This window comes from Centruroides vittatus, unplaced genomic scaffold (genome assembly GCF_030686945.1).
Source record: "Centruroides vittatus isolate TY-2023 unplaced genomic scaffold, ASM3068694v2 contig_3146, whole genome shotgun sequence".
NCBI classification, from domain to species: domain Eukaryota; kingdom Metazoa; phylum Arthropoda; class Arachnida; order Scorpiones; family Buthidae; genus Centruroides; species Centruroides vittatus.
Genome location: NW_027122026.1, coordinates 407,102 through 479,190, shown reverse-complemented (window position 1 = coordinate 479,190; position 72,089 = coordinate 407,102). Strand labels below are relative to the sequence as shown.

The 72,089-nt window shown below is 31.9% G+C and overlaps 4 protein-coding genes and 1 long non-coding RNA gene across 5 annotated transcripts in view; 3 read left to right on the top strand and 2 right to left on the bottom strand.

The window, feature by feature from the left end:
- LOC136973335 (uncharacterized) overlaps positions 1–207 on the bottom strand; it is a 930-nt gene extending 723 nt beyond the window's left edge. Inside the window, exon 1 of the mRNA XM_067268068.1 lies at positions 101–207. Within this exon, the coding sequence (XP_067124169.1) occupies positions 101–176 (76 nt within the window). The 5' untranslated portion in view covers positions 177–207. The remainder of the gene's footprint in view (positions 1–100) is intronic.
- Positions 208–3,354: 3,147 nt separating this feature from the next.
- LOC136973349 (uncharacterized) lies at positions 3,355–5,902 on the bottom strand. The gene is made up of 6 exons (XM_067268083.1): positions 5,747–5,902; positions 5,547–5,647; positions 5,301–5,429; positions 4,968–5,211; positions 3,559–3,756; positions 3,355–3,471 (listed from the first exon to the last, which is right to left on the bottom strand). The coding sequence occupies exons 1-6, from the start codon at positions 5,874–5,876 to the stop codon at positions 3,404–3,406; spliced, it is 870 nt and encodes a 289-aa protein (XP_067124184.1). The 5' UTR covers positions 5,877–5,902; the 3' UTR covers positions 3,355–3,403.
- Positions 5,903–31,994: 26,092 nt separating this feature from the next.
- On the top strand, positions 31,995–34,203 carry LOC136973348 (uncharacterized). Its single transcript, XR_010880480.1, has 6 exons — positions 31,995–32,129; positions 32,200–32,290; positions 33,019–33,115; positions 33,683–33,797; positions 33,872–33,938; positions 34,016–34,203. It is a non-coding gene; the product is annotated as an uncharacterized lncRNA (long non-coding RNA).
- Positions 34,204–35,362: 1,159 nt separating this feature from the next.
- On the top strand, positions 35,363–42,042 carry LOC136973334 (uncharacterized). Its single transcript, XM_067268067.1, has 6 exons — positions 35,363–35,634; positions 38,717–40,665; positions 40,796–40,927; positions 41,004–41,241; positions 41,312–41,515; positions 41,788–42,042. Exons 1-6 carry the CDS (start codon positions 35,397–35,399, stop codon positions 41,811–41,813), a joined length of 2,787 nt encoding a protein of 928 aa, XP_067124168.1. The 5' UTR covers positions 35,363–35,396; the 3' UTR covers positions 41,814–42,042.
- Positions 42,043–51,871: 9,829 nt separating this feature from the next.
- Positions 51,872–71,452, top strand: eIF2Bbeta (eukaryotic translation initiation factor 2B subunit beta). The gene is made up of 14 exons (XM_067268082.1): positions 51,872–52,070; positions 54,297–54,383; positions 56,421–56,509; positions 57,979–58,009; positions 58,094–58,199; positions 61,705–61,754; positions 61,849–61,945; positions 62,024–62,083; positions 66,173–66,306; positions 67,710–67,770; positions 67,855–67,914; positions 68,063–68,114; positions 68,896–68,980; positions 71,199–71,452. Exons 1-14 carry the CDS (start codon positions 51,994–51,996, stop codon positions 71,269–71,271), a joined length of 1,062 nt encoding a protein of 353 aa, XP_067124183.1. The 5' UTR covers positions 51,872–51,993; the 3' UTR covers positions 71,272–71,452.
- Positions 71,453–72,089: the final 637 nt, after the last annotated feature.

Genomic DNA, 72,089 nt, shown 5'->3' with positions numbered 1-72,089 from the left:
AAAACAAATTTTATTATCTTAATAAAACTATTATAAAGCCTAATAAAAACACTTTTAAGCTGAAATATAGATTTTAATCAAAGAATTAAATTATATTTACCACACAGAATAGGATCTGATGCACACCAAACTGTAATACATAGATGCATAAGGCAAACAACAATGAGAATTTTCATATTTAATTGATACAATTTCTTTATGGTTACTGTTAAAATCAGCTCAAAAAAGCTACTTTTATATTGTTATCTAATTTTTATTTTTAATTTGATACAGTAAACTTTGATATTGTAATATAAAACAAGAGAAACAACAATAACTGTTTATAGGTTTAAAATATGATATGCCAACTTTTATTTTTATTTTTTTAATACCATATATGGTATATTTTTAATATTGATTGTATTAAAATTTTGGAAAATATTAGAGATTTATTTATTTAGTAAGTAATTTTGAAAGCAGTATAACAATACAATAATTTAAATATCTATTTTTCAGTATTCTTAATTATGTAATAATTTAAATAGTTTTTTCTAAAATAATTGCTTTTTGTATAAAAATAAACTAAATGTTTGATATTTTTGAAAAAATATAAATTTTTTAATATATTTAATTTTTATTTTGTAAAGATATTTAATAATTAGAAAATACTTTGTAAATTAAAAAAGGTTAATATATATTAATTTAATTAAAATATAAAGAATGTTATAATAGAATTCATTTTAAATAATTTCATTTAATGTTTTAAACAAAGAAAAAATGTTTTTATATTTTGTTTATTCAAATATTTATATTACATTATGTATTAATAATAATATATTATTTATAAAAAAGTAAAAATTTCATTTGCATTATCTAATAATTAAATCAAAAAAGTTGAAATCATAAATCTTGGATGCAACAAGATAACTATTTATTTTATATTATGACAAAGTTACAAGAATTTAATTATATATGTTTCAAAAACATTATTATTTATCATATATTATTTATCATATATATTTATCAATAACATGATATATTATTGGTAATGTTGAATAAATTTCCATGTTATATGTTCTGTATATTATGAAAATAGTATTAGCAAACTTCAAGAATTGCTGTTATTGAAGTTATAATTAATTAATTATCAAATTTTCAATTCATTTAGAGTTAGCAAAGTGCAATTGCTTGTTAAAGATAAACGTAGTAAATTAAAAAAATGATAATTTGCTTTATTTGATACTTAAATTGAAACGTTTGTCAATCATAAATGTTGAAAATAACAACATATCTATTTATTTTACTTTACCACAAAACTATGAATTTAACTAAAAATTTTTAAAATACATATGTTTTACTGTATAATATAATAGAATGTAAAGGAGATTCTTACTAGATTCTCTTCTCCAATTTTTCTAACAAACATTCTTTATACTATGGACAAGAAAGAAAATATATGTATTAATATCTTCATAATTATATTTTGCTTAAGAATTAATATGAAAAAAAAGAGATTAAGAAAGAATAAGAAAATTGTTAAAATTGAGCCACCTACAATTTGATTTTGTTGAAAACTTATTACATTTTGTCCGCACCAAAGTTTTATCATATCAGTTTGATTATCTGCTCCTATTTCTGAACCACATCTTCATGATTGCTTAATAGACTTTACTCGGATTTTCTTAAATATCTAAAGCTACTTCCTATGGATAAAATCTCATTTATTGAGTATTTTGTAAACAAATTTCCCAGTTTTCATAAATAAGTTTTTTGAAAATTTTGAAATATATGTAAATTTTGCTTATTTCTTCTTTTATACTTTTTATTTTTCCAAATGTATAATATAACAGCTCATTCTTTTTATTAAAAATTTAATGTAAATATTAGCTTACACATTAATAAACGAATTAAACACTAATTTTTTAAATTTTGATGCAACAAAGATATACAGAAATGAAAATAAATTATCGTAAATAAATGGAAACGGCTTAACGCAGTTGTTCCAAATTATTCGTAATTTTTCTAAAATAAATTAATATTTGTTGGTTTGCATAATAATCTGCTACCTGAAGATGAAAATCAGTAATATTTTTCTTCTTATTACATAATGTTTAACCAAATGTATTTTTTTTAAAATTCTTTTCGCCCTGTGGGCACTAAGAAGGCCTCTTTTAGAAGGTCCATTATGGGTTTGGCCAGGCCCACAATGGGGCGACCGGGTAGTGAAGGACGGACCACCCCCCGAAAAATTCCTGGGGATTATTCGACCCGCTCGGATTCGATCCCGGTCCCCCAGAGCGGTAGGCTGCCACCTTGACCGCTCGGCCATCCGGCCTAACCAAATGTATTATCGAGCGTGTTGTGTTCGGTCTAAATTAACTGCATACATGCAAATTTAAAAGAGATAAATAATGGAAACATCTTTAGTTTTAGAATGAATTTAAGGTTAATGTAACCCTTGGTGCCAAGATGGCGGCTCGTCTCTGATTCCAGCAAGGAAAAAGTGAGACGCATGTTCTAACCTAACCTAACCTATTCTAATAATTTGGTTGCTAATAATTATGGTAATTTATTAGAATAGGTTAGGTTAGGTTAGAACGTGCGTCCCACTGTTTCCTTGCTGGAATCAGAAACGAGCCGCCATCTTGGCACCAAGGGTTACATTAACCGAACTGAATTATATTTATATATTTAAAATTATTAAATTTTTTGCAAAGAGTAACGAAACATTATTTAAATTAAGTAAATCGTAGAAAAACAAGGAAAATTAATTTTGTGAGAGAAAAACACTTAGTGTATTCAAAAATATTACATTGTTTTGCCATGATAATTTTTTTAAATTCAATTTTTTTTTAATATAAATTTTTTAAAAAGAGTTCCTAAACCACCTTTTTCAACAAGCTGTAAAATGTTAACTTGCTAAAATTTTATTTAAAAAAAATTCATAAAATTTATGAATTTTAAAAATTATTTGTTAATAAAACAAACAAACTTGACTATTTAATTTTATAAAATAATATTTATTATAAAATTTTGTACAACATTGAAATTCCATTTACTTCATATTAACATAAAAAGTTTGGTTTTTAAGAATTTTTATTAAAATTGTTAGTAAAACAACAATTTTAACCTTGTAGAAAGGTTTTTCGTAATTAAAACAACAAATAACAATATCAGGAATTTCAACTAAAATGGCCCTAAAATGGAAAATTATCAATAGTTTCAAATTTGATGCATTTAAAACCTTCAAGATCTTCACATCTTCGTACAAATAAATAAATTATTCTTTAATAAAATTTAGAAAAAAAAATATTTTAAACTATACAATTAAAATTATAAGTCAAAATTAAATTAAATACTTTTGACACGATGATGATGACAATGTTTCGATTTTTCTAGATGAAAATTTAAAATTTTGATGTATTTAAAGGCTCATATCAAACATGCATTCATCCTCATCCTTTGAGAAATGGTTAGAATTTTCGTTTAAATCTACAATACATCAAACAGGAAAAAAAATCAATACGATTAAAAATAATTTTACGAGAATTGAAAATAAAAAAGATTTCGCATAATTACACAATGAATGATCGAAAATTAATTCTTCCGCGTCGTAACAGAGTTTCAATATTGTAGTTTTACGTAGACAATCCATGACTAAATGTAATTTGTAATAAAGTTCATTGACTAGTATGACATCTGTTGGAGTAAAATTCGGCTTAATTAATTTTGTGTGTTCGGTTTTCCATAAAAGTTCGATGTCTTTATCTTCGCTTCCTATGAATAATAGTAATAAAATGGTATCTGCAATTAGACTAAATAAAATATTTACCAAAGTGATGAATTGAGAAAGTGTGTGACAGTTCAGTTTCAGGAGTTATGTGCAGCTTTCTGACACAATGAGTTTGCTGCCTGGTAAAACTGCTTTAATTCAGAGCTAAGTAAGCAAGGCAATGAAAATAGCATGCTACAGGACAGTGACGTGAAACCAATGGAATCATGTTTTTGATAACGTGATTTTTATCCTTTTTTTAACCAATTTTTGTACTTTAACTATTAATGTTTTGAATTTTTGACAATTTTTGCGTTTCTTGGCGGAAATTCTACCAGAATGATCATTTTGCAAAAAAATTATTTATTAATGAAAGATTTCAATTGAAGAAGTGTTTCAGTATTAAAAGATAATAAAAGTGGAAAAGCTAATGAAGCTGATAAGGAGAAATTTTCAAAAATTGAGCAAATTACTGTTACAAACGTAATTTTATAGGCACAAGTTATTTAACCGCATAAGATGTAAACTGGCAATCTGCAAATTTCTACATTCTCCTGTTACCTATGGTGATATGACTGGTGTATAATGTAGAGAAAGCGAATGCTAATTATCATTCAAAAAATACTCTTTTCAACTAAAGTACAGATGATCTTGGTTCACAATAACAATTTTTAAAAAATCCAGCAACGAGTTTCTCAACTATTCAGGCAACATCTGTTATGATATAAAATATTTTACAAATAAAATATTTTTAATTATTATAAAATGGCAAAAAACTTAATTTTGAGCGTAGGGATGGATTTTAATTAAAAACAAAAACTGTAAATGCTAATAACGAGTAAAATCGTCAAATTCAACCCTACTAGAGATACACCGACCCCCATTATCTCCCCACTTTCTCGACTTTTAATTACCAAAATTTAATAGCATCAATCTCCCTATTAAACAACCCCCCTTGCATAATTTCAGAAATTTTTGACAAAAAGCACAAGAATTATTAAGCTTCAAACAGGGAAAACAAAATCCTGTTCCCAAATACTAACATTCACACATACGGAGAAAGCCTTGGAATTTCTTTTGCATTTCTCGACGTTTCAAGGTCCATAGTCGAAAAATATAAAAACCTTGGTGGTCATTTTTTGACCGATCGTCGTACTTTCTTTCTCTTATATATAACGGACGGGATAGTAAAAATGAAAATTAAAAAAGTACTCACCTGCTTCGAGGAACACACACGTGTGTAAGCGATTCAACGATTTATTTATTTTCGACGCTTTTATTAATTTTAAAACAGGTACGACTTCGTTGATGATGGTAGAATAAAATGTTTCGATCACGTCTTCGTTTGAACGAGAAGAAAATCCCAATCTAGGAAATTTAAACTTCTTTTCTTCTCGAATATAATAACGCCCAAAATCCATGAATATCACGTAACACAGACATGGTTTAATACATTTTAACTAAAAAAATAATAAATAAAAAAGACAGAAAATAAAGTTTAAAATTAAAATGCTGTTCTTGAAAAATATATATATATATAAAAATTAACCATTTGATTATATGTGAGCCTTTTAACAACAGAAATTTTTTGAGCGCTCTCCAATTTTTCTGACAACAAGTAATTCATTATCCATCGTAACATTTCGAAATCATTTTCATATTCGTTGTCTGATAACTTCTACATAATGGATGCAAAAGTATTTTAATAAATTTATATTCTATTCATATTTTTAATGTGGAATGATCTACAGAACCATAAAAATTCGATATTTAAAATAATTAAAAATTGTATTACCTTAAAAGCTTGCATTTTTAACTCAATTGATTTGCAGCGTTTTCTCGAAACTACATCAGATGTTTTGGTTATCCTCAAAATCTTTTGTCCATGTGCAGCTTCTATAGATTTGAAAATTTTAAAATATGACAAATTATTATTTAAAACATCTTATAAAACATACTTCTAAACAGTTAAATATTTTATTATTAAAAACTGACCATGAGTATTAACATCCTGCTTAACATTTTCATCATCATGGACATCGTTTCTTTCACTACAAACTTCTTGCTCATCGCAGTCTAAATACGAATATAAAGTAACTTCCGATTGCTCGTCCTTAAGATCCATTGTTAAAACCAATTTATTCCCTAATTCATAAAAAAGACTTAAATTTTATAATAGTTTTGTTATAATGGACATGTTTCTTACTTATTAATCGTAATAAGCAAGAGATTGTAGAACAGGGGACCTATTCTGAGCTATACACGGGACATTCGGTAAGTCCCCTTAGCGGAAGGCAGTTAACTAACCTTAGACAAATCGCTATTCTGCAGGGGGTGCTCATTTTGCGTGCGCAGTAGGTTTCTCTTTTAATCGTTGTGCGCATGACGTCACCATCGAGAAACACGCTCCAAGAAACACGTGAGCTTTCGACATACCGTGGTGATCTTTGTTCGTTTACATTTGAAATTAAGTTTTGATGGGTGTTCGGAATACAAGTATAAGGTGAAATTTAATATTTTTAAAGTATCTGTTAAATAGTAGTGTGTTGACGTGTGAATTTTTTAGTTATTGTTCATTGATCAAGTTGAATAATGCCAAACTGTTGCGTGGCAGTGTGTGAAAATTACAATCAAAAGACTAAAGGAAGTAATGTAATTTATCATTCTTTCCCAAAGCATCCTACTCTTAGAAGTAAGTGGATTTATGCCTGCAAACGAGAAGACGAAGTCAATGTTGAAAATGCAACAGTTTGCAGTGCACACTTCCTTAAAGACGACTATGAGAGAAATCTAAAGGCAGAACTCTTAAATATACCTTCGAGGAGACGCTTAAAACCTGATGCTGTGCCATCTTTAAATCTAGCTCCTGTTAGATCTTCGGATGTCCCATGTACTGTACATCAGAGATAGTAGAGAAAATGCATGACAGAACAATAAGATATACACAGCAAGAAAATCGGAAACGTGCACTGAACAGACTGTCCCATCTTTCACCAAAAAAGAATAAAATTGACATAGGTACTGAAACTGAACCTATAAGTGAGCCTTCTCTGGAAGTGAAATTAGCAAAAAAACTGGATTTAGCAAATGCTAAAATTGATCACTTGAAGAGGGAAATATTTACTCTGAAAATAAAAATAAATTATTACATTTGGCTCTTACTGAGAAAAATCAAAAATTAAAATTATTAGAAAGTAAAAAACATGAAGAAGTGAATGAGAAAATAAATAATATTTTGAAAAAAATATTTACTAAAACACAAATAGATTGTCTTATAACACAAAAAATGAAGCCAGACATTAAAAAATTTATCTTATATATAAAATTGTCGTGTCACAATTTTTGTTACCGTACTCCTCCGAAACGGCTTTACCGATTTTCACCAAATTTCATATGCATATTCAGTAGGTCTGAGAATCGGCTACTATCTATTTTTCATACCCCTACTACATTTCCCCCCTTTCAAAAATATATTTATATATAGATTAAGGCTTTTATGTCCAACAGATGGCGCTACCTTCCGACGACCTAAGTTTGCTTTTCTGTGAGGCATTTTGCTTTTCTGTGAGAATAGACTGAAGCAGATCATTTTCTATCTATCTATATAAATAAAATATTTAATATAACGTATAATACGTATAATATAAGTATAACGTATAATATAAGTATAAATAAAATATAACGTTCATTTGTTCCTACCGATTCCTTTGAAATTTTGACACAACGTTGCATTCGAATACGCACGTGTTTTTATATAATATACATGTCGAAATTCCCCCCAGTGGGGAGAGATGGACGGGATTAAGGCTTACCGTGAAGAACTCGGCTTCTATTATACTATTTTACATGCGGTTTTTTGCGTTTTTAATTGCGTTTTAATAGGTTACGTCAACAGAATATACACTAAAAAGGGATTTTTCGATATTCCCCAGCGGGAAAAGTGACGGGATTAAGGCTTACTGTGAAGAACTCGGCTTTTATTATACTATTTTAGATGCGTTTTTGATTGCGTTTTAATAGGGTACGTCAAGAGAATGTACACTAAGAAGGGATTTTTTTGAAATTCCCCCCACGGGGGAAGTGTTATACATTTATAATAGATACATTTTGAGCCACAACAACGCGTGGCCGGGTCAGCTAGTCTTATATATAAAATTCTCGTGTCACAATTTTTGTTACCGTACTCCTCCGAAACGGCTTTACCGATTTTTACCAAATTTGATATGCATACTCAGTAGGTCTGAGAATCGGCTACTATCTATTTTTCATACCCCTACACCATTTCTCCCCTTTCAAAAATATATTTATATATGGATTAATGAGCTTTATGTCCAACAGATGGCGCTAACTTCCAGACGACCTAAGTTTGCTTTTCTGTGAGGCATTATGCTTTTCTGTGAGAATGGACTGAAGCAGATCATTTTCTATCTATCTATATAAATAAAATATAACGTTCGTTTGTTCCTACCGATTCCTTTGAAATTTTGACACAACGTTGCATTCGAATACGCACGTGTTTTTATATAATATACATGTCGAAATTCCCCCCAGTGGGGAGAGATGGACGGGATTAAGGCTTACCGTGAATAACTCGGCTTCTATTATACTATTTTACATGCGGTTTTTTGCGTTTTTAATTGCGTTTTAATAGGTTACGTCAACAGAATATACACTAAAAAGGGATTTTTCGATATTCCCCAGCGGGAAAAGTGACGGGATTAAGGCTTACTTTGAAGAACTCGGCTTTTATTATACTATTTTAGATGCGTTTTTGATTGCGTTTTAATAGGGTACGTCAAGAGAATGTACACTAAGAAGGGATTTTTTGAAATTCCCCCCACGGGGGAAGTGTTATACATTTATAATAGATACATTTTGAGCCACAACAACGTGTGGCCGGGTCAGCTAGTAATTATATATATATATATATATAGCTCTCTTGATGCAATGTTTTGCTTAAACCAATATACACGTTATTTAATATCTAGATCTATTGTAATACCTACATTCATTTTGTATTGAATAGAAAAGCAAAAATGTATTTTGTTACTTGTGAAGCATTAGTATTTTTTTTAAACTTTAGTTTTGTATAAGAAACATATTTATAACAAAAAAAATTTTCTTCTTTACTCGGGAAATATCACGGAAAAACATTTATTTTTTATTGTTTCATGTTTATTTGCCTATTTTTTACTTTTCATATTTTTTTCATGTTTATTTGCCTGAAGAGTAGCCATGAGGTAAAGTAACGATTTAATTGCTTATAGAATACTTTTTCTCTAATTAGTTTTCTCATAGGAGTGAATTGCGGCGTGTTATGTAGAATAAGTTTACAGGCGTAATTAAATTAATTAATTTGATTTTGAATAGCACCATATTAACAATCGTACAAGTTTATTAACCGTTGTTTGAGTTTTGCGGCGCATTCGTTTCTCTAAGATTGCGTTTCTGACATAAACAGCAACATGTTACAGAGCGGTAGTGAATCAAGTTTCTCGATGGTGACGTCATGCGCAGTGGCATTTTTCTCGCTACAGCGAGTTGCGCTACCTTATCTCTATATACCTTGGCTATTCTGTGCTCCACGTTAAGTGGGTTTCGCTACAGGTAGTCGGTCGAGATGCGTCTGGGTTCCATGCTATCGATAGCTATTACGCTTTAACCAATCACAGTTTGGTTAACATTGTATTTTGTCACGTGACTGCAACCCGCCATTTTCTAAGCGAAGCACGTGGTTCCGATAGGAACTGGTTTTTATCGTATTCGTTAGCTTAACGATACTACTCAGAATAGGTCCCCAGATATGTCGGTCCCCGTCTCTCACCACCCGGCCGCCCCATTGTGGACCAGGGGACCTATTCTGAGTAGGCCTAGTATCGTTAAGCTAACGAATACGATAAAAACCAGTTCCTATCGGAACCACGTGATTCGCGTTTAATCAACTGTGAAAGTGCTATTCCGAGCCGTACGTTTCGTTTTCGGTGCCGATAGCCACGTGCGATAACTAAGCTTTTGTTATCGGTCACTCTCGAGCTGCCGTTAGGAACGTAACGAAAGTGAAAACAACATGGCGTCTTTTCTTGTAAGAATGATTTTACTTCACGAGCAATTGGAGAGAGGGGACAGCAGTAACACCGATTAAATTTAATATTCTTTCTTCAACTTCAGTTAATTTTTGATTAACTGAAGGCTAACCTCCTGTTTGAAACGTTGATTTTTTTTATTTGTGAGGCTTTACTTCTAATGTTTGCTTTCCAGTCACTCCATGTCTATGCAAATAATATTTACATTTAATAAGATGTATTGCATTTGACATTTAATCATAATACTAATTCTAATTTGGTTATAAGGTTTATAAAAGTAGAACTTGTGGCAAAATTAAGTTTGTCATTTTATTCTTAATGAATGAATTAAAAAATACATTAATTACATGAAGTTATATAGAAATATACAAAGAAACTTAGACATACTTTGTATAATTGTAAAATGTTAGCCTTATGTAATAATAGAAATCTTTATTTTGTAGATTTTATCTAAGTTTAATGTCGGCTTTAATTCATTAGTTTTAGTAAAAAAGAAAATACATTCTATATACGTAACTTAACAGTAAACTATACACGATACATAAATGACTATCTATCACATAAATTATAATTTTTAAAAACAAATATTTGCTTAACGGATGGGCTGGCAAAATAGACCCCGTAATAGACCCAGACATTTTAAAACAAAACAAAACTATATCACTAGCGCTAGTACATAACAATGCTAAAAGCACGTCTTCGCTTAGAAAATAGCGGGTTGCAGTCACGTGACAAAATACAATGTTAACTAAACTGTGATTGGTTAAAGCGTAATAGCTATCGATAGCATGGAACCCAGACGCATCTCGACCGACTACCCGTAGCGAAACCCACTTAACGTGGAGCACAGAATAGCGATTTGTCTAAGGTTCGTTAACTGCCTTTCGCTAAGGGGACTCAGGGCCGTTCCGACCCGGGGGTGCAGAGGCTGCGGGGCACCCGGGCGGCAAGCCTAGGGGCGGCGCGAGCCGTCTTAAAAAAAAGGGAAAAATTAATTTATCATTAAATTAATATAATACATAAATATTATTCTAAATATTATCATTAAAATACTACTATTCTCAGGGCCGGATTTACTAATCCAGGGGCCCTGGGCACAAATTCGGTGGGGGTCCCCCCTTTAACTCCTTGGGACTTTGGCGAATTAAATACTTTTTAATTTTAATGTAGTTAAACATAAAAACGAAAAAAAAAATTATAGAAATGTGTTAATTTTGAAGAAAAAGCTTCAAAGTATAATTTCCTTTGTCTCGTTTTAGCGCGAAACTTGACACTGATGTGTCATTGTTTACACAGCTGGATGACCTTGAGAACAGCTGGTGTCGTCTTTCGCGGGACATTCTCATGAAACTCTCGGGAGGAGAAGGGTAAAAAGTAGGGTGAATACTAGATGGCGGTATATTTCTAAATATTTTTTTAAAATTACGATTTTAATTGAAATTTCCGAACCCCCCGACTTAATTAAACGTATATATAATAAAATCTATTAATTAAAAAAATTAAAAAACTATTGGATGCTGTTTTTGACATCAGAAATAGCTTTAAATAACTTTACCGAAGTAAAATCGACGCACTAGAACTTTAGAAAGATGAATAAAGTTTTATAAAAAAATCCTATAAAAAAACCATTAAGCGTTAATTGCGTGTCATTAAAGGTTAATTAAACTCGCAATAAAATTTTTTCGCGCGGGTAAAAATTTTTCAAAAAATTTGGAGACTTAGAAAACATCCGAAAAATCAAAAAAAAAAAAATTTTTTTAGGGGTCCTAAAAGACCCCATTTTTTGTAACGCTATACAACTTGCCCGAGATATCTCGGGCTAAGGGGCTGAACGCGTTAAGAGTAGGCAAATTTGATGATTTAGAAAATTTACACAAAATACTGTACTTTCAATTAGATTTGAACTAGGAAGTTGTAAATTTCATTTAAAAATAAGGTTATTGTAAACATACATATATTTTATTGTGTAAAACTAATTGTTTTAATTTAACTGAAAAATACCTATGTGAAATTTTTTCCAGAAATTTTCCGATGTTTCATAGGTTTTTTCCGGGTTTGGTTTTCTCTGCCTGTTTTCCTCATGATTAGACCACACTAGGCTGTCGCGGTAGTTAGTTTAGTTTTGTGGGGGCCCCTATTTTGTGGGGGCCCTGGGCACAGGCCCCAAATGCCCTTATGTAAATCCGGCCCTGACTATTCTAATATTATTTGAATATATGTACTATTCTAAATATTATTAATTATCTTTTTTATTTGTAAATTTTTAACAACTTTGGGGGAAGGGCAGCAAAATTATTCTCGCACCCGGGCGGCAGATACCCTAGGAACGGCCCTGAGGGGATTTATCGAATGTCCCGTGTATCGCTCTCGTTCGGTTATCGGAAGAGCTCAGAATAGATCCCCTGGACGGACCACCCCCCCGAAAACTTCCTGGGGATTTTTCGACCCTGAGTGAAATTTAAATATAAATTTTAATTAAGCACATATACATATATTTTCCAGCTGATTACGATCAATCAAAAATGGGAGCGAATTCCCGAATTGGATGAACTTCGCAAGATTATTGGACCTTACAAACCAAAGTAATTACATTGAAACAAATTAGAAACTCGTGAATTTTATCGACATTTGTTCGGTGTATTTTGTACAGTTGCTTCCTGAATCTTTAACTGAATAATAAATGTGTGATGTTTTAATGTTAAAAAAATGTATTTAATAAATTAAATGTTTTGAATGAAAGTTTGTAAATGAATTATTAAATCGGCTTTTTCACAAAAATTATCTAAAGTCATTCTATAATAGTATTATAGTTTTCAATGGTAAATAAAAAATAGTATAAAAATAATAAATTATAATTCATTTATAGAGCTTAAAGTACAATTTAAACGTACAAGCTTTAAACATATATATACAGTAATTTTATGTTCAAGGTGTATTTTTTCTTCTTGCTGTACTGAATATATATATACAGTCGAATCGCGATAAGTCGACACCCTCGGTTAAGTAGTCACTTTTCTGTGGTCCCGTACGAGTTACATAGGCATTAATGTTAAAAAAAAAACTCCGGTTTACTCGACACTACTGGATAAGTCGACATACAGTACTTTTGCTGTCCCACACTGCGATAAGTCGTCACCCCTCCCGAAAAAATGAATTCACTCCGAATCGAGAAAGATTATGTGGGTGTGACTAGAAGTAACCTGGAGAACATACATACAATTTCGACAAAGGACACGACACTATTAGCAATTATGGCACAGACTGAAGGAACTTTAAATATGTAAAATATTCGAAAACGATACGTTCCATTTTGAAACATTTATAATATTAAACCTGACGATGGCCTATATTAGATAGAATGAAAACATTTGTATAAAAGAATTTTAAGCTCAGAAAAAATAGCTGTGGTGAAACTGAAGTGAATTGTTTGCTGAAAAAGAGCTGGATAGATGTGAAGTTATCAGTTTTAGTATTTCCTCTCCTTCTGTAAGACATCTTTTTCGATCAGCCACATATTCTAAAATGTCACAAAGTGTAATCATCGTGACTTAAACAACTACGAAATCAACTAGAATTAATGTCGGATACAAATGCGAAAAAAACGTGTTGGCTGCAGAGATACAGAGAGAAAAGTTATTAAAAAGACAACACACAAGTAACTCTCGTACGTTGTCAAGCACGCTATACCCTAGGACCTTGCGCTATACCCTTTGTGGCAACCATTTTGGTCGACTCATACGCCACCTACATTTACTGGCACAAGCGAAAAGACTAAAATATACAGTAATTCTAAAGAACTTTTCAGCAAGAACAATCATCATTATTGTGTATTGTACAGGTTCAAATTTTTACAAGATATTATTATTTATTGTGAAATTTTGCCGCTCCCTAAAAGTGCCGCCCAAAGCGGGCCGCCCCTGCCGCCCCCACTACGCCACGCCACTGTATTATTTTTAAATACTGTACATGAGAATTCAATAATTAGAGAAGAAGAATCTTTTTAAAAATTTAAAACGAAAGGGGGTACACGGATTTGAACCATGGATTTCTCAATCTGCAGTCGAATGCTTTACCACTGAGCTATATTCCCACTTGCTCGATATTATTTTTAAATACTGTACATGAAAATTCAATAATTAAAGAAGAAAAAACGTTTTAAAAATTTAAAACGAAAGGGGGCACACGGATTTGAACCATGGACCTCTCGATCTGCAGTCGAATGCTTTACTACTGAGCTATACCCCCACTCGCTCGATATTATTTTTAAATACTGTACATGAGAATTCAATAATTAAAGAAGAAAAATCTTTTTAAAAATTTAAAACGAAAGGGGGTACACGGATTTGAACCATGGATTTCTCAATCTGCAGTCGAATGCTTTACCACTGAGCTATATTCCCACTTGCTCGATATTATTTTTAAATACTGTACATGAAAATTCAATAATTAAAGAAGAAAAATCGTTTTAAAAATTTAAAACGAAAGGGGGCACACGGATTTCAACCATGGACCTCTCGATCTGCAGTCGAATGCTTTACTACTGAGCTATACCCCCACTCGCTCGATATTATTTTTAAATACTGTACATGAGAATTCAATAATTAAAGAAGAAAAATCTTTTTAAAAATTTAAAACGAAAGGGGGTACACGGATTTGAACCATGGATTTCTCGATCTGCAGTCGAATGCTTTACCACTGAGCTATATTCCCACTCGCTCGATATTATTTTTAAATACTGTACATGAAAATTCAATAATTAAAGAAGAAAAATCTTTTTAAAAATTTAAAACGAAAGGGGGTACACGGATTTGAACCATGGATTTCTCGATCTGCAGTCGAATGCTTTACCACTGAGCTATACTCCCACTCGCTCGATATTATTTTTAAATACTGTACATGAAAATTCAATAATTAAAGAAGAAAAATCGTTTTAAAAATTTAAAACGAAAGGGGGCAGACGGATTTGAACTATCGATCTCTCGATCTGCAGTCGAATGCTCTACCACTGAGCTATACCTTTTTTTTTTTTTTTTATTTTATTTTTTTTCAATACATATATTTATTTATTCAATTACTTAATATACATTATATACTATGAGATAGTTTACAATTACAATTACAATTGTCGCTTGGTAATATGACTTACAATAATACAATACTTATCATATCAGTACAATCCTTATACTGTAATAGAACATTATTCAATACAATGCAATATCATATTTTAATACAGAGAGTTTCGCAATCATTACTGGGCGAGTAGGAACTACAGTTACTTAGGCTATTATCCCAGTCTCTGTCCATTGTAGGTGGTTTTTCCATTTATCAAAATTTGTCTGATAGTTTACAGTTTCGATTAACTGGTTCTACCTACTTTTACATTTTTCTGACGTTAATATTTGCGTGACCTTTGTAAAATACGCCGAACATCTACTTCTCCATATTGTGTCGATTACTGTAATGATTATAGAAATCATCTGCTTAGAGTATCTATACATTTCTAGTCTACGTACTTCGCCAATGGTAAGTGGAATATAAAGGCTGCTTTTTTCCCTCAGGGCTTTCCAAATTTTAGAGGTGTGGGCGCACTCAAATATCGCATGCTGACTGGTTTCAGATTTATTACAAATCGGGCAATTGCTATTGTTTTGCAGGTTTTTATTCGTTTTCCATTCATTAGTCTGAAGACAGTTGTGATAAATCCTCCAATAAGTACTTTTTGCTCTGTTTAAGATCGGCAATTTGAATACTGTGTTTATTATTTTATTGTTTAATAATTGTTGATCGAGTTCTATTACCTGGGGCTTGGCTATTAAAGTATCTGCTAGCATCCAATAAAGTTTCTGTGGCTTTGTTGTAAAGATCGTCTCGTCATTGAAGTAATTTGTTAGGTGTTTATAGCAATGTATTACTTCTTTTAATAGCATTGGTATTCTGTACCTTTTATCTAATATTTCGGTGCTTACAATTAAGTTCGGAATTAATGGTTGCAATAGACTTTTTGCTATAGGTGTCCAGAGCGAATATTTGTGTAAATTATTGATTAAGGTAATTCTACTAACCATGGCTTTTAGAGATACGTCTAGTAAGGCCAGACCCCCATTTTTAGTGTCATTATGGATCGTCGATCTTCTTATCGGCTCGTAGCTAGACGACCATACGAATTTTGCTGTTATTCTGTTGATTCTTTTTGCTGCAACTTTTGTGAGAGGTTGCGTTTTCAACAAAAACCAGAAAGGCGTTAGAATTTTAGTGTTTGCTATTTTTGCTTTTCCAAACAAAGAGAGATTTCTTCCACTCCAACAAAAAACAGCTTTATTTATTTTTTGGATTATTTCATTCCATTGCTTATTGGTATTTTTTCCTATTGTCGTTCCAAGGATTTTTAGGTTTGTGTTATTCCAAGTAAAGCCACCATAAGTATTAGGTAAGTCAGTCCATGCCCCAATCCAAAGACCTTTACATTTGTTTGGACTGATTGCAGTTCCAGAGGCTTGTTCAAAATCCAGAAAAAGCGGTTTTATCCTGTCAATGCTATTCAAACTCGTTAGGACAAGAGTAATATCATCTGCATATGACACGTATTTTATTTCTGTGTTTCTGTTATTTGGTGGGCGGTACCCACAGAACAAGGGACTGGACCTTATATAACAAAATAACGGTTCTATACTTGTTACGAAGAGCAGCATGGATAGGGGGCATCCCTGACGTACAGAGCAGCCCACTTCGAATTTATCAGTCAGGTTTTTGTTAATCAGCAGCTGGCTCTTTGCACTTTCATAACATAGCTTTATCCAGCTTGTAAATTTTTTCCCCACGTTGCAGTGTTCTAATATTTCCCACATGTATTCATGACACACGTTATCGAAAGCTCGCCTTAAGTCGATTTGAAGGAAGCAACACGAATCAACGTCATTTTCAATGAGGTCGTAGATAGTCTGGGTCAGGAGGATGTTTGTGTGGATGCGTCGTCCTTTTATTCCACAGGTCTGCGCACTATCAATGAGACCTGAGATGACTTTCTGAAACCTATTGGCAAGAATTCTTGTTAGAATTTTGTAATCCGTGTTTAATAGGGATATTGGCCTCCAATTATTGATTTCTTTTAGGTCAGCCATTTTTTGCGACTTCGGAATGAGCGTTATTATTCCTTGGCTGAAGTTTATTGGCACCTGATCATCTGATATGATGGAGTTAAACATTTGCACTAGTTTGTTGCCAATGACTGAAAAAAGCTGTTTGTAGAACTCCACGGATAGGCCGTCAGGGCCGGGTGCTTTATTGTTGGGCATAGACCTTACTATTAAAATACATTCGTCGTACGTGATGTCGTTATTTAATGAACTGCTTTTGTCATGCGACAACACAGGCATCAGAGAGATAAATTTGGTTGCACTATCTGGAAAGTATTGTTTTTTTGAGAATAGCTCTTTGTAGTAGTTTAAGAAATGCGTCTGAATAGTTTCCTTATCAGTGGTGATAGTACCATTTATGTTGAGTTCCTTGATCGCTTTACGTTTAATACACTTCTTTTCAAGCTGATAAAAGCGCTTAGTTGGTTTTCCTTCCATGCTATTAAGCTCTACCCGGGAGCGAATGAAGGCGCCTTTCAATTTTTTTTCCTGCATAAGTCTCAATTGTTGTTTCGCATTTTCGATTTCACCGATGTGACTTCCCGGGTGTAGTATTTCCTTTGCATATGCTTCTTTTAGTGCATCAATTAACTTCAGGCGACGCAATCTCGCTTCTGCCTTTCTTTGCGCACCGATTTGAATGGCAATTCTTTTGATTGCACTTTTAAATTGTTGCCACCATTTAAAGGGATTTTCCTCTTTTTGATTCAAAATATGTGTTGTCGTTTCAGGAAGAAAATCAACGTCCCTGAGCAAGGTAGAGTTAAATTTCCAATAAGTCCATCTATCTGGAGCGAGTTTCTCCTGTAGAGAGAAGTCAATCCATAATTTGACGAAGCTGTTATCGGACAGATAGAACGGTTCTATTTCCGAAGAGATTGTGCATAAAGCAATTCCCTTAGATACATAAAACCTATCTAACCGAGAGTGAGCATTGTTCTGATGATACGTGTACTCTCTTCTGTTTGGGAAAAGGTGGCGCCATATGTCTGTCAAATCATGTTTTGCTTATAGATACTTGAATCTTTTCTTCTCTAGCTCGTTTGAGGTTGAGCCAATTCTGTCCAGTTCCGATTCTACGAAGTTATAATCTCCTCCTATGATTATCTCAAAAGGGACGTCCAGTAACTGTTCCAGTTTAGGAAGGAATTCCAACCGACTTTTAGAGTTATTCGCCGGGAGGTACACCGATATAATACGCACCACCTCGCTACAGCAAGCCACATCACACAATGTTATACGACCTTTGTTATCATTGGAGGTGTAGATGATCTCAATATCCTTTTTAATTAAAATAACCACCCCTCTGCTTTTAGAGTTTCCATTCGACCAGACAGAGTTAAAATGATTATCAATTCTATTTTTAAACATGGTGGCATTCCAGTTGTCACTAAGTCTGGTATCTTGCAACAGAGCCACATCTATGTTGTTCTGCAACAAATACTGAACTAAAAGGTCCTGTTTGTGGTGAACGTTGAGCCCGTTTACATTAACAGTTATGATGGATAGCTTGCTTCGCATCTTGGGGGAACAATCATAACCTCTTGTTTGTTACGAACCGTTGTCGGCACGTCTTCGGTTACCTCCGAGAGGGTTCCGTCCGATGCCGTTAAATTTTCGCAATCCATTTTTTCTTGATGTATTGTGTTTAAAGCTTCGAATTTATTCGTAGTTACGACAATGTCTGCCGTATCACAATCCATTTGAGTGTCTGATCTAGTCCTACTTTCATTATATTTAACCGATGGAGTAACCTTTAGTTTCCTCCTTCGTTTTTTCCTTTGTTTGTCAGGAGGGCTTTCAGGCGATGACTCACTTCCGGAGGAGTTTTGTTTCTCGTCAGCACTTAATGGTTTTCTGTTAAATTCTTCTTTGTTGTTTTGTTTACCCGAAGATGCCGCGGGCTTAACCGTTGCTGATAACAATAGCATTGTCTCCTTACTTCCTGCCTTATTGTTATCCGGCTCTTTGTCAACAGCAGCACACCATGTGCTTTCGACAGTCGTTGCCGAAGCATACGTTTTACCAATACAATTTTCGGTTAAGTGTCCAAATTTTTTACATGTTTCGCATTTTTTCGCGACACAATTTCTCCTGATATGACCAAATTGTTTGCATCGATAACATAGCAGTGGCCTGCCCGCGATGACAACCGATCCAGTCATACCTTTCACCCTTATAAAATAAGGTAAATCTTCGGTATTGATCCCCTGTTTGAGCTCTAACCATATTCGCCTTTTGTTCGTAAGGACATGCTCCAAGCCGGGCACTGACGATTTTAAAAATTCGCACTTTAAAATTTTTCCGTAATTTATAAAGTGTCTATTAACTAGATCATGAGACAATACTGGCGATAGCCAATGTATGTTGATCACCACTTTCCGGTTTTCTATGGAAATAATTCGACACTTCCTACCTTTTACTTGTATATCTCTCGAATTCAGTAAGGCACTTGCGCTATTTTCAGTTTTCATTCCTATAATGTAAACATGAGTAACAACACAAGCCCCAAAGTGCACAATGTCTTTCAGGTCGATAACACTACTCAGTGAAGGAACAAAGTCTTGAATGTCGTACAGTCCATTTCCAGGTACACAATTAACAGTAATGTGTTTCTCCAGTTTGGGAAATTCAACAAACGTAGAATATCCTGATCACATAAAGAACGGTGGCCTTCACCACGTACAGTTTGATCTTCGACAGTTGCAGAGCGCGACATTTTACGTCCTACTCACACCGCAGTCGAACCGGTTCTCCTGAGCTACACCCCCACTCGCTCGATATTATTTTTAAATACTGTACATGAGAATTCAATAATTAAAGAAGAAAAATCTTTTTAAAAATTTAAAACGAAAGGGGGCACACGGATTTGAACCATGGACCTCTCGATCTGCAGTCGAATGCTCTACCACTGAGCTACACCCCCACTCGCTCGATATTATTTTTAAATACTGTACATGAGAATTCAATAATTAAAGAAGAAAAATCTTTTTAAAAATTTAAAACGAAAGGGGGCACACGGATTTGAACCATGGACCTCTCGATCTGCAGTCGAATGCTCTACCACTGAGCTATACCCCCACTCGCTCGATATTATTTTTAAATACTGTACATGAGAATTCAATAATTAAAGAAGAAAAATCTTTTTAAAAATTTAAAACGAAAGGGGGCACACGGATTTGAACCATGGACCTCTCGATCTGCAGTCGAATGCTCTACCACTGAGCTATACCCCCACTCGCTCGATATTATTTTTAAATACTGTACATGAGAATTCAATAATTAAAGAAGAAAAATCTTTTTAAAAATTTAAAACGAAAGGGGGCACACGGATTTGAACCATGGACCTCTCGATCTGCAGTCGAATGCTCTACCACTGAGCTATACCCCCACTCGCTCGATATTATTTTTAAATACTGTACATGAGAATTCAATAATTAAAGAAGAAAAATCTTTTTAAAAATTTAAAACGAAAGGGGGCACACGGATTTGAACCATGGACCTCTCGATCTGCAGTCGAATGCTCTACCACTGAGCTATACCCCCACTCGCTCGATATTATTTTTAAATACTGTACATGAGAATTCAATAATTAAAGAAGAAAAATCTTTTTAAAAATTTAAAACGAAAGGGGGCACACGGATTTGAACCATGGACCTCTCGATCTGCAGTCGAATGCTCTACCACTGAGCTATACCCCCACTCGCTCGATATTATTTTTAAATACTGTACATGAGAATTCAATAATTAAAGAAGAAAAATCTTTTTAAAAATTTAAAACGAAAGGGGGCACACGGATTTGAACCATGGACCTCTCGATCTGCAGTCGAATGCTCTACCACAGAGCCAGTGGCGTAGCGTAGTGGGGGCGACAGGGGCGGCCCGCCCCGGTCGACACTTATAGGATGCGGCAAAATTTCACAATAAATCATAATGCGGGACACAGGGTTTTAAGGCCCGCTCGGGTGAAGACAGAGAGGCGGAGAAAGTTTCTTGTGTCTTATCTTCAAGGCTCGCTGGAGTGAAGACAAAAGACGGTGTGGTTTAGAGGACTCTGTGTTTCGTATTTTTAAGGTCCGCTCGTGTCAAGAGGCCGATCGGAGATGGGGAGAGCTTTCTGTGTCCCGATTTATTAAATCCCGCGCAGGGCGAGTATTTTTTTTTTTTTTTTTTTTTTTTATTAATGAAGTTCGGTATGAGATTGAACTAAATTTTGTGGCCGTAACGTGTACTTTATTACGACCAGGTGTATTTATAGATTTCCGTCTTTCTTTATTACTAGTTGTTGTAATATTGTATCCCTTAGTTTACGGCAAGTTTCGAATAGCTGAATTTGGAGTATTTAGAGGTAATTATGAATATTTTGATCGTGCGAGTTAGGAAGAACTCGACTCGACAAGCGATGTTGGTCACTTGTGGAGTAGGATTCTTTCCAACTCTTGGTGGAACTCTGAAGCAGCCACCTCCACGTGGTGAGTTCTGGGTTGTCGTTCGTCTGGTAATGACGAACGGCAGGCGAAGAGCTGCTTGTTCCATTTTTATCCATTCGGCCGCTGCTGCATTTCTTATGCCGTTCGACGTTGAAAACTCAAAGTGTATTGGTGTTTCTAATACAAAATCAAATTTAAATTTATCATAAACTGCTAATAGGCAATTTACGATTGTCCCTCCTATGATTTATTAATTGTAATAAGCGCCCTCCAATAGCCAAGTGCATAAAGCCATCCAACTCTACTAGTTAGTGGTGGGTTCAGGCATGGCCAACGGACCGGTTACGTGGAGTTTTCCAGGTTTCTTCACCTAAATAGAGTCCAGCTTCCAATGAAAGTTTTCCTGGGATGCATGGGATGGGAATACTAAGGATAGTTTTTTGCGTGTGTGAAAATAGTATCTGCACGATGAAATGACAACTACAAATAATAAGCTGGCTTTTTAACAGGATGGTAACACTTTTAAGATAACTTGAGATGTAAAAGAAAAATATTGTTTATTATTAATTAATATACCCTTTTTTAAATATGCATATTTACGTAAAATGCATAGAAATGCAAAAAATAAAAATGTTTTATATAGAGTATAAATTTATTGTAGTGTTATTTATTTGTTTAATAATTTTTATGTAAGAAATGTTAATACTACTTTTTTCTACTTCAGAATGTTATATCTTAATTAGATTTATTTGGAAAAATTAAAACAATAACTAAATTTTATTATCATCATTATTTTTATTTTTAGATGTCAAAATCATCGTGTGTTGTTGCAACTTGTAATAACAACTATCGTAACACAAAGTTATTAAACAGAAAAGTTGGTTATTTTAGATTTCCTAAAGATAAGAAGAAAATGGATTCATAATTGTAAAAGAAAAGACAAATTCAATCCCGATTCTTGTCATGTTCGCTCCGATCATTTCACAGAAAATGATTTTGAGAGAAATTTAAAAGCCGAGTTACTAGGTTTATTGGCGAAACCTAAACTAAAGAAAACTTAACTACGGACAGTAAATTTAGGAAATATAGAAAACGAAAATATTAATCAGTCAATTCAAAGAAAGAATCTTTTATTACAATGTGAATCCGTCTCTGTAAACTATATAATCTGGTAGACAAATCTTTTATTAAAAAGAAATAGAAAAAAAAACTGACAGGAAACTTTAGACTTATAAACGGGATAAACCAGAAGAATCTCTTAAATGTAATGATTGTAAAACTTTAGATCTTAATTTTAAATTTAAAACTGTAATAACAATAGAAAATTTTAAAAAGTTAGTACCTGGTTTCTTTTAATTATGTTTCTATGTAATACTTTTTTTTTTTTTTTTAACTCTTTCCGCCCTGTGGGCACTAAGAGGGCCTCTTTTAGTAGGCCCATTATGGGTTCGGCCAGGCCCACAATGGGGCGACCGGGTGGTGAGGGACGGGGCCCGACATACTATGTAACACTTAATTTGTATATATTGATATTAAAAATATGTTTATAACATAGAAAATTGTTCTTTTGACAAAGTTATTTTTGTATATTTATGAGTAAATAATATCGTTTTTGGTACATTAATATTAAAAATTAAAAAATATACCAATATAATTTTTAGTTTTAAAAAAAAAGTCGTTTGAGATATAAATTAAATTAATTCATTTATATATAAATCACCTACGTATAATTTACCAAAATTAATCTTTTAAGAAACTATTGTTGTTATAATATAAAATAGATAAAATCGATTTCATTTACAAAGTAGAAAAATGCATTTTATTTCAACTTTACACGTAGAAATTACAAAGATTTGCTCAATATTCCTAATTTTTCTTATTTATAATCCATTTTTATTTATATTTAATTAAGAAAAAATTGTAATTAATGAAATATTAGCGTGTAATTAAAGCTACGAGCCTCTGATCGGTATTGTTTTTACCATAAGGACATAGTAAGATGTTTCGTTTTCGACTACGAGTGACGTCAAATAAGCAGCCAATGAGAAGCGTTTCTTCTCTATGAGATAACCTTATAATCTAGGACCTTGAGTCTGTCCGGCTATAGCGGGCCCGTTCTTCATTACCTAACTGCCCCATTAGGCCAAACTCAAAATGAGCTTGCTGAAAAGACCTTCTTAGTGCTCTCAAAAAGGAAAGTTTAAAAACCTTACATAATGACATATGTACAAGTAACTATATTCAGTAGCGTAGCGTGGGTGTCAGTCGCCCGGGGCGTAGGAAAATTTCGCCGACCCCTTATTTAGGTATTTTTACAAGATATTATTATTTATTGTGAAATTTTGCCGCCCCCTATAAGTGTCGCCCGAGGCGGGCCGCCCCTGCCGCCCCCACTACGCTACGCCACTGGCTCAGTGGTAGAGCACTAGACTGCAGATCGAGAGGTCCATGGTTCAAATCCGTGTGCCCCCTTTCGTTTTAAATTCTTTAAAACGATTTTTCTTCTTTAATTATTGAATTTTCATGTACAGTATTTAAAAATAATATCGAGCGAGTGGGAGTATAGCTCAGTGGTAGAGCATTCGACTGCAGATCGAGAAGATCGATGGTTCAAATCCGTGTGCCCCCTTTCGTTTTAAATTTTTAAAAAGATTTTTCTTCTTTAATTATTGAATTCTCATGTACAGTATTTAAAAATAATATCGAGCGAGTGGGGGTATAGCTCAGTGGTAGAGCATTCGACTGCAGATCGAGAAATCCATGGTTCAAATCCGTGTGCCCCTTTCGTTTTAAATTTTTAAAAAGATTTTTCTTCTTTAATTATTGAATTCTCATGTACAGTATTTAAAAATAATATCGAGCGAGTGGGGGTATAGCTCAGTGGTAGAGCATTCGACTGCAGATCGAGAGGTCCATGGTTCAAATCCGTGTGCCCCCTTTCGTTTTAAATTTTTAAAAAGATTTTTCTTCTTTAATTATTGAATTCTCATGTACAGTATTTAAAAATAATATCGAGCGAGTGGGGGTATAGCTCAGTGGTAGAGCATTCGACTGCAGATCGAGAGATCCATGGTTCAAATCCGTGTGCCCCCTTTCGTTTTAAATTTTTAAAAAGATTTTTCTTCTTTAATTATTGAATTCTCATGTACAGTATTTAAAAATAATATCGAGCGAGTGGGGGTATAGCTCAGTGGTAGAGCATTCGACTGCAGATCGAGAGGTCCATGGTTCAAATCCGTGTGCCCCCTTTCGTTTTAAATTTTTAAAAAGATTTTTCTTCTTTAATTATTGAATTCTCATGTACAGTATTTAAAAATAATATCGAGCGAGTGGGGGTATAGCTCAGTGGTAGAGCATTCGACTGCAGATCGAGAGGTCCATGGTTCAAATCCGTGTGCCCCCTTTCGTTTTAAATTTTTAAAAAGATTTTTCTTCTTTAATTATTGAATTCTCATGTACAGTATTTAAAAATAATATCGAGCGAGTGGGGGTATAGCTCAGTGGTAGAGCATTCGACTGCAGATCGAGAGGTCCATGGTTGAAATCCGTGTGCCCCCTTTCGTTTTAAATTTTTAAAAAGATTTTTCTTCTTTAATTATTGAATTCTCATGTACAGTATTTAAAAATAATATCGAGCGAGTGGCGGTATAGCTCATTGCAGTGGCTTAGCGTAGGTGTCAGCCGCCCGGGGCGGAGGAAAATTTCGCCGCCCCTTATTTAGGTATTTTTACAAGATATTATTATTTATTGTGAAATTTTGCCGCTCCTTATAAGTGCCGCCCGGGGCGCCCCCTGCCTCCCCCATTACGCTACGCCACTGACTATATTACAGAGTATTAGTATTTTATTATAAATATGCTAATATGTAAATTATAATAATTTTAGAATAACCAATAATCTATTTTATTGGAATCAACAAACAGCAAAAATTTACATGAAATAAAAACAAAATGCTTTCCAAGCATTTTCAAAAATCCGTTATTCTATGTTCAGAAAATCCAGATCACAAAGTACAGTTTTGTGAGTTCTTCAGTGGCGTAGCGTAGTGGGGGCGGCAGGGGCGGCCCGCCCCTGGCGGCACTTATAGGGGGCAGCAAAATTTCACAATAAATAATAATATCTTGTAAAAATACCTAAATAAGGGGCGGCGAAATTTTCCTCCGTGCCGGGCGGCTGACACCCACGCTACGCCACTGAGCATAACAGTACGTTTCAAATAATCTTTTTAGTTTTTATATGATGTTGAATTTTATTTAAGTTTTTTATCAAAATTTTTTAATGTAAATTTAAAAAAATGATGAAAATGTTACACCATAAAAAGCAGTTTTTCTCTTTTTAGAACCGAATCCCAGTTTTTGTATTAAGTTGGTGTCTCCTATAACGCGATTTCCCACAACGCGGTATTTTCAAGGATCGTATCTACCTCGTTGTAGGAGGTCTACCTGTAATTGCTAATCACTAAATATTATTCTCGGCAATATTTCATATTGCAAAAAAAAAAACAAAAAAATGATAAAAAATACAAGTGTATCGTATATAACAGGAGTTCCCAATCTTTTTCATGTATGAGCTCCTTTTAAGAAATTTTTTCCCTTCAAACTTCCCTTCAATTTTATATATAAATATAATTGTATACAACGGTCTCCTACATAATTTTTAAGAGTCATCTCTATTTATTTGAGAACAAAAAAAAAATAAAAGAGAGATCCAACAACGAAATGCTTAACTTTTCCGGCAACATTTAAAACTGCATGTGGCGCCATCTGTAATGATATTTTATATTCGCAAGTATTATAAAATGGTAAAAAGATTAATATTTAGGGTAAGAATGGGTTTTATAAAAATTTTGAAATGCAAATAACCAGTAAAATCGTTGTTAAGTCCCACCCTACTCGAGATACGACACACGATTTCCCTTTATCTCTCCACCCTGTCGACCTTTAACCACCTAAATTTAATAGCATCGTTATTTACACAAATACACGCAAAATTTCAAAAAATTTCGACAAAATAAGCACAAGAGTTAAGCTTCAAAGAGGGTGAATAAAATCGTGCCCCACACATACTAACCTACATCCATAGCCTACATACAGGGAAAAAAAACACCTTTTCTTTGCATTTGTCGACGTTTCAAGGTCCTATGAGTCCAAAATATAAAAATCTTGAAGGGTCAGAAAGTAAAACAATGTGTTATTTTTAATATTTTTAAATATATGTTTTATATTTACAAAATTTTATCGACCCCTTTAAACTTTCATCGACTCCTAAAGAGTCAATACCGAACCCTGGCATATAATATACATTAACTTACTTCTAATAAGTCACTTTTATGTGGGTTAGAACTAATTATGGGCTTAGCTTTCAATATCTTAAAGCATAAAAAAACTTTATACAGTACTATATTACCATTACTGAATTACTGATTTGCTATGATGGAACAGCCAAGGTACAGTACAGTACAGTACATTATATCAGATGCAACAAGTACGACGTTGCAGATATTAATTAATTCTCTAGAATACATTTAATGCGTAAATAAAATAATTTGTCTAGAGTTTCCTAGGACTGGTTGGAAGTATTATTTGCTCGTTCTGGATGCATATAAAGACGGACTACACTATTTATTGTTCACTTAAGAATTGAAAACTGTGGCAAATAAAACTCTTTAAAGTGAAACGTCATGTTTAAAATATCCATGAATAAGTAAAAAATACTTTTCTATTTCAGTCGTTTTTAAATTAATAACTGACGAATGAATATACAGTAGTATCTTCAGTTAAATATTTTGCATAATTTTATTACTACATTGAAAGAAGCCATAAAGTACAGTAGGCCCTATACAACTGAAGATATTATACTAAGTTTTCATTTAATTATTTTGTTTAAGAGTGATGCTATATTTAAATGCAAATATAGTCTACTTTTTGTAGCATATTTTGTCCAAAAGTATTTAACTTATTTTTGTATATAGGTCTACTTAGCGTAATACTCTAGTTTAATTATTTGTCTTTCTTACTAGGATTTTTAAATAGATCAAGTTTGTTGACATATTTATCGTTTGTATTAGATTTTCAGAATAAGGATAAATATAGCAAAATTATTATTATTATCTTTATTTTTTTACATAATTTTAATATTATGTTTGCTAAAGTCCTTATATTCTTGAAATATGTTAAAACCTACGTCCATATTTTAGGAGAGAATATATTTTAAAATATTCATGAAAAAGAGTGAGGTAATTAATTTTTATGCGAAGTTATAAATAAAACACCTTTTAAAGTGTTTGAATGCCTCATAAGTGATAATTTTGTTAAAGTTATTAAATTATTTTATTAAAATTTTCAATAGCATTTCTTACCAAAAATATTTAATTACAATAAAAATAATTTGTTTTTAATAAAATTTAATTAATTTAAATTTCATAATTAATTTTAACAAAATTACAGCTGTTTTCATACTTTGTATACTGCGAAATTGCTTAACACAGTGCCGTAACTACGATTTTGGACGCCTATGGCCAAGAATAAAAATGGCGCGCCTTTTTGATTTTTGTTATTAAATAAAAATAAAAATGGTGGTTTATTTCTGAAATATATATTCGTAGAAATTACAGATAATAAATACTATATAAATATAATTATAGAAGTTTTTTTATGTTATTAATTTCGAATACATAATTATTTCAAAACCTTCTCCTTGGCGCCTTTATTAAATCGGCGCCTATGGCGGGAGCCACGTTGGCCATACCCTAGTTACGGCTCTGGCTTAACATAATAAATAATTTAATTCAAATGACTAAAATTAAATAATATATAGCCTATATAAATTTCTTTAAAATAAGGACAACTCAATTTTTAAATGTATAAAACAATATTCCAAAATAAATGTATGATTTGTAAGGCCCTATTCAAAAAAAATATTTTTGAGATCCATGAAAGAAGCCATGGAGTTAGAGGGTAAATTTATTTAGGTCGATAACAATATGAACATTTTGAATACACAATAGAAAGAAAAGATAAACCCACAATAAAATAATAAAATGTGTACAATAGTTTTACAATGAATTGGAAAATTCAATAGGTATACAGAAATTCACCCATAAAACTGATCTCTTGCTTTTAGCAGTGTTGAATTCATCAATTACAGAGAAAAAGTCTAGTTCTGCAACACTATCTCTGCAATATCTCTTTCGATGGACAAGACCAAAAGCAAAGAAACTCTCTATTGACACGTTGTTGTTCGGAGGTAAGATAGGGGCCCAATTATGGCCCACTCAGTTTAGTTTATTGTTTTGACTAAATCTTTTTTTCAAAGAAAATGACTAAACTATTACCCAGACTCTAGCTGATAGCTTAGTCATTTTTTGGAAAACAAATGGAGTTGTTTAAAGTAATAGTTCAAACTTGATAAGTCATAAAGGGGCCCTACCACTGGCGGATCTAGGTTTTTCGGAGTCTACGGCTTATTGAAGTCCAATGGGGCCCAATTTTCACCATTTTTACCAAACTTACTCTAACCTAACCTATTGACTATTTTTTACTATACGTTAAGTGCTTATTGTTAATGAAAAAGTATTAAAAATTTATGATAATAATTCAATTTTTGTGGGCTTTTGACATTTGGGTGCCCAAGACTTAGTCCCTATATAGATCCGCCCCTGGGCCCTACCTTAGTTTTTGATCAATTTTAACTTTGAAAATGATCATTTATTGAATTTCACAGACACCGGAATAATTATATTTATAATAATTACCTATTTGATGATTTAAATACTAAAATAGACAACCAAATTTGAGAGGCCTCTGAAAGCGCGAAGTCATAAACATCGCGTTTTTCTCCTTTAAGATTTAACAGATATAGCAGGAACTTCCGGTCATCATTCCAGCGAATTAACATTGTCTTCAGGATACAATACTTAGAAGCGTCTTTGTGGTTGATATTTTATATATACTTTTTATATACTTTACTATATTTTATATAAAATGCCTCTTTAGTGCCATAGAGCGGAGAGCGAAAATGAAAAAGTAGGAAATCAGATATAAAATTAACATAAAAAAACGAAAAACTTCAATTATTTCATTAATTAAATTCAATTCAATTTAATTTCAACAAGTTTATTTTACGTAAATTAGAATTATTATCGAATAAAATAATTATTATATCTTCATTAACTTTTACTTTCCAAGCTGTTATGTATATGTTACAGTGAAAACCCGTTTTTAGTTGGAACGCGTATTAACTAGTTGAAACTAGTTTATACTGGATGTCTTTGTTAAAACCCGTTTTGTCTAGTTAAAACTAGTTTTAACTCAAATTCATCTTTGACTAGCAGTAAAGTCCAGTTTTAACTAGACAAAACGGGTTTGTCTAGTTAATTTACTGCTGTACATATTTTGATTTTAGATAAAACTAATTTTAACTTTTAACATTAGTTAAAACTAATTTTAGCTACATAAATATGTTTGGAGGAAATAAATGAAGTTGTGTGTAGTAATTCAGGAGAAGATGCCTAACATTTTGCTTATGAAAAATATTATAGCGATAATTTGGGTTTTGGAGGTCTCTAACGAAAATATCATATTCTTGAGTATGTTTTTCAAATAAAACTTTGGAGTATATGAAAAATAATTGTATATTGTGTTTGCAATGACGACTTTTTTACTGTCTGGCATTTTAGGCACCTCACCCGAAGTATCCGGGTGAGATGCCAAATGCCATTAGGGTAAGATAACAAATATAATTGCATAAAATTAATTTACGAATATCTTAACCAAATTTAATTTATTGCATATGTAACACAAAGTACTTCATAGTAAGTATAACAGCGCAGTATAAGTATTGTTAAGTTTGCGCCCGTTCTAACGTGCTCTATAGCTAGCTGAAAGCTTTTTTCAGTCCAAAAACCTTTTTGAAAAGTCCTTATACAATTTCTATGCATATCCTGCAATAAAACGAGAAAACAAAAATTTATTAAAAATAGGCATATTGGAATTCAATTAACAAAAAATAGGCATGTTACCCCAAGAAAAATGTGGCACCTTTCCCATTTGTCGGGGTAAGATGCTTGGCAGAGTCACCTGTTCTAGCGTGTCCGATCGGGTTCGGCGGTAGCTCACAATGGAAACTTTAGAACCTTAACTACATCACACATTAATTGTTTTTCGCAATTTTTAATAAATTTTATTTTAACTTTTAGTTTTAAAATGATTCTAGAAACATTTCGCAACAAAAACTTCGATCTTATCTTGCTTTTATTCTTTTCGGATGTAGAAAATGAGGTAACAGTAGCCAACTACAGCTTTCCGCACTTGATATTGACCCAACGATTAATCATACAAACACATGACATATCTGACGTCACCGTTTGAAAATATCGAAAAGTAGGCATCTTCCCCCGCTTACCATCTTACCCGGAATCACTCTATGTGTTGCGGTCAAAACCAGTTTTTAGTTAGGTTGCATTTTAACTAGTTGAAACTAGTTTATACTGGATGTCTTTGTTAAAACCCGTTTTGTCTAGTTAAAACTAGAATTTACTGCTAGTCAAAAATGAATTTCAATTAAAACTAGTTTTAACAAAGACATCCAGTATAAACTGGTTTCAACTAGTTAAAACGCGTTCTAACTAAAAGCGGGTTTTGACTGTAACATATACATAAATTTGATCCTTCCTGTTTCCAGCCGGGACAGTTATGCAACTCGTTGCTAGACTTTTTCTTTCTTCAATAAAATTGACTTCATTTATACATGAAAGTACAATCGGGTAGCGAGTGAGTACATATGAGAATTTACATGTAAATTGAAAAGTACTGAAAAATAATATTTTTTTCTATTCGAAATTTTTATTCGTTTTGATATGTTTTCCGTTTATTCTCGCCAAAAAAACGCTTGCGAATTCGATAAAAATATAATAAAAATATTCGTATTTAAGCATACAAATCTTTAAAAAAACTTTTATCCATTGATTTTTACTTTTATTGTTTATTTATGATCTTATTTACTGTTTAAATAGGTCGTGGACGTAAGAATTAATGCGCGTAGACCGAAATTTTTCTATATTTAATTCTTGACTTTTCAAATCAGAATGTAGCCCACATGCAAAAATTTTTGGCTATGCTTGGAGCACACTATAAATAAAATCTATATTATTTATTTTTCAATTTATTTTTTGCTATTAATCTTTTCATTTCTCTGTTAAAATTCAAAATAACTGCGATTTTAGCGATATTAATGTACTTATTACTCAAAAATTCCCAAAAATTTACTAAATATAAAAGTTTATAAAAAAGTTTTAAAAAGAAATCAAAAACTTTTATTAATAGATCCACAATTACAAAATATCCTTCAATAAGCTGAAAGTAACCTTCATTTAAATTAGATCTCAACTGATGAAATTTACATATATAGTAGATCATTTAAACAATTGTTTTGCAACTAAATAAATTAAGTGTTTTTCAGTTTTCGAATTTATAAGCCAAGGAAATATATATTTGTTCAAAAATATTATTTAAAAAATTACGTAAATTAGAAGTAAACTATAACTCAAACACACTTTGTACTACGAATAACTTTAAAATCAATTGATGGCGCTAAAAACAATTAACATAGTTCAACAACGAAGTACTGTACAATAATTATTTTTAATATTGTTAAAACAAAGTTAGCAGCTATCTGAACAGAAAAAATTGAATATGCCGAACGAAAATCTTTAGAAATATGCGCTGAAAATCGCGTAAGTATATATAAAATCCACATACAATATTTGTTAAAAATTTTTCTTAAATATCTTTCTTATTTTTCAGTCCTTCCAAGTTGACTTTTCATAGAAAAGAAGGTTTAAACAAGAGTAAATTTATTATTCATAATTCTTCAACGGAAACCATTATTTACAAGGTTGTTTAAACGGAAACCATTATTTATAGCTTGTTAAATAACACTTTTATTAATAGACTAGCGGATAAGCCCGGCGTTGCTCGGGCAAAAAGTAACGATAGCGAAAATTAAGATGATTACATTATAGCCAATCTTACCCGTTTTCACAGAATGTAGGAATTAGGTCTTCCTGTTTCCAGACTAATAAGAGAATTTTTGGATGGGTCTAAAAATATGTTCGATTTCCCGCAAAAACGCAAAAAACCGCATCTGCGCCTGTGAATCTTGCCCGCCTCTTTCTCTTAACACTTCCATTGTTAACACTTTCATTGTTGACACTTCCATTGCGGGGGGAAGTGTTAACAACCTCTCTCCCGCGGGGGTAATTTCGAAAGATCTCTTTTTAGTGTATGTACCCTATTAAAACGCAATCAAAAACGCAAAACTCCGCATCTGAAATAGTATAATGAAAGTCTAGCTCTTCAGGGAAAGACTTAATCCTCTCCTTCTCCCCCGTGGGGGGAGGAGTTTCGAAAAATCCCTTCTTAGTGTACGTTCTCGTGACGTACTCTAACTGCGTACCAAATTTCAACTTTCAACTCCTAACCGTTTGGGTTCTGCGCTGATTATTATTGTTATTATTATTATTATTATCAACTCGTCTCGATTATATATATAGATTAATGAATAGATTAAATTAATTTATTTTAATCATCCGATTAACGTATAAAAATTTTTGATTAATGCAGATCAAGTCGAGTAATCCAGATGCATTCCAATTGCATCCCACTAAAGGCATTGTGAAAGGAAAAGGAAACGTGGAAATACTTGTTACGCTAAATTTAGGTGAGTTTGTGGAACCAAAAATTTATTAGAGCTTGAAATATCAGCCAGAAATCCGCGACGTAACCTACTTGATATGGGGATCTGAATTCGAATTTGATCCGGACTTTCATAATTTATCATGGGTATTCTAATCAGTCAGATCTGAATTCGAGTTCAATTAGAACGTCTTTATAATTTATCACAGGTTATTCAGATACCACTTGTCATTTGGGTCCACTAATGGCAGAGGGATAAAATCCGTTGTACCTATGACCAACACTCACGAATGGGCTAATTTCGTGGGATTCCTCGGATTTTCTTTCCGTGTTTAGGTCCTAAATAGGTTCCTATTGAAAACGTCAAGAGACACCGGCTTGGCAGATCGTCCATGTGTTGTTCTTCTATCAATACAATCCTCTATTCCACGCCATCTGACTCCACTGAAATGAAAATTGGGCTAATCACAAATGGACACAAATTGAGATAGCCTTTATGAATCTTAGTGTTTCTTCTTAAGTGTCAATCAATCAGAGAATTTAAAATACGATACACTAGTTTAATTTTAAATATGTTTAATGCATTTTGTAGATAAAAATTGCGACGAAAATGAGAAATTTCAAATATTACTGTCTAAAACAAACAATAAACGAATCAAAGATGTTAACAAAGAATTCAAAAATGGAACCATTATTTCACAGCAATAGTAAATCATTACAGCTGTTTCATAAATATCATATTAAAACTAATATATTTTAACATACTTCTAAAACTTTTCAGTCTTGAATGCATGGTGTTGAATGAAAATAATTTAAACCATACGTCAGAAACATCTCTTTTACGTAAGGTAAAATGATTTTAAAAGTTCATTACGTGGAAATAAAATAATATACAATGAATTCAATGTTAAAATTCACTTCATAGTTATCAAGTCTTAAGAAGAACGTTAGAATAATGGTTTTTCTTCAGAATATCACTTTGTTTTTTATTGTGCTGTTATTTTTGCTGGCATCTTGTAACAAAGGGGTATTCCAAGGGGCATGCCCGTTTGGTTAAAATTAAATATTTTGAATAAATTTATTACTAGGTTTGAAGATTTTAATAAAATAAATTCATACACATTCTGTTTTATCAGTTTTCGTGTTTATATAATATTTTTCACTTTCACAATTATACAAACCGATTTCCTTGTTTTCTTGTGCTGTGGTATGACTGAACATTTTCCATAAAGTCCAGTTAGTATCATTATTCCTGATTGGATGTCGCTACTTCTTTATATATTTTCTCAAATGCTTACTCTTCGTGTATTTTAATATTATAAACTACGTAGTAAAGTAACGAAAATCTAGTTGGATAAGAAGCGAAAATAGGTTGTTAACCATATTTTTTAAAAATCAATTAAATGTTTCTTGTAGTCTGAAAGAAGAATAAGTTTCACAAAGCGAGACGAAATGCGAATTTTTTGTCGTCGTAGTCGCAGATCATCTCGTAACATTAATGTCAACGAGAATTTTCGTTCCAAGTTGTTGGGCTAACATTTTTATAATTTTCAATTAATGTCTACGGACAAGAAATAAACGTAATGAAAGACAAGAAACGTTCAAGGATATTGTATACACTGAAGAATACGGATGTTTTCTCATCAAACTAAAAAAGAAAAAAATATGTAGAAAATTCGCATTGCATTTTACTGAATTCAGTACGACGCAATGCGAATTGTCTACAAGATATAAAAATGTGGAAATACAATGCATTTATATCATTTATTATCATCATAATAATCATTTTAAAATGCATAAATATAAGAATTTCATTTATGTAATACACTGATCACAATTATGCAAATTAAATTATTTCCTATATAATATAATTGGTGTAAAAACATTTTTATACTTTTAAAACTATGTACTAATTACGAAATAAAAATAGTGAGAAATAATTTTAAAATAACTATAAATTTTTAAAGAATTGTTACGAAAATGATGCTTTACAGAAAGATTCATTGAATCAAAGCGCGTTCGAATTTCAATTCAACAATGAATTTTTGGAACTGTCACAAAATTTACACGGAAGATTATAATTGAATTTTGACAGTAAGTTCGTTATTCTTGTATTTTAGACATTTTATGTAATTTTTTACAGATAATTAATCAATTTTCACGTGAAATAATTATGTAATAAGATTAAAGGAGTATTATTGGCGTGTCTAAGAATAAAACTGATACTCACGAGAATGAATTTTTCTTAATATAAAATTCAAACTCGGAAATTTATTTAATGTTTATTATAGTACTAAAAATCTAAAATGGATAGCAAACCGCCGACTAAAAAAGGAAACAACAAGAAATCTGATGATAGCTCTCGAACTTCTCCGCGTCATAAGCAAGGGAACACGAAATTCAGTCTAACGCAGATGCCATCTAAAGGTATAGATATTCCCGAATTAACATATTCGGTCAAGGAACGAATAAAACGATACGAAAGTTTTAATAGAAAGAATCCTGTTATCATCTTGACGAGGTCTCAATCTGCAAAAGATGTTGGTAAGTAATGTAAATATCAATCATATCTGGTTTCTATTATTCAATGAAGGGTACAATTCTAGGTCCGAATGAGGTGGTTGGGACTTTAACAGAGCTGTAGAGCATACTGATAGGAACAAAAAATGTCTAATAAACCATGGGTGTACGGGCGACCCTTCGCGAGATATAGGCCCCCCAAAATGACTATCGACGTCTGAACTGACCCCGCTTTCTCCGCTAAGCCTATCGCGCGTTTAACAGGCAGCAAGCCCTATTGGGTGTACTATAGATTACTCCTTATAGAATTTCAGGACTTTGATTATATATTTGAACTCAGGGGACCGAGACGAGTTCAACGGTACCCTATTTTTGGACCGGAGACGAAAAATCAAATGTTACTTATGGCAGCGAACATGGCGGCCCGACTGACCTCTCGTACGGGCGCCACCACACGCCGCCATGTGCTAAACTAGTGATCGATTCATGGTAGTTCTTGAACGAAGTAAAAAAGGGGGGAAACGTCTTCTAAAGGCAATTTTAACGGCAAGCGACGCGACTCTCGATCGCGATAGCGAGGCCGGAACTGACGTAGGCGCATCTTTCGAGGGCTATATCTCGCGAAGGGTCGCCCGTACACCCATAGTTTATTAGACGTTTTTTGTTCCTATTAATATGCTCTAACGCCCTGTCAAGGTCCCAACCTCCTCATTCGGACCTAGAATCTTGCCAGAGTGGTGATAATTTTAATCAACTACTTTCAAAACGATTGTTGTATTATGTTTAAATTTGATCGTTTTGTTTCATCAGGAATTAAATTTTTTTTCTAAATTAATTAATTAGCATTTTCGGTTAATGTAACCCTTGGTGCCAAGATGGCGGCTCGTCTCTGATTCCAACAAGGAAACGGACGCACGTTCTAACCTAACCTAACCTATTCTAATAATTTGGTTGCTAATAATTATGGTAATTTATTAGAATAGGTTAGGTTAGAACGTGCGTCCGACTGTTTCCTTGCTGCAATCAGAGGCGAGCCGCCATCTTGGCACCAAGGGTAACATTAACCGCATTTTCTGTTGATTTCTTTTTAAAAGAGCATAAAATTGTTACATTGAACTAACGTTTATAAGTAATAATATGAGCAGGGCCGGATTTACATAAGGGCATTTGGGGCCTGTGCCCAGGGTCCCCACAAAACTACCAAAAAACTAAAAAAAAATTATGTTTAAACATAATTTTTTTTTCTATTACCGCGACAGCCTAGTGTGGCCTAATCATGAGGGCAACAGGCAGAGAAAATCAAACCCGGGAAAAAACCTATGAAACATCGGAAAATTTCGGGAAAAAATTTCACATAGGTATTTTTCAGTTAAATTAAAATAATTAGTTTTACGCTATAAAATATATGTATGTTTACAATAACCTTATTTTTAAATGAAATTTACAACTTCCTAGTTCAAATCTAATTGAAAGTACAGTATTTTGTGTAAATTTTCTAAATCATCAAATTTGCTTACTCTTAGAGGGGGAACCCCCACCGAATTTGTGCCCTGGGCCCCTGGATTGGTAAATCCGGCCCTGAATATGAGTTGTTATTAAAAACTAAGTTATATATATAATAGATGTGCAGCACAGTCTTTTTAACAGTCTTTTTAGTAGTAGTCTTTTTAAAAGTTTTAAAAATCTCCATTTAAAACAATAATCACAATTTAACGGATTGGCCCCTTTTTAAGTTTATTATCCGAATTTTTTTATCCTAGTATAATTGAGAATTATCGGACTTCCTAATGGTCTCCTTAACTTTCTGTTCGACTACTGGGAATGTCGAACAAGAGTCTTTGTTAAAATCATCATTATGTCCATTGTGTTTCTTTTTTGTAAAGTTTCTGCTCTTGTCTGTCTTTGTTGTCCAGATAAAGTTTGTAACTGAATTTTCACCCCATTACCCAACTTCCGATCTAGTTACAACTTTGCATGCATATGTATTCCCAAAGATTATATATATATTTAAAAAATTAGAGTAAAATTAAAATTTGTAAGAATCTGATAACGTGGCTCTAAACGTAGGACAAACTTTTCTTTCTTTTGCTTTCCTGGCTGTTATATATAACAGGAAAAGTATGGCAATCGGTCAAAAATGACCATACCCAAAATTTCGTAGGTTGTCTTAAGACTTGAGTAATCGAATTTTTCGAACGAAACTGAGATATGCTCGAATGGGACATGGTATTCGGGATACGATTGAAATTATAGAACGTTACGAGTAGCACTTTGAATGCGTTTAAAAAGTAACAGAAATATTAGCGAGGTTGAGGCCGAAGTTTTCAACGCGAAAACGTGTACGTCGGACGCCGCTTTCCTCTACGCCTAGAAGTTTGACAATGGTGTTTGGAAAGTCAGTAGAATCACGCTCGACATTCCAAACGCCATTGTCAAACTTCTAGGCTTACGGGAAAGCGGCGCCGAACGTCCGACGTACACGTTTTCGCGTTGAAAACTTCGGCCTCAACCTCGCTATTAAGTGTGACCATACTCAAGATATACCGACCCTCGTTATCTCCCCACCCGTCGACCTTTAACCACCAAAATTTAATAGCATTAATTCTCCTGACACATAATCCTCCCTGCAAGATTTCAGAAATTTTCGACAAAAGTACAGGAGTTATTGAACTTTAAACAGGGTGAACAAAATAGCGCAACATCCATACATACAGAAATTACTCCCGAATTTTTTTGAATTTCGCGCCGTTTTTAACGTGTCCTGACCCCAAAAATGTAAAAACTGGGGTCATTTTTGCTGGATCGCCATACTTTCCCGGCTGTTATAACAGCCGGGAAAGTAAAAATTATGTAAACTAAATTTCATAGTTCACTGTAATATAAAATTACTTTATTGCCATTAGTGATGATATTATATTTCTATTATTTTAACTTCTCATATTTCCGTTATAATTTTAATGATGATGCTCTTTTTTGAGATAAAGAATGATTGTAACACTGTAAAAACTTTTTCCGCTAAATGCTAAATTTTTATATTAATACTTAATTAAAAATGAAAACTTAACGCATGAAAATTTAATTGTAATTCTATTTTGGATTATTTTAGGACAGAATTTGTGTCACAATGATTTGAAAAGTATGAAAGTTGTAACGTTTAGCAAATCTGATTCCAGCCTGGAGAGCATGGCCAAAGCTGGTACCAGCGAAGAAAGAACAAAAATTGATACCTTACATTTAAGTACAACTGTTCATAAATGGGAAGTCAGTAAAATTAAAAGTCAGTTCGAAGCTAAATCTATATCTGAAACAGATGTTTTAAGAGATTCTAGCGTAGATAAACTCGGAGCTTTAAGTTCGAGTGAAGCTCCGCAACAGAAAGAAGTTTGTACCATTTCAACCATACATAAAGATGATCCTGGCTCGAAAACAACCGATAATATAAGTTTAAATAAAGCACATAATGCAACGGTTCCTGAAATTCAACTTGAAGATCTGTTTAAGGCAAAATCCAAATTAAAACCTGTTAACATTGCCTGTTCAAATAAGGATAGAAGAGAAATATTAGAGGCTATTACAAAAACCGGTGAAGGAGCTGAAGGTGAATCTAATATGAAAAAGATATCAAATGCTAAACCAGACGATGAAATTTCTACTCCGAATATATCACAATCTACTGTGCTTTCTAGGAAACTTGAATATGAATCGCTAATATCGCGTATGACGAATCCGAGAAAATCAAAGGAAAAAGAATTAGAAATGAATAACAGTACACGTCAAAAAGACATTAATCTCCAGTCGAAACGTGTGTCTGAAAAAAGTTTGGGTAAAAGTAAAGAAATCAGGAAAAATGTCACCGAAAAAGAAAGAAAAAATAAACCGGAAGTTATAAGTGTAGACGTAGTTGAGCAGGGGTTGGGAGCTTTAACCAATGAACTTATGACTGAAAGTAACAAGTATTTAGAGATGATAAAGCCTAGAATGGATAGTAGTAGTCGCAGTCCCTTTGAAACTAACCACGAAACAGAGCTTGCTATAATTAAAGCATTTGATAGTATCAATTTAGCGGAAGCTGAGTATGAACTACAAAACACTCTTCCTTATGCCACTCTAAGTGAACATGAAATTCAAACATTATTTCTCTCTCCTAGACCTTATACAACTATGGACAAAGTAGTAGTTTCAACTGCTAGCCTGAATACAATTGAACCCGAAAAGAAAGTTATTTTCTCTAAGGCATCTGAACTTCAACCTTCTACTAGTATTTCAGTGGATAGCTATAAATCAGAATTCTTCACTCCGCCTCGGGATAGACGAAAAACTGATAATATTTCTAATACCAATAATAAACTGGAAGCTTCTGTCGTTTGTAGCAAGTCTACAGAAATTTTTTACGAACAAGAAACACTTTTCTCCGTCTCACCTATGTCTGAATATAAAACCCCTCCCACTAGTCCAATCATATATAAAACTCCACCTAACATCTCACCTGCATTTAGCAACAAAAAAGTTTCTGCTCGTCTTGACTCACCACGAAGTAAATATACGACTTTTTTGGGTGGTGCTGCTGCTGTTACTCTTCCTCATCATCCTTTGGAGGAGGAGGATGTTTCTGCTGCTTCTTCTTCTCCCCCTCTGGCGTTGATGGCTGCTGCTTCTCCACCCTGGGGTATTGCTGAAGCAGCAACTGCATATTCTATTTACGAAGAAAATTTTAACATGGAATCAGAGAAAGATAACCCATATATGCAAAATTACGAAGATTTTGCCAGTCAAATTCTTGAAACATCCGAAAAAACTGCCGCATTGTCAATTCAAACTGATATAGAATTTGCAGAACACTTTTCTAAAATAGCTTTAGTCGATCCTACTTTTCCTTTAACAATTCCTGAAACAACCCAACAAGAACAACAGCAGCAGCAGCAGCAGCAGGATTTAGATTATGACAAACATTTCTTCATAAGTGAAAATACAGGTGCCGTTCGTAAAGGAATAGGAAGACTTATGCCACCGAAATCAAAATTCCCCTCGGATAAACTTCTTGCAGAATCTTTAGAGGTACTGATATACTTTTTTCTCATAACTATCCAAAACTTCTCTAGTCTATTTTGTTTTTTAATAATAATTTTTAGTTGTTAACGAATTTTTTATTCATTAAATCTACTAAAAAATTAACTTTATATTTCAGATGTTTGTAGAAAATATGAATAACGAAGAAGGTAACAAGAAATTAATATGGTTGTTGAATTCTGTGCTGGTAATGAATATGGAAGAGGTTTTGTCCAATAACTTCTTACAAGATTTGAAATCATCACAAATAGTTAAGAACGCTTTAATTATACAAATAATTTTTATAAAAATTCTATTCGTAATATACTCTTTCTTCCTTTTTAAAGATAAAGATGGCGCAGAGGAATTTACTCAAAATGGCATTAATCGATTTTCCTCGTTATTATCGAAAATCTAAAAAAGAATTTAACTTTCCATTATTTCAACTTTCACACAAAGAGACTGGTGTAAAGCAATTTTTAGAAATTGTAAGGGATGATTTGGTGCCTGTGATAAATGTTATGAGGATATCTAAGTTTGGACTCTCAATGTTTCAATTAAAAGCTTTAATTTTCTTAGAACAAGGTAAAGAATTTCAAGATATATATTCATCACAGTGTATTTTATTAAATAATGAAGTTTTTTTCTTTGTTAGATGACGAAGATGTTGACGAATACATCTCAAACTTCAGGAATAATGTAGAAACAGCAGGAATCCCAGCAGGAATGCGTAGATCATTGAAGAAAGAACTCGAAAATATCAGTAATTGCCTTAATTCTGTCATGGAATTCATTCAAAATATAAATATTCTGAGCTTTTGTTACGATCCAATTACAATTCTAAAAGATTGCCTTTCAGGTAGATGCATATTTTTAAATTAAAACACAAAACAAAAATAGTTGTTAATGTTTCACTAGCTAAAATACGGTGCACGTTTTTATTAATTCTTAAATATTTTGTGTAATTATTACTTGTTTGTTAGTTAATTTAAGGCATTTATATTTAAAATATTGAATTCTAAAACTGTCCAAAAATATTCTTAAAATGTATATTCGAGACTCAATCATCTAATTACATATGAATATACATTTTTGAAGAATGCCGTTTTAAAAACTGCTTTTTTTTTCCAGAATATCCAATAGAATTGGAGTTATAAATTCGTCATATTTTATGAATTTGTCGTCATAGGACTGCTGAAAAACTGAAGAACTTCGAATATTTTAATTACTTATTTTAATTTAACGTATAAAATTTCAATGTAAATTTTAAGAATTGTTTGTTTATAAAGCTATACTTTTTTCTTGTCAACTATCAGTTTTAACAAACGAATTCTTTTCGTGCAAATTGTAAAGTTTTTAAAAAATTTTTAAGACTATGTATTGATGTTTAAAAGTAATTGCAATTTTTAAAGAAAAATTTAATAAAAAAAAAATCAAGTTTTAGAAATTAAAATATTTTCTTTCATTTACTATTTTAAAATTTTTGTGTAATTTTTACTTTCCTCGTCTGTTAACACTGTATTTAATTAATTAATTTAAATTTGACGTGACGTCACGTGGTTCGAAGTATCATCCGACAATTGACGTGGATGTCTGTCACGTGATAAAATGCTGTGCGTTCGCGTGAAACCTTATCATTTTATAACACATATTTAACGATTATTTTGGTTTTTATATATAGTATTCTAAATAAGGTTATATAACTCTAACACGTGTACTGTACATGCCGTCATCTAAGGACTCTATCTAAGACATGAACAATTATTCGATTGTCGCGCGACCAGAGCATCTCAGTTTTTTTACGTAATAATATGAAATGTGTTTAAATAAGATAAAATATTTTGTAGCGAATGTTAATTAAATAAGTTAAATGCATTTCTAAACCATTCTCAATTTCATTTTCCCGGTTGTTATATATACAGTAGAGAGTCGGAAATCGGAATCAATTGAAGACTGGGGTTGTTCCGATTACCCATTATGTACGAAAAAATACATTAACCTGTCCGATGTTCAAATTTTTCTCCATTGCGTGTCGCTTCGTGTTGAATTTTCGTCGATTTTAAGCCTAACGAAAATTTTTATAATAATAATCGAAGCTATCGTATCGTTAAAAATTATTTTTGCATTTTGTACAAACAAAATAAATATATTAAAAAATATAAAAACAAAAAAATTATACTTTAGAAGTAAATCTAGTATCAAAAACGTTCGATTCAGCACGACACAGTCCGACTGAAAATTGTTCCGATTACGGGCGATTCCGATTACCAGTGTTCCAATTAACGACGCTCTACTGTACATAATCCAATCCCCCTTCAGGCTCACGGCTTCAGTGTAAGATTATTGTCTACAACATAAAAAACAAAAGGTTAATTCATGTTAATATACTTGTTATCCAAAATGATGCATGTAATGCACAATTTGTCCACATCCTAATGGTGAATTTTCTACATATCAGCTTCTTTTTTTTTAACTCTTTCCGCCCTGTGGGCACTAAGAGGGCCTCTTTTAGAAGGCCCATTATGGGTTCGGCCAGGCCCACAATGGGGCGACCGAGTGGTGAGGGACGGGGTCAGCTTCTTTTACTAGCTGACATGTCTTATTTGTCTATTTTTGATGAGCAAATGCAATACTTTTTCCATTTCCTACAGTTATTAGCTCTTATTACCTCTTAGAAGGATTTTAACTACAACAATGTGGTTCGTAACATGACAAATGTCAAAATGTAGTTATTCATTGAAAATATTTTCACAAATTGAAATAAAAATGTTTACAAACAAATTATAATAAAAAAAAAACACGAACACTACTTATATTCTGCAAAAAAAAGTCCGAAAACATCAACGTACCGACTATAGTACAATCAGACTGACATGAGTATTCGCATTTTTCACCGAATGCTCGCCCTCTGGTGTTTAAAAACAAAACTATTCTATCTGGGTCGTTTGATTCATTCTTGTGTATATTATCAGCAGTAAAGATGAATAGCAATAGAAAAAGCAAAGCTTTCTGTTGCGTTCCAAATTGCAATTTCAAAGTCTGAGCCTGATATAAGTTTTCGTATATTCCCACATGAAAAACAGATGATTATTCGGAAATCGGTCGGTTATATTTATGAATTCTGAAAGAGTGTATTAGAATGTTAAGAATGGGCGGTTTTCCCGATTGTCCAGCTTTACATAAACAAGTTATGCTATCAATTTTAAAAGATATTTTCTTAAAGTTTAAAATGCCAGTAATTTTGTGTGGGACACAGAGTCGGATTTAAGCATTTCGAAGCCCTAAGCTGAATTCTGTAAGTCCCCTTACCAACTCCTTCACAATTTTAGAAGTCAATCATAAAAAGAAAAGAATTAAATCAGACTCTCTCTCTGATTCAATATGGTTATTGGAAGAAAAAGATGTGAGGTTTCACTAGTCTTCTGTTTTATAACTGAATTTAATTAAATTTTTATACCCATACCGTTAAAAATCTTTTTTAAAATTGGTTTTATCGATTTTTTTTAAACCATATGTTAATTCTCAGGAAAAATTAATGAAATACTACACAAAATAAAAAGAAAATTATATTGTTGGTTTGTAAAAAAATGTTTATTACAAAATTTGACTGAAAATATTTGCCGTCCGCGTCTTCTGTCTTCATCCAAGGTAGCCTTAAATAAGCGAGACACAGAGAGCCTTCTCCGACTTTCGTCGACGTCTCCTGTCTTCTCTCGAGGGGTTTTATAGATGCGAACACACACTTAATACAGCATTCCTTCGTTCCTGGTGCTTGGCCGCATCAGGAGTTTAGGTGCTCTGCTTTATTCCAGTATATCCTGCTTCGCCAAGCTTTGCAGGAGTTTACAATTTTTGGAGCGGTCGCAGCCGCATTACAATTTTTTTCCCAACATAAGTATGTTTTTTGTCATAACATTTTTCATACAGAGTTTGAATGAATTATATTACAGACAATTAATGAACAATAAATAATGAAAAGTGAACGAATAGTTGTCAGATTGAGAAGTCCGTGCAGAGTTATTATAAAACAGTCTTCGCACAGTTGTTGAAATCCCAGTTCTTATATAGTTGGAATATAGATGCGAACACAGAGAGCCCTCTTCATCTCCCGTCGGCCTTTTCATTCGATCGTGTTTTCAAGAAACGGCACACAGAGAGCCCTCTCTTCCTCCCGGCCACATCTTCTGTCTTTATTCCGAGGCCTTAAAGATGCTTGGACACACAGAGCCTTCTCTGCCTTCCATACATTCCTGAAGTATTCTTAATCACAAAATTTCCGGGAAGGCTAAGAAAAAGGAAGAAAATTCGGAACAAGTTTACGCTTAATAATAGCTACTTACAATAGAAAAAGCCAACAATACATTCTAAGAATTCGTTAGGTATTGTTGGAATATATTTTTAACAACGCGTGACGTATTACGGTTCCGTCATATTTTTACGTTACGTGTTACGTAAAAACGTTAATGGATTTGAAATATTTCAGAAAAGATTATTTTGTTAAAATAATATTTAATAGATAACTTTTTAAAGTTGAAATAATCTTTTTTCTGATAAATAAAATTATAAAAATGTCGAATTATTCAATTCTTCTAAAGTAATGTTATACGTATTTTTGAAAATCCAAAGAGCAATTTGTAATGTTAAAAAAAATCAATTAATTATAAATCGTATTGTCGCATAGAAATAAAAAGAAATGCCTTTTTGATGGAGTTAAGAAATATACGAACAAGAACAACGTTACATGAAAACATCATGTAACATTGTTCTTGTTCGTTGTTCTTGTTGTTCTTTTTTCTTGAAAAACCTTAAGAACAATGGTGTAATCATTATATCAGTAATCATACAACGTTAAAAATGAAAAAAAAAAATAAATCCCCGGTACTTTCTGTTCCCATATATAAATTGCTTATATGAAAAATACAAAGGCCAGTTTAATAATTTTTCAGTTCATATTAAAGCAAATTTTAAAAAAAAAGAAAGAAAATAGACCATCTAATATAATAGAAAAGAAGTAAAAGTACAAGATCATCAATTGGATACCGCAGGTGTTGTATACCTGTCCACAGCCCAAATACTACACAGGAGAAACTAAAAGAATATTAAAAAACGACTAAAAGAACATGAAGCGGCAAAAAAAAATTGAAATTGCAATTTGGAACGCAACAGAAAGCTTTGCTTTTTCTATTGCTATTCATCTTTACTGCTGATAATATACACAAGAATGAATCAAACGACCCAGATAGAATAGTTTTGTTTTTAAACATTAGAGGGCGAGCATTCGGTGAAAAATGCGAATACTGTAAATAATGATAAGGCTGAGAGTAAAGTTTTTCACGATCTGGCTCATATTTGGGTTATGAAAATATTGTTATATTGTGGTAGGCAGTAGCGTAGCGTAGTGGGGGAAGCAGGGGCGGCCCGCCTCTGGCGGCACTTTTAGGGGGCGGCAAAATTTCACAATAAATACATAATACACAATACACCTGTACAATACACAATAATAATGATTGTTCTTTGCCGAAAAGTTTTTTAGAATTACTGTATATTTTAGTTCTTTTGAATTGAGATACCTAAATAAGGGGACGGCGAAATTTTCCTCCGCCCCGGGCGGCTGACACCCCCGCTACGCCACTGGTGGTAGTATATTGAGGGTAGGTATTTTTTTTTTTTTTTTTTTTTTTTTAACTCTTTCCGCCCTGTGGGCACTAAGAGGGCCTCTTTTAGTAGGCCCATTATGGGTTCGGCCAGGCCCACAATGGGGCGACCGGGTGGTGAGGGACGGGGCCCGACATATCCGAACGGACCACCCCCCCGAAAAATTCCTGGGGATTTATTGAGGGTAGGTACTACACTTACCAGTTTAAACTCTAATCTAAGGTAAGATCAGAGCTTTATAATAATTATAATAAAATCTAGAAAAGAACTCAATTCCAGATGAGACAATCTGGATTTATATCACTTGTCTAATTGCCTAAAACTCAAATCTAGAGGCAAACTAAACAATCTAGATTAAGATGAGAGAGATGGATTATAAAATCCTGCCCAACACATGGTAAAGACTTTAATGTTTTGACCTAAAGTAAAATGGCGATCGATAGTTACTGTCGTTACCACCTTAAATGGAGCAGTCCATCCTTCCTGACAGTTCGTCAGGAGGTTGGTACTCCAACTTTATTCGCGACCTCGCTTCGCATCTTGCTTTGCAAGGGTTTAAATACATACGTGCGGACGTAGCCGCTATATTATTATCCCGACATTGTTATCTAATTTATAATTTATTTGTATCCGGATAATGTTGATGAGTTCGAAAGTTCACTCATGTTAGAATGTTTGTTAAGTTTTTGAGTAGTGACAGTTTGTCTTTTCCTTGTCTAAGCTCCTATGAACTCCCCTAACACTTTGTGCACAATACTCACTTCGGTATTAAGAGGATTCTTATGTCTTATTGTGTTGTTCTATGGTATTAGTGTGTATTTCTTCTTCCTCCCCGTTGTGTTTGATGATTTAATTTACTTAAGTGAGCAGAGCAGAGTATATCACTATAGTCTAAAGTCTAGTATGAAATATATTAGCACCGTCTCATACTATTGATGTTGAAGAGGTGAACAATTTGGCATTTATGTCGTTCAAATGATTTAGTTATGTACATTTGCGGAAAGTATCCTAGGCAATTTGAATTAGTGTAGAAATCACCTATGTGTTACGGTAGAGAGGTGAAAGTCCCATTGCAGATTTTATGTATTTCACCGAACTTTTGGACCTATTTTATATATAGAGTTCAGCAATCCCAAGGAAAGCACTGAGAATTAACTTATAAAGAGGATGGAAGTGAAATGGAATGTCCTAAACTCAGCATTGAATGTGAACACTAAAGACCTGTTACCAATTTGTACTACCCTAACTGCTACAACAGAAACATTCACAGACTGTATTCATCCCTTAGGAAGAGCTAGTTTTTATCGAGATAATTTCGATTATAGAGGTTTCCCAGCATAAATTAGCTAACTGTTATTTACTTATGTGAATATATTTTTTTTTCTATATTTTTTTCTATATTCTATTTTTATAGCTTATTTTAATAAATTCATTAAAATGATGGTAGATATGCTCATTATTGATCAAGATTCGTTTTCGTACTGGCCATTGATATCCTTCTTTATTGCATATCAGCATTAGATTATGTCTTGGTAATTCATATCTGATACAGTCCATTAGTATGTGTGTTGGGGTTTCCTCAGTTCCGCAGTTTTCGCAAAGACCGTCACTCCCATGATTAAATCTTCTGTGGTAGTCTGCAAAATCTCCGTGTCCTGTCAGAAATCTTGTATTTTTATGGTGTATAATAAAGTAACTATTCGTAACTCTTTGGTTTATATCCGGTAGATATTCAAATAGTTCTCTGTCTGTTCTTGACTCTTCCCATCTTCTTTGCCAAATGATTAAATATTTATTTTTTATTTCTCTTTTTATATATTGCTCTGACAGCTTACTGTATATTTCCTTTAGTGTTAAATCACTGGCCTCCTTTGCCAAGTTATCCGCCTTCTCATTGCCAATGTTTCCCATATGGGCTTTAACCCAACTAAGTTGTATCTTATTTATTCCAATTATGATGTTTTGTCTAATACTGTTTATAAGTTCATGCGTATTGTTTGGGTCATTAAGTGCCTTTAGTATTGATTCACTATCCGTGCATACTAGTATTTGTAGATTCTTCTTGTTTGTATTGATCCACTTTATTGCCTGGTGGATTGCAACCAACTCTGCTTGGTAATTATTACATCTGTTATCTAGTTTAAATTTTTTGTGATATTGCTCACGTGTTCTTGTAAAATAGATGAAGGCGGCACCCACTCCCGTTGAACTTCTTGAACCGTCCGTATATACTCTGTGAGGGTGTGATTCATTGTATTGTGTGATTTTGATATGTTTCCATTCGAATCTTTTCAGATGTTGATGCACTTTTAGTTTCTGTTCTATTATGTCTCCGTTTCTGAGGATATCACGGGAATTTATATTCTGTTTAATTATATTTCTGGTGTCTCTTCTTTTATTCACTTCCAGATCCAACGGTAGCAGTCCGGCCATTACACATAAAGCGTCGTTAGATGTAGTGCTATATGCACCTGTAATTCTTAGTAAAATTTTTCTTTGGAGACTAATTATTTTTCTTTTTGTGTGTATTAGATTTACTCTTTTCCCCCATACTTGTGCACCATACGTGACAATTAGTATGATGACACCTTTATAAATTTGTATTAATGCTTTCCCACTCCTGCCCCATTCTCTTTTCGCTACCTTGGCAATCTCTTGGAATAAGTTACCTACTTTATTCTTTATTTGTTCTATCTGTGGTGTCCAGAGGAGTTTATTATCTATTGTTATTCCAAGATATTTTATTTGAGTTGTGCATCTGATTACCTTTCCATTCATTTTTATGGTTGGTTGTCTACGTTCAATTTGACATTTTGTAAAGGCAATGGCGTTTGTTTTGTTCGGGTTGAATTTTAATTTGTTCCTTTTCCCCCAATTAACTATTTTTTCTAAGGTCCTATTGCATTCCTCCTCTACTCTTAATCTGCTACCTGCCGAACAAACTACCATTATATCGTCTGCAAAGGCTGTAATTTTGTTATCTTTTAGAGAATTATCATTTAAGAGATCGTTTAATATTATAGACCAGAATAGCGGGCCCGAACACGAACCCTGCGGGCATCCCATAGTCATGTCTTTTTCTATTATAATATTTGAGTATTCTATGAAGGTCTTCCTGTTTGTTAAGTAGTCACATATGAGTGCGTAGAGATTACGTGGAGCAATTTAGTTCTTCTAGTTTTGTATGGAGGAGAGGCCACCATGCATTATCAAATGCGCCCTCTATATCTAAGCTTAAAGCTATGACCCATTTGTATTTTTGTTTCTCTGTTTCAATTTCGTCTATAACTTTTGATATGGCGTCTTCGGCTGAACAGCCTTCTCGAAACCCGTATTGATTTTTATTTATCCATTTCATTGAACCTAGCCATGCTGTAAGACGATAGACTATCATTTTGTCTAGAATTTTCCCCATTACCGGTAGAAGGGAAATTGGTCGATAACTTCTCGGATCCCGTTTGTCTTTGTTTTTCTGTTTATATATTGGTATGATTTTTGCTTGTTTCCATTCTGATGGAAATATTGCGTATTGTAGGCATTTATTATATAGAGTGTGTAATAGCGATGGAATCTTTTTATTTATGATATTCACCATTTCTATTGTTATTAAATCGTGACCGGGAGCCTTTCCTTTCTTAAAATTAGATATGGTCAATGAGATTTCTTCTTTTGTAAATTCTGGTATGTCTGGTCCATTTGTTTTATAGTTAAGTTGTTCTCTTATTCTCTTTTGTTCTATGGTGTCCAATATGGGATTGTCTTCTTTGACAAATTCATTGATTAGTAATTTTATACATTCGTCCTGATCACTTATACGATCACCATTTTTGCTCTTCATTTCTGTTAATTGAAAATGTTGTCTTAATTTCCCCGCAGCGATTTTATATATTAACCCCCATGGATCACTTTTACTTTTTTGACACAATTTATCCCAACTCCTCTGTTTAGACTGTTTTATTTGTTGTTTGTAGTTCCGTTGTTCTACTAAAAAGTTTTCCTTAAGGTATGTCCTTTGAAGTGGGTCTCTACATTTGTTGTATTTTCTTCGTTTAGCCCGTACTTTACTTTTAAGAATTGTCAGGTCAGATGTCCACCATTTTGCGGTGTTATTTTTCATTTCATTGCATATCGGGATATGTGCACGTAGTGCTTTATTTAGGTTATCTATAAGTTTCTTTATATCGCGCTCAGCGTAACTTTGTTTGTTGCTGTTCCCAGATGTGTTAGTGTTGGTTTTATATCCTGTATAATATTTTCCCATTGTGATTTTCGTAGATTATATTTCTTAGTCGTTACTGTGCTTAGGTCGTGGGTGATGCATATTCTATATATCGATGTTCAGATAAGCTTATTTCGTCATTTACTATCCAGTTACTGATTTCATTTAGGGCTAGGCTGTTTACTATGGAAAGATCTATGTTTGATGTGCCATTTGTACTTTCAAATGTACTAACCATACCTGGTTCATTTAATATAAATAGGTTTCGTCTATTGACAAATTCCTCTACCTCTTCACCTCTAATATCAGAATTATCATCAAACCAAACGTACGAGTGGGCGTTACTATCCCCTCCAAGGATCATTGCGTGACTTTGTTGGTATTTATCACAGAGCCTGTCTAGTTTTTCTGGGTATTCTGTTATATTTGAGTCCATTGGAATATAAAATGTGCAAATTATCCAGTTTTTGCTCTTGTGATTGATTGCTATTGTTGTCATGTTATTGTCACTGTAATCTGTGAGTAACATACATTGTATGTTCTTGTTGTTGATGGCAATGATAGTCCAAGGGGTTTGTTCAATACAATGATACAGAATTTTTGTTGGAAGTGGCCAGCCCATCGGTCTTTTATCTTTACAGTAAGGTTCTTGAATCAGTAATATGTCAAAATGTTGGAGTTTGTTCCCTACTAGTTGAGACACTGCTTGAATTCCTCTTCCTAAATTAATTTAATTAATTTAGGAAGAATTAAATTAAATGTCGTTACCACCATGAGCGCTGTATCGTACCGTTCTCATAACTTTTTAAAATGGCCACTGGAGCGCTACTTGCTTTTCGGAGAAAGAATCGACAAGGCTATAATCTCCATATGAAACAGTAAGAAGAAGAAGAAGAAGGAGCTACTGACGGCCGGATGGCCGAGCGGTAAAGGTGGCAGCCTACCGCTCTGGGGGACCCGGAATCGAATCCGAACGGGTCGAATAATCCCCAGGAATTTTTCGAGGGGTGGTCCGTTCGGATATGTCGGGCCCCGTCCCTCACCACCCGGTCGCCCCATTGTGGGCCTGGCCGCAACCCATAATGGGCCTTCTAAAAGAGGCCCTCTTAGTGCCCACAGGGCGAAAAGAGTTAAAAAAAAAAAAAAAAAAGGAGCTACTTGTCTGTATGCCAGAGCCACTAAAAATATTTTTAAAAAAGACTCCAGAAGCATTTAAAATAACTAGAATAAAGTAAAATTAATTAATAGATTTAAAATTTGGAAATATAAAATAATTTTATTAAGTAGGTTACGAATGAAAATATGACGCAATAACGAAAAACTTTTCGTCATGAAGAACTCGAGAACATCTGGCAACCTGTTCATACGAAAGATGGCGCCTGTTTAGTTTATTATTTAACAACGAGAATCGATTTGATCGAAAATTTTGTTAAGTTTTTATTAATTAGAAGAAAATATTAAGGATGAAAGGCAGAAAAGTAGAAGTATCCATCGAAATTAAACGCGATATAGAAGTTTTTATAGAAGAATTAAGATTTAGGTAACTACATGCTTAAACAGCTGTGTCAAATACCACGTTCTTTATTATTCGTAATATTCTGGGTATAATTAAATTTCTGAGACGGTTGGGACCGTAGATTAATTTTTGTTCGTACAGGGGGGTCTATAACTTTGGATGGAAAATCCCTTATTCAGAGTTTACATCTTACCATATATTTATTACGTATTCAGAGTATAGTTTTAAGAAGGAAACTTTTTCCTCTCTCCACCCAATGATCCAATGTCCTTGTACCTTGTTCCATGCTTGTCGAGGATCCAGCTAAATGCAATGTAGAGAATGGACTAACCCAATATATCTAGCCTGAATATTAATCTGCAAGATTTAATCTTAACTTCTTTCAGTAATATTTAAGGGGATACTATAGATTACCACCTATGGAATTTCAGGTCTTTGAGTATATATCTGAACTTGGGAGACCGAGACGAGTTTAACGATACCCTACTTTTGGACCGGAGACGAAAAATAATAAAGTTATCATACTTTTTTCCAGCGATTGCGCGATGATAGGGAGTCACGTTGCTCTCTTTGCTAAGTTGGCCTTGCTATTGCAATCGGGAGTCGTGTCGCTTGCCGTTAAAATTGCCTTTAGTAGACATTTCCCCCCCCTTTATTTACTTTGTTCAAAAACTACCATGAATCAATAACTAGTGACGTTTAGCACATGGTAGCCTGCCGGCGGCTCCCCTCCAGGAGGTCAGTCGGGAGCACGAACAGTGGGAACGGCCGCCATGTTTGCTGCCATAAGTAACATTAACCGAAATGACGATTGCGCGATGATTGGAAGTCGCGTCACTCTCTCTGCTCTCGTATCGCGTGTTTAACCCTACTGGACATGACCGTAGTCCGATGTCATGGTTTGCAGACTTTACCGCAAGATGGCAGTACTAGCAACTATGGTGCCGTTTTCATGAGAGCATTAAAAAAGTATTAACTTTTTTAATGCTCTCATGAACTTAAAAAGTATGATAACTTTTTTATTTTTCGTCTCCGGTCCAACAATAGGCTACCATTGAACTCGTCTCGGTCCCCTGAGTTCAAATATATAATCAAAGTCCTAAAATTCCATAGGTGGTAATCTATAGTACACCCATATTTGAGGCATAAAATTGCTCTCCTATGGCGCGAAGATCAGTTTTTAATACGTATTCGCCTCTTCTACGTGCTTTGCATGTACACGTGCCTCAGTGGAGGCAAGCCCCAAAGTCCCCTAAAACTGTATAATATCAAGTACTCAGTTGAGTGGGTTACTCGAAGCCAGCATAGTGACATGGGCTAAATAATTAAATGCCATAGTCTTGGAAGTACCACCATTGGCACTACCTAGATGAACTTCTACCTATTCAAGTTTCGACATCCGAGTGGGGAATGGAGGTTTGCAACACACGTTCAAGCATTATACCACATTTAAAGAGACTAGCATCCGTTGCTTATGTGTAATATGGTCAAAAGTGCTTTGTACACCTTCCAATGCCTGTGGTTACCAGAATTTTCGTATACTTGAAAATATTTAAGACCTAGGTTTTCTAGAATGGTTGGTTGATACTATTTAATTTATCTTTTGGACACATGACTACCATACTATAGTCTATATTTTCAAATTTTACATAAGCTGTAAAGTACATATGACGTGTCATTTCTAAGTGCATCTTATCCATTTTGATTTAATTTTCTGTATCAATAGTCTTTTAAAGCATCAAACTTGACAATGTTGACCAGTGGCGTAGTGTAGTGGGGGCGGCAGGGGCGGCCTGCCCCGGGCGGCACTTTTAGGGGGCGGCAAAATTTCACAATAAATAATAATATCATGTAAAAATACCTAAATAAGGGGCGGCTAAATTTTCCTCCGCTCCAGGGGGCTGACACCCACACTACGCCACTGATGTTGACATTGATTTATAAGCAACATATAATGCTATAAGCCTATTTTTGAACTATAAAAATACTTCATCTTGATAGTTCTTTACAGTATTAATCAAATGTTACAAAAGTAGAGATGATGTAGTTTGGAATGACATACTTCATATATTACTTATTCTTATGTGCTTTTGTACAGATTAAGTTTGTTACAATTTAATTGCATTTTATAATTTTTAATTTAAGTATTGCCCAAAATGATTTTTAAAAGCTTTATAATTATTTACAATTGTATATTGAAAATGTAAATTATCACATAATTTATAATTTTTGAAATAAAATTTTTTATAGGAAATTTTCTGATTCTGCATATCTTGCAAAAACAACGTTAGATCTTTTAAAAAGAATTATTTCAGATTCAGATTGGACAAATGCAAGGTATTTATTTAATTTTTATAACTGTTCTTATATAAAACCTCATTTTAGAATAGATTAAAATGTCTAATTCACAAAGACATATTTATTAATCTACAATAATATAAATTTATATAAAAGTTACTAAATATTTTTTGTTAAATTGATAGTACACTTTACCATCAATAGGATCTTAAATTTGAAGAATTATGATACAGCAAACTCAGACTACATTATTTCTATATGAATAAAAGTTATAAGAGATATACAGCAAAATATAAATGTACAAAATATAAAATTATAATTTTGTGAGTTTTTTTTATTTTAGATTAACTTCAACATTTAAATTATTTTTTTAAATATACTTTTCATTCAATTAAAAATATTACATTAATATATAAAAATTATATAAATAAATCTTGACATATGAAAAACATATTCTGATAAAAATAGAAAGACCAAAGAATAGTATTGAGTTTTAAGCAGGTTTTAAACTATTATATAAGTTTCAATAATTGTAAAATAAATAAATGAAAGTTAGGTAATTAATTATTTTTTGTACACAGGGCAGTTTCTCCTAATTTTTTTTTTAAGGAGACAAACTTGATAGACATTTCCAAACCACAGAATTTTTTGGGGTAACCCATCTAAAAAATGCTAAAAATAAAAATCATAGGACTACATCATTTGAGTCACCATTGTTGACAAGACTATGTCTTGTTTATAAAATCATACTGCCTGCTGTGTTACCATCTTACAGGTATGAAGGAATACATGTCAGAAGTTGCAATTTGGCACAGAGTATTAGGTGCTCAAATCATGCACGCATAAAAAAAACCAGACTTGGGGAGGTACTCAGGGGACCAAAAACCAAGTCAAAATAAGATTCAAAATGGCGAAACTCTCTACAAACAGGCAGTAGTGCGAGATTTGTGCATGTGTTCTTCATTGGGAAGTTGGAAATGCGAACGTTGCGAAATCGAATTTTGACAAACGAATCTTTGAAAAAACCCATTTACTTGTCCCATGTTATTTCCCACATATCTCTGGTTGCCACATGCTGACCTTGACCGATTGACCCGAGATATCTTGTTTCAGCATCAGGATGTTTTTCAAAGCAGTTGGCACTAGTCGTTATAATTTTATATTAAAACTAACTTCCAACATATAATTTGTTTTTGTTTTACATTTATTAATATATATATATTGTGCAAAATAAAAAAATAATTTTGGACGATACGATAGCCATGATTATTTTTTTAAAAATGGGAAATTTTTGTTAGGCATCGAAAATTCAAACCTGGGGCAACACTCAACGGAGACAAATTTCGAAATTGGATAGGTTAGTTTAATCGAAAATGCATCATGACCGAGGCCGGCAAAGTTTGAAAGATCGCACTCAAAACCAACGATTTCAAAGATTGGAGAATGAGATCGAGACCTGCCTTAAGTGTCAAAGTGATCCTGCTTACTAGTGAGTCTTTGAGACATAGTCTTGTCCCAAATACAGCTTTGCCGTTTTACTTGTTTAAGTTTGTTTTCATTGCAGAGTAGCACATTGTATGATGAATTTTTACAAGGTGTGTCATGTGATGTTAAAGCAGGTCACATAACACATTTCATCCATCATTCAATGTGCTACTCTGTGATGAAAAGAGGCTTAAGCATTGATAGCTTCAACAGTAAAGAGTTCGTAAGTAGTCTGATTTTTTTTTTTTTTCTGTATTTAGCACTTTTTATATGGGTCACTCCAAAAAATTCTGTCTTGGAAATGTCTTTAAAAAAAATTAAGAGAAGATGCTTTGTGTATAAAAGTAAATGATTAGTAAAAGTTGTTGCTATGATTTAATATATAAATAATTAATATTTTTTTTACATTAACTTAAAATATCTGAATATTTCAATAAATTTTAAAGATAATTTTAAGTTGTGAAATTTGTCATGTATATTTTCTGTTTGTAATTTATAATTGTAAAACATTTTGTATTAATAATTATATCACCATTTAGTTGTATGTTTAAAAGTTGTATTTAAGTAAATAATAAAAATGTTTTATTTCAGTGATTTAATGGAAATCATCAGAAAAGAAGGCAAATGTTTGATAGAAGCAAATCCTGTTGAAACAGCAGTAGGAAATGTTATTAAAAGAGGTTTGAATTAATATGCATCTAAATTTCATAAATTTTATAATGTTTATATACAGGGTGTTTCAAAACTATATGTCAGAAATGTAAAGGCAGGTAGAGGGGACCTAAATAAGCAGATTTTGTAAAGAATGTGGGTGTGGAAATGCCGTTAGAGAGGGCACTGTTGAGTTCGGCAGATGAAAGTGCTTCGCTGGCTTGAATCGTCATTCCCCGCACAGATTTTGAGCAACATGTATCTTTACACCAATGTGGAGCTTGCCAACATGCATTTCATATATGGGGTTGCGCATGGAAATGGAGCGGTTGCTCACTTCAACATTTAAACATACATGTTAGGAATCTGTCTATGGCCAGCATTAGATAGGACAGGGTGGACCTGTTCCTTGGCCACCATGATCCCCAGATCTGATGTGCTTGGATTTCTTCTTTTGGAGACACATTAAGAGCATGGTGTACAATAGTCCCATAACATCTGAAGAAGATCTGGTTGCCCAATTGTCTGTTGCTGCTGGAAATGTGCATGACATGCCTGACGTTTTTACTAATGTATGCCAATCCATATGCTGCTGCTGTGAATCTTGTATTGCTGTTGGTGGTCGCTCTTTCGAGCAACTATTGTAAACTGCTTGATAAATAAATTGTTGCTTTCCTTTGTCTTTACTTGTTTTTTCACTTACCTGTTGTTAATATTGCCTTACTTGCTAGCATTTCAACGCTGCATTTCTGCACCCACATTCTTATACAAAATTTGCTTATTTAGGTCTCCCTCTACCTGCCTTTACATTTCTGACATATCGTTTTGAAACACCCTGTATATATTATCAAATATATAAATAAAATGCAAAAAATGAAATATTAAGTTATTTCTTATGCATTCTTTTAATTTTTATAGTCAATAGTGATAACATTTCTATAGATAATTGTACATAAAACAAAACCCAATGAATGTTTATAATGAAATGATACTGCTGAATTCTTATTGGTCTACATTATGGCAAATTAATTATTAAGATACTAAACCATTTGATTTAGAGGTAGGCAGTTAAGCCATCATCTCATGTTAAATTTAATCATTAGAAATAATTTAATTTAAAATATTTTGGAAGAAAAGATTGGATGGAGATCTGGGTAATGTAACTGGTAATGCAGGAGTTGCAGATTTGAGCTCACTCTGGATGTCTTTCCTTCCAGGATATTCTAGATTAAGTTTACATATATCTAAAATTAAATTTAACACAAGATGGCAGTTTAACCATTCACCTGTACTCAAAATTGCTTAGTAACTTAGTAAATAATTATCCATATTGGAGCCTGATAAGAATCTGACTTTATCATTTAATTATTTTTATGGATATAAAATTTAATATAATTGCTACTCATATGATAGGAAAATTTATAAATTTGAAATAGTATTTTAAAATAAGATTAAAATTTTACTGAATTATTAAATTCATTACATTTATTTCCTACAGTGTTGAAAATAATTAGAGATGAATATTTAATGTAAGTTTAAGCTATGAATATTTTTGGTTAAATATTGAAAATTAAATATTTGTGAGAATAAAATTTGAAATTGATAATTTATAGATTAAGGGGAAAACATGCTGAAGGAGATTTACAAGAATCACTACAAAATATGTGGTTAGCAGAAGGACAGACAGATGACTATGGAGATATTTTACCAAATCTGAAAGTAATTATTTTTTTCAAAAAACCCCATAAAACATTATTAATATTAGGTACTGTACATGTTAACAGTGCTTTGTGGTACTTACACACAAAATAATAAAGCCAATGTCATAGATGATGTGATCCAAAAAATTTTATTCAGATCTATTCAATATTTATTACAATTTGAATAAGTGATAGTTTTAAAAATATAAAAATATTGTGAATATACAAAAAAAAACTTTCTCTTCCATTGTTTCAACACACCAATGACAGTCCAAAAACAATTTTTACATGTGGACATGACCTTTTATTGGAGGCTCCACCTCTGCAATAAAATGCAAATTGGAAATTTCTGTATGGGAAAATTGTTTTTGAACTGTTACTGGTGTGTTGATATGACAGAAGAGGAAAACAAAAACAAAGTTATTTTGTATATTTGTGACATTTTTATATTTCTTAGAATGTAAATACTGTCATCAAGTTTTAATTTTTACTTAAATGATAGTTAATTATTTCTTTGAAAAGTTATATACTCATACAGTAATTCATATTAATCTGACAAATTTTTAAAAATAATATAAGTCATTCAGTAATGATTCCAAAATTATTATCATATTTTGTATCAATTAAATCTATTCTATACATATATAAAATACTTGGCTTGAAATCATCATGAACATTATTTCATTATGAAAGAAAAAAAAAATAGAAACAGCAGCACCAGAAATTGATAAATCGTTACAAAATTTTTGTACACATAGATGAATCACCCTAGTATAAAGAACAATACTAAATAAATATTTTCAACTGTATGTTGTATTGAAGTTTGAAATCATGATACAATCTATTTTTAAAAATTTACTGTTGTAGGTGTGTGTAAAATATTGTTATTTTGCAATGTGATTTTTGATGCATATAATTATTTCAAACTCTAAATTGCATTCAATAAAAGTATTTATGGTGTGAAGAATTGTTCACATTAAATAGATAATTAGACCTATAATATTAAAATTAAATTGATTAAATATCAATCTTATAACTTATAATTCAATTAATTTGGAATTGATATGGAATCAATTCTGAGTTGATTATTTTTTTGCACATCTTTATATACTTTATTTAGTTTTTAAAAAAGAATTTCAATGTTATACTTTTTATATCTTTATATAGATTTATATAGAGTTTTTTTTTTATATATTGTCATTTAATATAGATGTAGATATAAAATTCATCAACAATATAAAATAGGATTCATTGATGATACAGAAAAAGAAATTACTAAGAAACATGAGATACAGAGAGAAATTATAAAAAGGAGATATCAATATGTGCTTAGCTCAAGATTATTGATAATATCAAAAAAAAAAAAAAAAAAAATTTTAATTATATTTTCTCGAAGACATCAAGTATTAAAATTCTCTGATTATAAATAAAATAAGAAGCACATTTTATATAATTTCAGTAATATATATATATATATATTACTATAATATATATAATATATATATATATATATGTACAGTAGAACATCAATTATCCGACTTAATTGGGGACGGGTTGGTCGGATAACCGAAAAGTATAAAAAAATACATTATTAGTACAGTCAAACCTGTTTTTATGCGCTCTTTTTATGTGCGATTTTTATTTGTGCGATTTTTTTAATGCGAATTTTTAATTTGTGCGGTATAGTTGGCGACTAGTCTCGTGCGATTCGTCATGTCTCACGTTGACTTATTATAGCTAAATAAACTTATTGTAGCATAAATGCACTTATTATAGTAATATTATTGCATGAATATGCGAAAAATGAAATAATTTACTTTTTAAGTCAACAAAACACCACCTGGACAAAAATATGTAAAACAGACGATAGACCAGACGATGCAGTCAAGTGCTGACATCTGTTGTCAATAAATTTTATTTCGTACGGTTTTGAGTTATTTTCTACGTGAGACTTCTTTTATGCGGTCCATATTGACCGCATAAAAAAATTATTTTTTTAATTGTGTTGCGAAAACTATTATTTACAGCCATTCGTGAAGTTTCGTGAGATTTTTTTTAATGCGTTTTTTTTAATGCGGTCCCTATCCCCCGCATAAAAACAGGTTTGACTGTATAGTGTATTAGGCCTGGTTTAAATACTAGCCTTCCTTTCATGGTCGAGCCAGTGCTGCCAGCTAAAACATGCAAAAATTTAACAAAAATAATATTAATGTAGCCAAGATATAGCCAAATATTGTAGCACCACATCACTAGTGGACATTTGAATTTGCCAACTAGAACGTGGTCAGTTAACCGATAAGTTGGTTAATCGGGGGTCGGATAATCGATGCTCTACTGTATATATAATATATAGGTTCCGACCTACTAATATGGGTCTTAGAACAACAAAAATTATCTTTAGGCCTTCCAGGAGCCTTAGTTCACTGAAGTACTTGGAGATGTTGGAAATCTATTTATGGACTCTCACTTTTCTTTATCTTACTATAATTATTTCTATTTGTACATTTTTTATTTTTATGTTTTGTTTATACAATTCATTAAGTTATTTTTATTATTTAATTTATTTCTGTTAAGTTTAAAATTTATGCATATTCTATTTTTATTTTATTTAAAATGTTATTTTAATTCTTTTCATTTAAATGTTCCAACTGAAGAAGACCTATATTAATTTTTGGTTTATTAAAAGTATATTACTGGAGTTATATAAGGTTGATTATTATTTATCACATACAAGCAAACTTGCTTTATAGAGTGCTTAGCTAAAAGAATGCTTTTCAGTTATATTCATGTTTATTATTGTTGATGGTGCCCTTCTCTTAAATTAGCTTTTTGAGTTTCTTTATATTATTTTTATCTTTGCATCTATTTTTATGCTTAGTGCTACTGTGCGCTTAATAAATTATGGTATATAAGTTTTTATATGCACTGCATATGGAACAAAACCTGTAATTTGCTTTACGGTGGTTGCACAGAATACATTTACGATTTCAGTTTAAAATAATATTGAATTTGTTGTTCATTATTTTAACAATTAGAGCTGTAAAGATGATTAATCAGTTTTTAGTAACTGTAAGTTTGAACGAGCAAATATATTAAGTAAGTAGGAATAGACATAAGTTATGTATGGAAATTTTAAAATTTAATTATTCCAGATTTACTAAAATTAAGAATAGATTAAATAGAAATATTATAAATTCCGGTAAATGTTTCTAAAGCAGAAAATTATTAATGATTGAGAAATAATTTACAAGATTATTGTGATTGAGGAGCCTAAAACATATCTGTATATTCAATCAGGATCATTTAGTAATTTCTGTTATTTCTTCTTAGAAAAAATATACGTAAAATTTGATAATTTTTTTTATTAACATTGAAATATTTAGTTTTATCATTCATTTAATAAGTCAGAATTTATTCATTGTGAGAATATTTATAATTACACAGCATTAATTATTTTTATATAAAAATAAGAATTTTTTTCAATCTTTTGAGAAATTTATATTTTTATTTCAAATGTATTTTAGGAACAGATTGTTGAAGGCATCGATGAACTTTCTAGAGAAATAGATACGAGGTTAGTAAAATATTTTCTTTAACGAAATTTAAAATTTATAAAATTACATTAGGAATCATGTAAAATATATTTTTATTTATATTTAAAACTTTAGTGCAGATAATATTGTTGCTCAGGCTTTAGAGCACATTCATTCTGATGAACTAATTATGACTGCTGGAAAATCAAGAAGTGTAGAATCATTTTTGAAAGTAATAATAAAATATTCATTATTGTTTACAGTTTAGATATTTTATATTAAATTAATGAATTCTTAATGTGATTTCTAGACAGCAGCGAAGAAAAGAAAATTTCAAGTCATTGTAGCAGAAAGTGCTCCTTTCTATAATGTAAGTTTTAATTTATTTCTAATGTATGCTGTAAATTTATACTGTTAATATTTTTTAACTAAAAACATTCATATTTAGGACATTTTTGTTTGAATTTTTAATATAATTTGAATATAATATCTGCATGTATCTGTTTTAAATGCTTATAGCATGCAGTTTAATTTCCATTTTTAAAATTTGCATGGAATAAGATTGTTCTTAATCTGAGAAAAATCAGAATAGTGATATCTATATTCTCATATGCATATGCTCATTGCTGTATTTACTTTGAATGTAAGAAGCAAATTTTTTCAGGGTTTAGTACCTCTGAAGATAGGGGGGGCATCTTAAATTCAATGTAACACATCATAATTAATAACCTCTCGTGCATGCACTTCATTTCTTCACCACTAATTCCAATTTGTCATTTCAATGATTTCATTAGACCAATATTTGTAATGGTAAATATTTAATAGGTCATCTTAGCACAGCCTTGTTAGTCTATTACAGTAGCATTATTTCTGGGATTGAAATCTCAGAAAATATGCAACACTCAAGAAATGTGGCATTTCTGATGCTTCAAATGGCACTGAAGATAACTGCACATGAGAAGACATGAGCATCAAATCCAGTACTGATTCTGAAGAAGTTTCCAACTTCAATATCTTGAAAGACAGTGATATACCTTACCCTGACTTAGAAGTTTGAGCAAATAAAAGGAAAATTTGTTGAGTAGTTACATCTGTAAGTTATTCATGTTCAGAAAATAACTGATAAATTATAAAAGAAAAATCTTCTTTTATTTCTAACTCATAGAAAACAGAGTTTAAAATAAATATAGTACAAATGACCATCACTGTAAAAGAACAATGATCTGGGTTGGAAAACCCACTGTTAAGAACCATCCTGCATGAACTTCATGCAGGATGGTTCTTGATGCTTTCTTGACTTTATTATCATTTTGTAATCCCTCAATTTGCAGAATACAAGTCTCCAACATGATGAGGGCTAGTAGACATGAAGTACTGGTACACATTTTGTGGGGATTTGCAGCCATCTTCTGTTAAAATGGTTGTCAATTGATTTTTATTTCTTGACTCTTTTTGCTAAAACTAGTTTTTTGGAAGTAGCCATAAATCTTCTTTAGGGTTCATGTCTGGAGAATTGAGTGGTCAGTCAATAACTTAGATGTTGTGGTTTCTTAATGCAGCAATGGAAACCACAGTATGTATTTTGGCACTATTCTATTGAAATAGGAAGTCACCTTTAGAAGCCAATCAGTCAAGAGACAGGAGGAGGGTGTCATTTAGCACTCTACTAGTCAACTACTTTTAATGCTGATTCATAAAGAACCATCTTATCTAAGCAAGTAATGCTGAAACATTTACATCTTAAGTGGAAATTTAACTTGCTGCTTGATGCAGTTTTTCTTCAGACTTCTCTTGGTCCTCTTCTATAGTCCTTCTCTTGATCTTTTAGTGGTCATTTTGATCAAATCTGGCTTACCAATCTATTCTTCCCATAGCATTCTCTATGTATGTTCCTGGTCGCTGAGCCTTGGTTTCTCAGATAAACATAAGATCGTCTCTAGCTGACAGCCTTTTGCCTTCCATATCTTCTCTTCAGCACAATGGATTAGATGGAGTTGTAGTGCTTAAGGAAGGACAAGACTGAGGATTTGGGATGGCAAGGTTTCTCTCAATTTCTCTTATCATGATACCTGCTAAATGTTTTTCAGGAATCTTTGCTCTGATATCAGTATATAGCATTTGTCAGTACAAAACATTGATGTTTGGACATGTTGCCAGTGTACTCATTTGCTGCAATGTGAAGCAGATTATGCTGGTAGAAAATTACAGGGATTGACAGAATGGTCACCATTGCCAACGATGTATGAACTTCAAGGCCAGTTCTCTTACTAAGTATGAAATATTTTCATGTGACCTCTGTAATAATTCTTGAATTTCATTTCACTTTTTTTAGTAAAACCAATAACATAAAATCTTTCTTTTTCTGATTTGTATCATCTCCACATCCTCAATAATGACACATTTTTATAAATGTTCAGAGCATTTCCTGGGATGGGGTGCATGAACTTCTGGGTCAAGGGGGAAAGTATAACTTCCTTTACTGTGCAATAAATACTGAAGAAATCTACATCAACATCAACAAAATTGGTTCTTTTAATTATCACTGAGATAAATGATCTATTTTTTCAAAGGAAAAGTCTATGGGTGAGCAGTTACAAATTAAGATGTTTCATTGATTTAGTGCAAGGGAGTCCAACCCGCAGCCCAATAAACGTGTAAACAAAACCGACAAATTGTTTTATTTTTTTATTTATTTCTTTCAATGGCATAAGCTGAAAAAAAAGTTTCACAAAGCTGTAAACGTTTATACATATTTTATTTTTGAAAGGAAAGGAAATATTTTCAAATACTTGGAAATGTGTAAATAAGGAAGGAATATTAAATAAAGCTGAAGTTGTGACTCAAAGGATTATTGACCCGAATTCTGGTAAAGGAGAGAAAGGCCAAAAGATAAAAAAGTAGTGAGAAAGGTTAAATAGACCTTCTGTTATGCAAATATTGGCCCTTAATTTTTCAACCTTTTTCACTTCTCTATCTTTTGTCCTTTTTCTCTTTTCTCCGCTTTTGAGTCTATAATCCTTTGAGTCCCAACTCCAGCTTTATTTAATATTCCTTCCAGCATTGCAAGATTTAGCTACTTTGTGCCAAATTTGGCTACCCTTTTTTTATTTTGGCAAATTGGTTACTTTTTATGCTATATATTATTTATAAATATATTAGTTGAATAAAAATTCACTTTAAAATGGTGTTTCATCATTTTTTTATTAATTAGAGAACCAAAGAAAACAAATATTTGTGTTTTTCAAATACATTTTTGTTTGTATCCTTTATAATATATGAATTTATCTATTTCTAAGTAAAAATTGAAATTGTCTGTAGAAGTAATTTCTTAAAATATCCTTTTTCATGATAAAGTTTTAATACTTATTACTATGATCTAGACATGTTAATCCTTAAATATACTTGTATATTTAAGGATTGGGCCACAAGTATATATAATATATACTTGTGGGTCAAAATTTTATGACTTCTTCCAATGTGGCCCAGAGGAACAAAAAGGTTGGACACCCCTGATTTAGTAGCATCTAATTATATTCAAGTAAATTCAGTAGTAAAAAATAAATTTTTGAAAGCAATTAATATCACCATTATCATCATTCTTTTCTCATATTATCTCAAGTATAGATATGTTTTCAGGTATTTAATTAATATACTGTATTTTAATTTTTTTTTACAAATAGTTTTCACAATTGATTTCCAACAGCTGCTCTTATATTCATTTCTCCATTTCAAGTGTGACTCAATATCTTCCATTCATTATCTAATTGCATTTTTTGCATCTCTTCAATGCTCTTGCAGGATATCTTTTTTTGTTTCCATTTCTCTAGCTTTAATTCCTCTATGTTTTTTAGAATTTTTGTTTCTAACATTACATTTGCTACATTTATTTTTTTAAATGCAATTTTTACTGCCTTACACAAAAATTGGTATGCACTGTACATTAACAGCACAAACAGGAAATTAAGAGCACATATTCTTATATATCAGATTTGCATCCAGAAAAATGCCATTGTTGTAATCTGCTTACATAAGTTTGCAGATGAAGATTAATAACAGGATAGATAATTTTTATATAATTAAGCAGCTTATAAATCTTAATAATTCAGAAATTCTAAAAAGACGTCTTTTTGAAATTAACAATTTTAACAAATTAAAAAGGTTAGTTTGCAAGGTTGCTCTAATTTATTTGAAAGAAAATTTAATTAAAAACAGCATCTTTTAAATGGATATGTAATTACCCAGGTACCATTTAAAAGTACAAATGTTTAGCATTACTTCAATTCACTACTCATTTTAGTATATAATAAAATATATTTTTTATGTGAAAAAAATCTGAGAGCTCAGTTTTTATCTTAAAATAATATATTTTTAGTTAATCCAATTAATTAAAAAATTTAGTTTTCAAATAACATATAATGTAACTATTTTGTTTCGTAATGAATAACTTTTTTTTTTATAGGGTCAAGAAATGGCAAAAAGTTTAGCATTAAACGGAATTGAAACTACAGTTATACCTGATTCATCAATATTTTCAATTATGTCAAGAGTAAATAAAGTAATTCTTGGAACTCACAGTGTTATGGCAAATGGAGGGTAAGAAAAATATTTCAAATATATCAAGAAGTATGTACTTAATTGTTGAAATTTTTATAGAATTTTTTAATTTATAAATTACAAATTTCAGTCATTCAATTATATATTCAAGTGGAAAACAATCTAGAATTCCATGAAAACATTTAAACTTAAAAAATAAGTCATTTATTAAGCATTTTTTCATATATATATATATATATATATATATATATATGAACTGGACTTTCTTTTCTGGACATTTTGACTTAATAGATTTTACTGTGTATATATATGTATATGTATATATATATATACACAGTAAAATCTCATTAAGTCAAAACATAGAGTAGAAAGAAAGCCCAGTTTTAAGTTAATGAGTTTAATACTGAATTTTCTCTAATTTTTCCATTGCCATAAATTTCCCATTATCAAACTATTTCTCAAGAATCTGTTCACAGAATTCTTACATAATTGTATAGAGTTAATGGCATTTTTGTGAGCATATTCAAGGCCTTATGCCCTAATTTTAATGCCAGTAACATACTATATCAGTAAAAAATGTCAATGCAAAGTTTTAATGGTATGATCTTGTGTTTATATGGAACCATAGTGTTTGTTTATCGTAAGCATTTGCATTTACATTTATTGACAACTTTGAGTTAATGCAGTTTGATGTTGCAAAGTTTTACTGTCTATATATTTTTAAATTTTGCATATTAATAAATTTTTTAGAATAGTAAAAAGATTTTTAAAAATTATTTTATACTTCAGTAAATCCTCATTGTTTAAATCTAATAAAACTTGGTCTTATTAGACTAGAGCATCAACTAGAGCAGCGGTCAACAACCTTTTGGACCTCATGGACCACTAAACTCACAATTTTGAATCCCGCAGACCACTATCATGAATTTTTTTAAATGATACAAAATCTGTAGAATAATGATCATAAGAGTTCAATTTTACTATATTAATATGAAACTCTCGTGTTTAATTATAACAAATTAATGCAAGCCAAAGTTCATTGCTGCTTGTTTGAAATAAGTTTATGAGTTCTTAGCACTTTTCCACGAAGGACGACAATCGCACTTACAATACTGTTTATTGTTCATTATTTATTGATAACAGTCACTTTGTATGGTTTAGATTCAAATAAAAACCTCCAATGAGTGAAAAAAGCAACTAAGCATTTTGCATTTCTTTCGTAATAAATCTTCAGTTGATCAATGTCCAAATTTCTCCACAGACCACCAGTTGCCAACCATTGAATTAGAGCTTATTGTTAAGTTCTTTGATTATTTATAAGCTATTTAAATATTAATTAATGTAATAGTTTTTTAATATATTCAATAAATCAGTATCAATATATATATATATATATATATATATATATATTTTTAAACTTAATACATTTTATTATTTAATAGTTTGAAAGCATTTAGTGGTTCCCATGCATTGGCTTTGGCAGCTAAACATTATTCCGTACCAGTAAGTTATCATACTTTTTAATTAAAAGAGTAAATTGAATTCAAATAAATTAATATAGTCAGAATATTTTAAAATTTATTTTAGTTAATTGTTTGCGTTCCTGTATTCAAACTTACTCCGCAATATCTCTGCTCTCATGATCAAGTAAGTGATTTTATATGAGTGATATGAGTTAATGTGTTTAATTGATTATATTAAAAGTAATATTAATCAATTAAAAATATTTTATAAAATTTTTGAAAAATTTAGTACTTTCTTAAATTGTGAATTTATAACTTTTATTGTTAATTAGGATGCTTTTAACTGCTTTGCATCTCCAGAAGATGTCATGACTTTTGGAGAAGGTAATTTTTTGTACTTTGAAATAAATATGAACTGATTTTATGTATAGATGTTTTTATGATTTATAATTTATTTTTATTAAATATTAAGAATAAAAAGTAAATTATAAATATTTTTGAAATTGTAACAGCAATAATCAGATGTGATTTGTACTGATAGTATACATTTTGGTTCCTAATTTTTTGACATATTATGAAATGACAAATGTAATTGTTACACCCTTCTGACCTCTCACCCTCAATATAAAACATGGAATATCATCAAATTATAAATTGATAAGATGAATATGATTATTTTTCATTTTATATATATATAAGTAAAAATTTATAAAAATTTTATTTTACTTATATAATAAAAACATTATGATATGAATGTAATTATCCAAAGAACATTCTAGTGATTAACTTAATTTTAATTTGTCAATAATTGAAATGTAAAAACTGGAAAGTTTTTCAAAGTTGAAAAATGATTTAAAAATTTGATGATAATTAGAAATATTTTATAAAAAGAAAACGAGTCTTACATATATTCAGAATTTTCAGATTGTTAACGTCAACATTTGTTCAAATCTTTATGTAATTACAGTACATTTCTTTTGTTATAAGATAAATAATGATTTTTTAAATTAACTTTAAAACAATATTTCTTTTATTTAAAGATATATAATTCTTATATAATTTATATTATATAGAATTATTATATTTTATTTGTTTAACTTTGTAAAGTGTATAAATGAATTTTATTTTTAAAAACTTCATAATTATATTTTAATTCTATTCTTAGGAAAAATTTTATCGGATGTTCAAATAATTAACCCCGTATTTGATTATGTACCACCTGAATTGGTCACGTTGTTTGTTTTAAATATGTAAGTATACTTTAAAAAGAGAAATTAAATTCTTAATTTTTAACAATGAACCAAAATATACTAGATTTGTTTATTATTATTTATTATTATTACTACACTTCCTGATTACTTAAATAAATATTAAATTAATTTGGCTTAAAGATTATGGAGACAATGGATGATCATGAGCATGGGCTATGAATAAAAAAAATAGTTCAAATTTGAGGAAAAAAATTATATACAGATAAGTTTTAGAATATTTATAGACAGGAAATTTTTATGTAATGTTATATTAGCAGTATCTATCTACTGTATTAAGAGTGATTGAAAGGACACACAAAAAGAAATGGGAAATAATTTAATTTATAAAAATATTTTTTTTTAAACATGCTTTTACATTATGCAATACACCTAAGCTTACGCATCTGAAGCATTATTTATAAATAGGATTACTGATTTAATTACAAGGGTAATCACAAAAGTAAGGTCTCCAATTTTTTTAAAAATACAAATAAACATTTATTTTCAATAGTGTTCATGTCATTTTAAAGCTTGAACATTTATCTTTTTTCTACATAATTGCCATTGCGGTCGATTCATTTTTGTAGGTGCTGTGGCAGGTTTTGCATGCCCATGTCATACCAGTTTGCAGGTACCATCTTGTGCACACCTTCCGATATTGAAACTTTTCCATTAAAATCCTATGAATGGTGCTTTGGGGAAACCCCAAGAACCAAAATGCAGAGATCATCCAGACTCATTCGCCGATCTTCACGCATGGTTTGCTCAACGTCCGTGATTGTCTCGTCAGAAATTGATAGTCTCTCGCGTCTTTCTTTGTTGTGAATTTCAGTATGATCAGCTGCAAACTCCCTACACCACTTGAGGATGTTTTTGACATTATGCACGCCTCACCATACACTTCTGTCAATTGGTAATGAATTTCAATCGGTTTAACACGACATGGCAGCAAGCTGGTATGACATGGGCATACAAAAATGCATCAACCGAAATGGCAACTATGTAGAAAAATAGATAAATGTTCAAGCTTTAAAATGATATGAACATTATTGAAAATAAACATTTCTTTGTATTTTTAAAAAGGTAGGAAACCTTACTTTTGGGGTTATCCTCATATATTATTGTTCATTTTTTTTGAGATTGGGAGTGGAGGATGTTGGGGTTGAACTATCTTTGCCATAAACATCGGCACATGCATTTACATATTTACATCTAAAACATCATTTGCAAATGATATTTTAGATTCTACATTTGGTTATATTTATTGGGTTTTGGATTGGTGCCACCTCTCTGAAAACATTATTAAAATGTATTGTCATTGGCTTAAGTATGCCCTCAAAGTTTCAGGCCTTCTATCTTAATTAGAAGTGAATGAAATTTGAGGACATGATACAAAGAAAGTTACCGTATTTTACGGACTATAAGACGCACTTTTTCTTCGAAAAATTGCCTCCAAAATTCAGGTGCGACTTATAGTCTGTAGCGTCTTATAGTCCGTAAAATACGGTAAATAAAAGCATTTTAAAATAAAACGGCAGGCAATATAAAGAACAATCTTTTAATTGTTTAAAGTGTACATGTAACTAAAACTATCAAAAATAGAAGAGATGGGATCATCCAGTATTTTCAATAATTTAGCATTAAATGATAACACATTGCCTGTCAGCATTTTGGTAGTACATTTAAAAGAGCTACTGACACAGTCTTTAATTTTAGGTTATTATTGTATTTTGCTCATCTATAATATATTTTTGCCTCATTTTTATTTGATGTATTCATTTTACTTAATCATTCTCACTTCCAGTCTGAAGCCATTCTAAATCTTTTTAATTTTTTGAATTTTAAAATTGTTTCTATTCCATAGTCCATATACCAATCTGCTAACAGTTCAATTCCTGAAGATAGCTTCCCAGTCAGCTGAAAACATTTGCTAAATAAAATATATCTGTTGGAAGAGGCTAGAATTGTTATTGTTTATTCAAAACACTAGTTTACAAGACTTATTAATTTAGCATCATACCAGTTTGAATGCATGCTGGATTAAAGGACCTTCACTTTATATGTATGTTTAAAGATCCTTTAATCTAGCATAATACACTAAATTATATTGAATTAATAAATAATTATCTCACTTTATCTTTTCTATGAATATATTAAATAAACACGCTTTTTTACTTTCAATATTAAAATATTTAATATATTAAAATTTTCTTTACAGAGGAGGAAATTCACCTACATACATCTACAGATTATTAAGTGAACTTTATCATCCTAATGATTATGTTCTTTAATTAATATATAATAAATATTGTAAATAATTCATGATCTGTTTGTTGAAATTTATTTTCAAAAGAAATTTCTCTGGTAGAATTGTAAAATAATAAAATAATCTTTGAATTATTTTATAAATAAAAATAATTTAATGTTTATTTGTGCTTTGATCTTTGAAAAATAAACATTATTAAATATTAACATTGCGTAAGAATATATATATTTTTTAATCATGTTATAAGAATTGATTTACTTAAATTCTTATATAAATTATAATTATAAATAATAAATTATTTTACAAACATCACTAACAGAAATAATGTAAAAATGTGGTAGTATTACATTAATTGCATCTTTGTATAATTTGTAACATTTATTTTTTTTTTGCCAAACACAAATACAGTACTCTGTGATGGCAAACTTTTTTCATTTGTAAAACATGTAAACCAGTCACAAATCTCATTACAAAAGAGGTTTGACAGCTGAATGACTACAGTGGTAAAGGCATCAGCCTAAAGCTCTGGGGATCCAGGTCAGAAATCTTAGAAATTTTTCATGGGCAGTCTGACAGATATGTTAGACTCCCATCCCTTTCTACCCAATCATCTTCAATGTGAGCTTGATTAAAGGCTTTTTCCCTCATGATAAGCATGAGGGGAAGCCTGAGGTTTGTGACTAGTTTACAGCTCAACAAACAAAAATAAGGTTATAATCATTATCATACAGATATAGACCAGAACCCATTGAAATAACAAATACTTATGAGGTTTAATTGTTCTTATCTATTTTGGTATTTTTCTATTAAATTCATTTGTTGGTTAATGTTTGATTATATTTA

Excerpts from the sequence above, each read along its gene's own strand:
- LOC136973349 (XM_067268083.1), bottom strand. The coding sequence starts at position 5,876 with ATGGATCTTAAGGACGAGCAATCGGAAGTTACTTTATATTCGTATTTA. Across the intron at positions 5,430-5,546 it reads TAAAAATGCAAGCTTTTAAG|AAGTTATCAGACAACGAATA; the intron begins GTAATACAATTT and ends TCCATTATGTAG. Across the intron at positions 3,472-3,558 it reads AATTTTCGATCATTCATTGT|ATTTAAACGAAAATTCTAAC; the intron begins GTAATTATGCGA and ends GATGTATTGTAG.
- LOC136973334 (XM_067268067.1), top strand. The coding sequence starts at position 35,397 with ATGGATAGCAAACCGCCGACTAAAAAAGGAAACAACAAGAAATCTGAT. Across the intron at positions 40,928-41,003 it reads ATTTGAAATCATCACAAATA|ATAAAGATGGCGCAGAGGAA; the intron begins GTTAAGAACGCT and ends TCCTTTTTAAAG. Across the intron at positions 41,516-41,787 it reads TCTAAAAGATTGCCTTTCAG|AATATCCAATAGAATTGGAG; the intron begins GTAGATGCATAT and ends TTTTTTTTCCAG.
- eIF2Bbeta (XM_067268082.1), top strand. The coding sequence starts at position 51,994 with ATGAAAGGCAGAAAAGTAGAAGTATCCATCGAAATTAAACGCGATATA. Across the intron at positions 54,384-56,420 it reads TCAGATTGGACAAATGCAAG|TGATTTAATGGAAATCATCA; the intron begins GTATTTATTTAA and ends GTTTTATTTCAG. Across the intron at positions 66,307-67,709 it reads AGTGTTATGGCAAATGGAGG|TTTGAAAGCATTTAGTGGTT; the intron begins GTAAGAAAAATA and ends ATTATTTAATAG.